The following is a 72,089-nucleotide window of genomic DNA, read 5'->3' on the forward strand; positions in this document are numbered from 1 at the left end:
TTGCTTTAGATCACACATTTTGGTTAAGCAGAAAAGCCGGAATTAATCCCAAGTTTTCTGCTTTCACTTTGTACAAATCACCCACTAAATGGGGTACCTGTGTGCCTCCGTTTTACCTCAAATGTCAATGTTTGCTTTTCATTTTGTGCACGTTAGAGGTGGCAGGTGGAAGCTACATTGAGGCTCGGCTCGCTTTGGGCTCGACGTTCCAAGAGGCCCTCGATGTGATCCGGAACCTAGCATCTGGCTGGAGCTTTAAGTGGCTCTCTCACCTCTAAAATAATGTAATCAGGAGATACAGAGTCTCATTGAAATGCATTGAACCCGCAAGAACAAGGAGAAAATGAGGTCCCCCTATCAACGTTCATAGCCACCAGTATTGTATTTCTGGTGCTGTTTTTCTGGATAGCAAAGAAAATGGCTGACCAAGAAAAGTTATACATTGAGCAATAGAAGGGAGCACATTTCATTTCCTGGCTTTCCTAACCCCAACGGAGCGTGTAAGAAGCAGCACTGTTATGTTCCTGCGTCTGTCCGACCTGGCATTACTTCTGTGCTTTTTAGGGTATGGGACACAGAAACAGAGTGCTTGGCAAATATTTTACAAATCTACATTCGGATTTGCTTGGTTTTCTCTAGCTCTTCTCCAATTTCTATTTGTGTATTTTCGTGTGTACGGGGCTCTGTTTTGATTCCAGAGGTATCCTGCTACTCCAACCATCGAGAGCGGACTGTGTAACCAGACTCTGGAACAAAATGCAAATATTTGCTCTGCACTGAACGGTAATATTTAGGATTCAATAAAATGCTTGATTTGTGCACCGTTGAACAATCTCCCATTTTTCATGCCAAAGAATAGAGACCTGCTCATTTCACAGAATAGAAGCTTTTCTGAGATTTGTTCAATCTTAAAATTAAATTTTGTGTATCATTTATATACGTTTGGATACTTTCTTGGTACTTCGATAATGCTTACGTTGCTGAGTGTAGGAAATTCTGGGTAAAAGCTTTCCTAGAGGTTCAATCCCAGGTTAACTTGGCCCCAATCAGGATGCACTGAGTCCACTCTCAGGACGTCCTCAAGGGCCATCTATGACTACTGTGACAACGTCCATGTGCGCTTACATTCTTAGAGGAAACCGTATTTCCAATGTGTGGATGCTAAACTTGAAAGGCTGGCGTGGGTGAAAAAGGGTATCCCAAAATTGAAACAGCGCAAAATTTACTTCAATAGGATTTCCCACAATTTACTGGATCTGAGATGGTATTAAACCTCAATTTCATGAGACGTTAAGGCACCTCCCAAAACATAAAAATTAGAAAAATACAATTAATTTTTTAATTGGGGCCACTCAATAATTGAGTTCTAGATCAATGAAAATATAAAGGGTTTTATTACTGAATAAAAAAATAAGTGATACAAAGTCAGTGTCATGAAGGTTCTCAAATGAAGAGTTATAAAAAGTATTTAAAAATAAATAGGCAGCAAAATCTAGAAATAAACATAGCATCCTTAGTAGAATAGGAACATCTTCTAGCTCACCCCCAAAATTGAGGGTTTTTACACACAATTCTTGTATATGAAACAACAATTTCTGCAGATTCATTGTGATATGAGAGAATGTATCATTTCGTCAGTAAATCAGAGCACATTAAAACAAACGCCACATTACCTTAACACCTAAGCACTAACCCACTATATGAATAATTATCGTGTGTGGTGCATACCTTGTGGGGAGAAGATATGTGCAGGGAGAAATGCAGGTCAAGTGACTAAGGACTTGGACAAGATGGGGTTTTGCGCAGAAATGTGACCTAGTTAACATGCATTAGAAAAACTCACTTTTACACAACATAGGCAATTCACCTCAAAAGCAATCACATTATATCAGTCTACACATGTGAATTTAAGCATACAATAAATACTGCACACTGTTAACTAAGCATTCGCAAAAATATGAATCCATAAAAGTATAAAATAAAAAACATGAACGTGTTTCATTTTTTATTTTCATTTTTAGAACTCAAGAGAGTCTTACAATTATTGATGATCCATAAATGTGCCTGTAAGATTTTCATGATAATCTTTTTTTCCAGAAGGAGTGCTAGAGACCGAGCAGACTTCGGGATAGGCCATGGCCTGGAGTGTGAGCCTGGGGGGATGGACATGGGTCGCTTCCCTACACGCCCCCTAACTGTTATTACAGAATCGTTGAGTTGCACACTTATCTCAGCAGATTGAGCTGCTGTTGATTGCTACCCCACACATGCATTCGCTTTTCCCCACTCCGATGGGATGGCGCAATGCCCCTCGGAGACTGGGGCCATTTACATACATGCATAATTGTTCCCTGACCTCTTGTCGAGGATTTTATGGGGAATACCACCGACTTCCTGTCGCTGCCAAGTCATTATTGTGTTTTTTAATTGTTACTTTTGTTTTTCTGAGCATAACTCATTTCTATGGGAGTTGTCCTGTGCATCATATCATGCATGACACACAGGACAAGTCACATAGGGATGAGTATTCCCACCAATGACGCTTGGGAGCCGAGCACATAGGTGAACATTGAAGCCTCTCTGATATCTTGTATTACCTACCTGATGTTTAAGGTAACATGAGATTCTTTTTTCTTTGCTTCATAACCCAGTAGGACAGTATATAATGTGATGCTTTTCTCATATTGAATCAAGGACAAGTTAACCACTGACGGTTTGTGTATGAAGGTTCTTCAGCCGAATTTGACAAAAAGAGTGATATGACAAATATTGGTTATTGATGCATTGTGTGCCTTGGCAACTCACCACGTTCTTACACAAGCAGAGAAAGGCATTGTATTGAGACAGAATGCATGGGTTTTGTTGAAAGCTCCACATTTCCCAGTGACGCTTAGAACCAGATTGAAATCTGACTGGAGGGTGATCTCCAGGGGGAATAAAGCTCTGCCCACTCACAATTAGCCTGGTGTTTTCACAACACATTTCTCCAGCATCCATCTGAACAGGAAACCATCTGCAGATTTGTCAACATCAACCTCTACAGAAAGTGACATCGCTGTATTGTCCACTGTCCCGTTTCTCCAGTGACATCATTGGATTCCTGTCAAAACCATCTTTAAAAGCTCAACATCAGCAATTGAACCTAATTTCTCAGCATCCATCTCAGCAGGTGCAAGCTCCAAATTTCCCAGTGTTCATCTTTACAGGAAGTGGCATCATTACTTTTCCCAGAACCCATCTCAAAAGGAAGTCTTTTCCAGATCTCCCAGCATTCCTCTCTAATAGAAGTGATCTTACTGATTTGATTCTGGCTTTCCCTGACTCCTATCCTACTTTAGTCCGCTCTTCAAAGTGCCCCACTGCTTGAGTGTCCTCAGTAAAGGTTGAACATAGGCAACAGGATCATCACTTTTGACATGTTTAGGCCTGGAAGGACCTAATGACAGACTCCCTGCTCTAGGGAAACTTGCTCCGTCATGTGCCTTGCAGATATCACATGTTCCTCATAATTTCCAAGCTCATATCCAAACAAAACAACACGTTCAACCTCTCCATTACCATTCACTAGAACACACACACACTCAAATGATGGTCATATTTATCACTGCAACCTGGTTCACACCCTCGTTCACACACAACCTCTATGTGAGACATTGGGTTGTTGGTTGACTGGGGTGTGAGCCCTGGCCAAGCAACCGTTGCAATCCATGCCAGGGGTAGGCACAAACCAACACTAAATTAACCTGTGCTCACCCTCTGGCATGTGTGGCACAGAGCAGTCAGGCTTAAATTAGCAGCAATGTGTAAAGTATTTGTGCAACATTTCAACCAGTAAAAACATAAAAACACCACACAAAAAAGGATCCAACACCAAGTTAGAATAATAGAGTAACATTTAATAAATAAAACAAGCCCAAAAGAACTAGAGTTAAGAATGTCTGGGAACAATGCCAGTCCAAGAGTCTCGGAGGACAACAGTGACTACCACCAACAACATCCAGACCTTAAGCAACACCAGTCTGAGGAAAATCCCCCAAATCCGCTGGCCCTACTCCATCCGCAATAATGACCTATGGCAGAAGACTTTCCAACTCCCTGCACATGAAGAAATCATGAAAAGATGCTGGGACAGGATAGGTCACATCCTCTGCAAGCCCGCATCAAACACCACCAACGCAAGCCCTGACTTGGAACCCTCAAATGAAAAGCAAAAGAAGAAGACCAAGAAACACCTGGCGCAGAGGCCTCAAGGCTGGTTTGAAAGGAAAGACCAGGAAAGAGATGGCTGGAGAGTCCTAGTGTATGTACGTCGTTACAACGCATGCCTTTACCACGCATGCCTTTACGACGCAACTTTTACAACGCAAGTCGTTACAACGACTTGCCTTGGGGGGCGCTGGATAGTGAATAGTTTAATTTACTATTCCAACTCCAGTCCCCGTGGATAGTAGGGAAGGTGTTGGATAGTAAATTAAAACTATTCCCTATCCTACAGTGCCCCCCAGCGCAAGTCGTTGTAATGACTTGCGTTGTAATGGTTACGTCGTAAAGGTACTGCGTTGTTAAAGTTGCGTTGTAAACGCTGTTCCCCGTCCTAGTTGATGGCCTTTACCACAGGAGAGTTAGTAATTCTACATAAGTAAAGTAAAGTATGGAGACTAAAAATATTACATACATACTTTTCCTTCTGAAGATTTAGACACTTGCAATAGGTAATTTGTAAAAACTATTGCTGATGGACTTCACCACTGAAACCCGAAAGCTTGGAATTTTTTCAGGGCATCAGGGCATCAGGGCATCGTGTGTCAAGAGAGGCTGCATCATTTTGTGCATCTTGGGAGCTGCGGAGTTTCTGGAGTGTACCTTATCCTGTTCCACCTACAAAGACTGAATGGCTGCATCTAAGAGTGACAGTGGCATAGATGCAAGGAGGGTGTTTAGGTACCTGCCTTTGTTGTGTGAATAGGGCCACAAATGAGCGTCTGTCACTTGGTCAAGTAGAGTGTGCTGGGGGGCCCAACAACTAAAGGGGCACCTACATACAATACAACAGTGATGGTAGCTGTTATTCATGCTAAAAACATTTTGTCCTTGCTCTGGTTGGTAAGAAACAAAATTAACAAAATGATCTGTGAATGATTTGCTGCTCCTTAGCCTACAGATGAATCTTGTCAGTTTCTTAAATCTCTTTTGAGAGCCTTAATGATAATAAAATGGAGGCTGGCATGTTGTAGTTTAACTTCTTTAGTAAAGGACCTAATGCTTATTTTATACTGGGTCTGCCTTAACTGTGTTTCCCTCTTTCAAATACAACTATTGTTAATGTACACACTGAAAGTCTTTCTGAAGGGGAGCTAATCCTCAGAGTTTTTATATTTGTCTTCCTTAAATGTGATTTTTTTGCAACTAATGTTAATGTATATGGTGAAAGCCTTTCTGCTAACAGTTGCTGTTAACGCCTGTAGGCTCCTTTTCAGGGTGACAAATGCAAAACAACAGTTGATGGACAAAATGCAGAACAATGTCATACATTCACCCCAGTACAGCGATCTGGGCCTAAATCAATCGTTTTTTTGCTCACCATGCCATTTAAGTTTGAACCCAGCCATATGCTAATCAGTGTTGACCCTGTGCCCCACGGGAACAATCCAGCCCGAACTGCCAAGACAGGTCCTCCCTGGACTGGAAACAAGCATCCTAGGACTGGTTTCGGGCTTTCAGCTCTCATCAGCCAGGATAGCTTGATTCCAGTGGCATGGAGAGCACGAGACTCACATCTGAGCACACCCGTCCCACTCGGGGTGACAAATGCAAAAACAACAGTTGATGGACAGAATGTAGTACAATGTCATATATTCACCCCAGTACAGAGATTTTGGCCTAAATCCATCGTTTTTTTTGCTCACCATGCCATTCCAGTTTGAACCCATCCATATGTAAATCAGTCTTGACCCTGTGCCCCATGGGAACAGTCCAGCCCGAACTGCCAAGCCAGGTCCTCCCTGGACTGGAAACAAGCATCCTAGGATCAGTTTCGGGCTTTCCGCCCTCATCAGCCAAGATAGCTTGATTCCAGTGGCATGGAGAACACGGGACTCACATCTGGGCATACCCTGCCAACTTGGAGCGAACAAAGCAAAACCAAAGGGGATGATGGACGGAGTGTTGAACAATGCAAGCACTCACCCCCAGTCACAGATCTGGGTTTAATCCATCATCATTCTTTAGCTCACTCCACCACCACACTTCAGACATGGCCATATTCAAATCAGTCTGACCCTGTGCCTCATGGGAACAGTCCAGCCCTAACAGCCAAGCCATGTCCGCCCTTTACCTGCATGAAGAATGTGTCTTCAAACCTGAAGTAGTTGCGTTTGAGGGCAATCTTTGCCAAATCAAGGATGAAATCAGTAGGGACTCTTTATTTATTGTATATGTGCCACAATGTTGCACTACAATAAATAAATACCACAAGGTATAATCTACACAAGAAATAAACTCTTCTTGTCCGGACATTGGGTAAGCTTGAAGGATAACAAATCAATGGTCCTACTTATGGCGTTTAGAGTCGGCAGTTTTTGGAGAACTCGGGCTTATAATATAAACAAAACTACAAGCCCCATAATCCATCAGTGTAAACGACTTACAGCAGATTTCCGGCCTTAGTTCGCACATTAGTAGCTTACAGTGCAACGGTTTACACTTAGCAGTGACGATGGAAAGCGTATGAAGAAAGATTATCGGATGAACGAAGTAAGTCCATTCTTGACTAATAAAATATAACATCGGCAAATATAGGCACGGTACGCGGCATTCGTTGGAATGCTAACGATGACTGTTGTTTTCCCGTCTGTCCCCCTTCAGATCCTGTTAGTTCTCGGCATGCCGAAGTAAAGTTTAAGATAGGCGCACAAATCAAGCACGACAATCTGCGTGTTCCTCGCATACAAGTAAGTTTCATGTTTAATTTTGTGAAACTTGGGGGCATTTAAACCTCTACACATTAAACATAACTGCAATGAGGGTGCATTGTTTATTGTTGGCAGATTGAAAATATAAACAATTGAAGCAACCTTAAGTCATGCTGGTGCTATAAGTGAAAGTGAGCCCCAGGCGACATCCTAACCACCAATTACGAAGTAAGCGCCTCATATCAATACTTAAAACACGAAATTTTAATAGAGATAATGTCCTACGAATTAACAGGAGTTGTTCTTGACCGTTTGTAGATCTGACTCCGGAGAGGTATCCCCACATTCACCAAAGTGAAGCGACCTCATAAATTTCAGGTACCTAACATTTGGCTATAGAAGTAACAAAAAAGAAGAAGAGGGGCAGGGCCAATGTTTTAATTAGTTATTTTAATCTCATGTTTCAGGTTACACCGTGTCCCAGCCCTGATGATAATCCCGCAAGAAACTGCAGGGATTAGAAACGCGTCGGCCTTGTCAATATAATTGCTGCATAGGGCGTGCAATTAGCTCTAAGCTCCGAAATTAAGATGCATAATGATTAAAGCACCGGGTAGACGCTAAAAATAATTTGCCCATGTAGTTTTAAGTAACTATGCAGCAATGACCTATTGATAGGCGAATGGAGTTCTTGTGTTTTTTTTCATTATTGGCTGGTGTATTCTTCCAGAAATAATTGGATGAATTATTTATGTTTATATTGTTTATTGTATTTTGATTATATTTTTTTCACTGTATAATTAATGACACATTGCCTTATTTATGTATGTTGTATAAAAATTGTGTTTGGTGAATGGAAGAAGTATTGGTTCTCAGATGAAAATTGCAAACGTATCCTTTATATGCTTTAAAAAAAAGTAAATGATTGACATTGAACATATGAACCTTTTGGTCATTGTTTCGATTTCCGCATAAAATAAAAAAGCAGTGAAAAATACACAAACCAGGTACCTATGCGCGCGGCGGGTTTTCCCGCTGCGCGCTGAAGTTTTTAAAACCCTGCGGTTCATGACGAGCTCAGCTCGTCATGAGCGCACGACAGGTAAACCTCATGACGAGCTGAGCTCATCATCAGCGCAGAAGGGGTTAGAGGTAAGATGTTATTTTTGGTGCATCGTTAATAGACTCCATGAGAGCCTGCATGGAGGCACTTTTCACATGTAATCTTAGATTACTCCAATAGAAAAGGTTTTTGGTGTAAGAGCTGCTCTGATGAATTCTTGAGCTAAATGATTTGTGTTAGAAATGAAGTCTCTAGTTGGCATAGGTGTGTAACCTGTCTAAGTAGGGACCCCCTCTCTAGTCAGGGTAAGTCAGATACACACCCTAAATTAACCTGTGCTCACCCTCTGGTAGTTTAGCACAAAGAAGGCAGGCTTAACTTAAGAGGCAATGCGTAAATATATGTGCAACACTTATTACAGTAAAACAGTGAAGAACATCACACAAAAAGATTCCACACCAAGTTAGAGCTTCAAATAAGGAATAAAACAAGACCAAAACAACTAAATTCCAATAAGTGGAACCAGAATTATGCATTTTTAAAGATGAAGTCGAAATCCAGCGCAAGTCAAATAGTGCTTATAGCATAGGTCGGATACAGAAGCCTCACAGGCCCCACTGAGAACAGTACCCTTCAAGACAAGTTGAGGTTGTGGAGCAAATGCTCTACAACCTCTTAGTCATGCAGTCGGTTCCCTTGTTGCCATCGAACCCCTTTAGGATGAAGACAGTGCATAATCGTCGAGCCTTGCAGTCGGGTATCACATAGTTTTCAGATCATCACTGAGTCGGCGTTGAAGGAACTTGTGTCGGTTCAGATCGGCGCAAAGGAGGCAATGCGTGGATTTTGGCAGAAAACAGCTGCACAACGCCTCTTGAATGCCCAGGACTGGATTGGTACCTCTTGGCAGGCAGGACTCACAATTGGCAGAGTCCAGCAGCTGTCATGAGTGATGTTATATGTGAGGTCATAAACAGTGCATTGCAAGGGCGCAAGTTATAGTTACTCAGGTAACTATACCGACTGAATTTCTCTGGTTTTGTACGAGTGAAATGTCAGCCCAACTAGAACATCGTTATAACCTTTATTTTTTTTAGTGAATTTCTAAGGTTTGTAAAATTCTATTTCAAATCAAATCAAATCAGATGTTTGTTAAGCACAACTACTCACTCGAAGGGTCTCAAAGCGCTGGGGGTGTGGGGTTGGTTCACAGGTTCCAGTCCATTGAGGAGGTGGTCTGTCGAAGAGACAAGTATTGAGGTTTCTTGTGAAGATGGGGAGCAACGTTATCTGTCTGAGGTGGAGCGGAAGGTCGTTCCAGGCTCTTGCCGCGCGGAAGGAGAAGGAGCGGCCTCCCGATCTGGTCTTTCTGGTGCGAGAGACCATGGTGTAGGAGAGCTGGGCTGATCGTAGGGTCCTTTGGGGTGCATGGAATTTGAGTAGGCTGTTCAGGTACGCTGGTCCGGTGTCGTGCAGGGCATTGTGAGCATGGGTTAGCATCTTGAAGGTGACTCTAGCTTTGACGGGGAGCCAGTGGAGTGTGCGCAGGTGCTGGGAGATGTGGCAGTGGCTTGGCAGGTTGAGAACCAGTCTTGCGGCAGCAATTTGGATGTTCTGTAGCTTGTGGGTGAGATTTTTGTTTATTCCGGCATAGAGTGCATTGCCGTAGTCGAGCATGCTGGTGACCAGAGCGTCAGTGACTGTCTTTCTGTGTTCGATGGGGATCCATTTGAAGGTCTTACGTAGGATGCGGAGGGTGTGGAAGCAGGAGGACGAGACAGAGTTGATCTGGCGGTCCATTTTGAGCTCTGAGTCCAGGATGATTCCCAGGTTTTGTTGGTGTTTAGTTGTAGGCAGCTATTTTTCATCCATTTGGCGACTGCTTCCATGCCTTCTCAAAAATTGTTTCTGGCGGTGTTGGGTTAGTTGGAAAGGGAGAGGATGAGTTGGGTGTCGTCTGCGTATGACACAATGTTGGGTCCGTAGGTTCTGACGATGGGGGCAAGCGGAGCCATGTAGACATTGAAGAGCGTAGGGCTGAGGGAGGACCCCTGGGGGACTCACAGGTGGTAGGTGTAGGGTCTGAGAGGAAAGGGGGGAGTCTGACCCCTGCATTCTGCCAGAGAGGAAGAAGTGATCCAGTCGAGGACCTTGTCTTGGAACCCTGCGTCGTGGAGTCTCTGTATTAGGGTGCGGTGAGAAACTGTGTCGGACGCCGCTGAGAGGTCGAGGAGGATGAGTGCCGCGGTTTCTCCTTTGTCCAGTAAAGTACGGATGTCGTTTGTTGCGGCAAGGAGTGCGGTTTCCATGCTGTGGTTTTTTCTGAAGCCATATTGGGAGGAGTCAAGGATGTTGTGCTCTTCGATGAATGTGGCGAGTTGGCTGTTGATGGCTTTCTCGATGTCGTTCGCTGGGAATGGGAGCAGGGAGATGGGTCTGTAGTTTTTGAGGTTGGTGGGGTCCGCCAAGGGTGTCTTCAGGAGGGGGTTGATCTCAGCATTTTTCCAGTCGTCAGGGAATGAGGCAGTTTCCATGGAGCAGTTGATGGTGTGGCAGACCATGGGTGCAATGGTGTCAGCGGCTCTTTTGAAAATGTGGTGGGGGCAGGGGTTCGTGGGGCCCCCGAAGTGTATTGACTTCATCGTCTTCCCTGTAACCTTTGTTTTTTTAGTGAATTGCTAAGGTTTTTTAAATTCTATTTGCTATCTATACTATCCCTGTAACCTTTATTTTCTTTAGTGAATTTCTATGGTTTTCTTACTAGCAGTCACATTTGAAGAGTGGTGGAGAAAGAGGACTGGGCCTCCAACCAGCTCTCAGGAATTCCGCTGCGTAGGACCTACAGGAAGTACCAGGAGGGCTTCTTGGCCCCTAAGGGCCCTCAGGAGTAGAGTGGACTTCATCCCCCAACCAGTAGATTGCCAGGAGGTGCGTTTGTAGAGTGTTGGAGAAAGAGGGCATGGCCTCTAAAGACCTCTTTGCAATCCCAATGCGTGGGACTTGCTGGAGGTAACAGTAGGGGTAGTTGGCCCCCAAGGATGTCTTTGGGGGCCAACTACCCCTCCTATTACCTCCAGTAAGTCCCACACTGCAGGATTGCAGAGTTCTGAAAGCAAGCCATGACCCCTTTCTCCACCACTCTGCAAAAGTACCTTTTGGCACACTACTATTTGGGGGATGAAGTCCCCTTGCCTCTTGAGGGTCCCTGGGGACAACTAACCCTCCTGTTAGCTCCAGCAAGCCCCACACAGCTAGATTTTGAGAGGTGGTCAGAGGCCACGCCCCTTTTCTCTACCACTCTGCAAACACGCCTCCTGGTGCCCTGCTGCTTGGGGGATGAAGCCCACTTTCTTCCTGAGGCCCTCAGGATGCAAGTGGACCTCATCGCCCCACCAGCAGGGTGCGAGGCACGTTTGCAGAATGGTGGAAAAATGGGCATGGCCTCTGACCACCTCTCAGCAATTCCACTGTGTGGGGCTTACTGGAGGTAAGAGGTGGGTTTGTTTGCCCCTAAGGACCGGGTGGCACATTTGCAAAGTTGTGGAGAAAAGGGGTGGGGGCTCTGGCAAGTTGCCAGCTGTGTTTTTTGTTTAATTTTGGAAGGGGGCTGTATTGCTGCCCTTACCTTCCCCCTTTTGGGCCTCGTGGAACCCATCCCCTGGGGCCGGACCCATTTTTTAAAATAAAATAAAAAGAAGGGGGTGAGCGGCCCCACTCCTGATGTTGATTTAGGCCCGGGACCCCATCCCCAGGATTAGGGCTTTATTTATAAATTGTTTTTTTCAAAGGGGAGGGGGGGTCGTGCGCCCCAGGCCCATTTTGGCCATTTCTTTTCTTTTTAACAAAAAAAGGGGGGCAAGTGCCCCCCCACTGGGCCATTTTTGGCCCCAGGGACCCCATCCCCCAGGGCATTGCCAGCTGGTCAGGAACCGTGGGGGAGCCTGAAGGCCCCGCACTCCTGGCCGGCTCTTGCCTACTGCGAGAGCCAGCATTGCTATTTACCCCCAGGGAGCTGCTGACTTGCAGCTCCCTGAGGTTAAAAATCAAGTTTGCTTGCTTTGACCAAGCGAGAGCAAAGTGCTCTCACTTGGTCAATGTGAGTACACTTGCATGCAATGGGACGGCATGAGCATTGCTCCCACCATCTTATAACAAACTTAAATGTCGCGGAGGTGAGCACCCCGGGACATTGCCAGAGTCAGCCCTGGGGGGATGGTCCCCAGGGCCATCTACAACTCTAGAAGGGGGGCACATGGCCCCTCCCATCTTTAAAATAGTCCCAGGGAAGTTCCGGTCCCTGAGGCTGCATAGGGGCTGGAGCTCCCATCTCCTTATTGTAAATATAGCCTCGGGAAGGTGGCAGTCCCTGGGGATGCATGGGGTCTGGAGCCCCCATGCATTATTTTAAATATATCACCCGAGAGGTGACGGTTCCCGGGGCCACATGGGGGGCTAGAGCCCCTTCATGCATTTTAATTAAGAGTAGCCCCAGGAAGGTGGCAGTCCCGGTGACTGTGGGGGTCCACATGACTTCCGCACTTCAAACTATAAGCCCTGGGGAGGTGGCGGTCCACTCTGCAACTTTATCTCTATTTGGCCCTAGGACCTGGCGCATCCGGGGGCTTAAAATAAAGGAAGAGCAGGAACCCACACTGTGTTTTATTTTATTTAAATTTTTAAAAAAATGGATTGTTTGGCCCTGGGAGTCAGTCAGTCAGTCAGTCAAATACACTTTATTCGATTGTTAAAATCACAAAAGGTATAATAATTTTATATACATACATTTAAAATACAGGATATCACATAATAGAACAGTTTTAGCAGCAAAGATTATAAAAATTGCTAGGTACATTTGATTGTAAAGATTTCATTTCAAAGAGTAAAAACAGACCAGCTCAATGTTAAAAATAATCATGTTCGTGTTATGCGAGATTTCGATCTAGTTGCGGCTACCAAAAAGTTAGCAACGCTAAATATAACGTATGTGCTACCTAGAAGCTGAAGATAAATTACAGCAGGCCATACCTGGGTAAAGCCTTCCTTTCTTAAAATAGGTAACAAAAATGTAGCCCTTTCCACAGTAAAAAACCTGCAAAACATAGTAAAGTGCATTGTATTTTGTACAGATCTATCATCACATTTACAAAATGGGGCTGCCTCAGGTTTTGCCCATTTAGGATAGCTGCCCAGCTGGTAGTGGATTAGGTTAAAACGGAACTTGGTCAATAGGAACCTATGGAACGGTTTGGTAACAATGGCAAGATATGGCTCCATTGAGGGAGAATGCAGAAGCAAGTAATGAGATCTGACAGTTGGCTTCTTCAATTCCCTTTCCTCCCGTGCCAGTCTGGCCCCCTCCATGTATTGCTTTTTGATCATACCAATATCCTCGCTCCTAATGCAGGAAGGTGAGTAAAAAAGTTCCGGGCGACCCAGCTCTACTAAGGATCTTTTTATATATTCCAGCCAGGGCACCCTATTGGAATGATCTAAGGACATGACATCAGCCATGATAGAGTGGTTCAAAGATAGTTCGCTGTCCAGCCAAGTCCTAAGCCAAAACATTATTGGGGCCAGCCTCAACCTATCGGTAACAAAGTCCAAACCCACCTCCACGTGAGTCGAGAAGGTTGGGGTGGACTGAGGCACCGACAGCAGTGATCGTAAAAACCTATTTTACACCTTCTGAATGGTGTCGTCTTTTCTGTAACCCCATAATGGTGAGCCATATGCTGGGATTGCTACACATTTGGAGTTATAGATCTTTAACATTGCCTGCATCGGCCTAACCCCCAGACTTTTAGAGAACCCCATGAGTGAGGCAGTTGACCTTGCCACGGCAAGTCCCCTGGCTCTGACCTGTGGCCTCCAAGAGCCCCTCTCGTCAAATAGTACTCCTAAGTAGGGAAAAACAGCCACTCTTGAAACCACCTCCTCCTTGCATTTAAAAATCATCTTTTGTACCTTTCTGCAATGGAGGCCTACTACCATAGTATGGGATTTGTTGGCATTTATTTTTAGATCGAGTTGGTCCATGAAAACCCCGAAAGCATCCAACAACCGTTGCAGTCCAACACCTGTACGGGCTATGGGTACTGCGTCGTCCGCGTAAAGGAGGGCAGGTATTTTAGCCTCTCCAATACGCGGAAAATCGCCCTGTACTGCCTCAAGATGACTACTTAGGCCGTTAATGTACATTGTGAAGAGGAGGGGGCCAGGATGCAACCCTGTCGCACCCCTCGCATGGACCTGAAGGAGGTCGTACATCTACCCTCCTTGGTGACTCTGACCTTGGCAAACAATTCCTGATGTAGTGATGCCATAAAGTTTACCAAGGCCCCATCTATACCCATCTTCAAGAGGATATCCCACAGTTTAGTTCTATTTACCAGGTCGAAGGCCGAGGAGAGGTCCATAAAGGCCAGAAATAACGACCCCTCCTTGGCTACCGTGTATTTTGCAAGCAAAAGATGTAAGTTTGAACACTGCTCGACCGTACCTCTCTTCTCCCTAAACCCGTACTGGGCATTAGCTATGCCCCCACAACTTTCCACACTATCCCTTAGTTTCGTCAGAAGGACTCTTACCAAAATTTTAATAGCAGAATCTAAAAGGGATATGGGTCTATAACACCCTGGATCCTCCCTCTGGCCTTTTTTAAAAATTGGTACTATAACTGAGGTGGCCCAGGAAATAGGAATTACATTACTATTGGCGGCTGTAAAGACTTTAGATAGCACTCCAGACCATAACTTTGGAGAGTGCCGATAGAAGTCTGCGGGCACTCCGTCTGGGCCTGGTGCATTGTTTTTCGAGGTTTCTAAAATGGCTCTCTCAACCTCATCAGTAGTGAAAACTAGCGGGGCATACTCTAGGGTTGTCGCTTGGGGGACATGTGACCCAGGCAATGAGTCTCTGTACACAATTTTAAAATGGGCGAGCCACCTGTCGTCAGGAATAACACAATCCATAGGCATGTTTTCCTGACCAGAGAACAGGGGCTGATTTATCACTTGCCAAAATTGGCTGCTATCCCGCATAACGTCAACTGAGAGTAATTTCTCCCATGCGACTTGCTTAATACCCTCCTTACGCTCTCTGATGGCCTGCTTATACTCCCTCCTTAGGATAGATACAGCCTCCCTATTTCTAGGCTTATGTTTTAGGGCTGCTAAGAGGGCGCTATGTATTTTGGAGCATTTAGAGTCGAACCAGCGGTGTTGTTTGTTGCCACTCTTCCCCAATCTTACTGTCAGCTGGTTCGAAATTTGTAGACAAATTTCTTCATAGGCCCCCAAAATTTCACGTTTTTCTGCACTAAGATTTTGACAAATTGCCACAGCACTTTCAATTTTGGGGAACAATATCTCATAGAAGTCATCTGGCACCACATTGGCCCACTTGAGCCGTCTACCCTGGTCCACCACTTTTAGGGTTCCCACCCTAGGATTAACAGAGGGCGGCATAGGGCCCATGGAGTCACCCAATAAACTTCTAATAGAACAGGATTGTGATCACTGAAAGGGGAAATCAGGGTTCTATATGAAGCAACGCTGTGTAAAATCGCAGGTGACACAAATATATATTAGATAATGGATCCTGGGTCAGACCCTTTAAAAGTGTTGAGCCTCGGTCTGCCTGAGCCACTAGCAGGTTCCAACAAGTTTGAATTAGCCAATAACTCCTCTAATGCCTCTCCCCCTTTAGAGTGTTCAAAGTGCATAATGTCTGGGCCACTCTGTCCCAAATAATCAATTGTGCCGCATAACAAATTACATGGATGAATATTAAAATCGCCCATAAGGATGAATTCGATATTAATGTGTGCATCTAGACTAACCTCTGACAAGAATTGGTCCAGGATAACGAGATTATCATTACTATTATCCTGGGTTCCTGCATTATAAAAGTTGATAAAAATACTTTTCTGGGTTGGGAGATCACCCTTTCCACTAACAAAAGATTTGGCGAAGCTTGGTTAATTACTTTTAAAGCCCCCTTGAGTTTTAGTGAAAAAAGCAGAATAAGGCCCCCTTTGGCTCTGCCCGCAGCACTGGGGGCAGCTGGCACCACAAAGCTCAAGAAACCATCTAAGCAAAAACTAGGTGAAATGTCCCAGGATTCCTGAAGGGCTACAATATCATGCAAAGAAATAAAAGCGAGCCATGCCTCATCGACCCTTTTTGTTCTAACACCCGCCACATTCCAACTCAATAGCCTGCATACTTCCACTGAGTCAGAAGTGGGACTAGGTTCTTCTCCTAAATGTGCTAATGGTGGTGCAGGTAGTCAATCTGTGTCCTCTAGCCCCGAAAGTGAGGAAAAACGGTTGCTAAGAACCAGCCCACACCCATCTGTTGTTCCAGATATGTTTTGACAAGGGGGTGCGTGCTGCTGTGACTCAGAGGGCTTAGGACCAGTGTGGGTCATTGGGCCCGCACCTATTGATACTTGATGGCAAGGGTTTTGCATTCCTAGCCTCGCCTCTCTTGCCTGATGTGGCCCTCTCCTACCCCCTATGTGGGCACAATGCGGGCCGTGTGGGCTTACTATGGGAGGGTAAAAGAAGCCTAAAGGCAACGGTCTTAAGTGATGGTTGCTCAAGACTCCAGATCCGTCCCAGAATAACCTTTCAGCTACACCGGCCCTGTCAAAATTGACTATCACACAATCCCCCTGCACCTTTTTCTATACCTTCCCAATCCACCCCACCCTATTGGATGATATGATCCTGTTGGAGATACTGCTCCCACTACATGAGTCCGTACACCATGCTCGGGCTTTAACTATAAGGTCTCTTGCGTACTCACGCTCTCCTATTTTCAATGGGGGAGTACCCACGAAAATTGCCACTAGCGGGGCTGCTTCTGGTGGTAAATCTAGATGAATATTATTGCCCTTAGGCCTATTCTCTACGGGCAACGTTTGTGGCATCCTAGGGTTTTCCGATAGGATGGGAAGTAATGGGACTACCATAGGATCAGCAGGTGACACGCTAACCCTGGGCTCCTTTTTTGAGCTACCCAAGAAGGCCTTCATTGTGGCTGTCTAAAAGCAACTTGTGACCGTTAGCCATTTTATCAATGATAGCACATTTCTTAAGGAGTCCCTCCAAACAAGTGTTTAGGGTATCCACAATGTCCTTAGCAATGGCTACGAGAAGCGGTTCGATCCGGGCAACAAAGAGCGCCTCCAACTGGTCACCTAGAATATTGGTAGATGTACTTGTGGACCCTCGCAAGTGCTTAGCTTTCCCCCTTTTTTTCTTCATCGGTGGGTCGCTGGGCTGTGGACAGGTGGTAAGTGGTGACTGCGGGGCACCAGAAGAGTTACCCGCTCTCATGGTTGGTGCGGCTGCTGGCTTTGTGATGATTACCAAAGGATCCAGCGGAATAGTGGGGGTAATAAGTACATCGCCACAGTCTACTGGGTCAGCAGATTCCACTGGAGTTAGAGTAATAAGTGTATTGGGTGGAGGGGCGGCTTGTACCAGGCCCAGTTCGTGTTCGGCATTAGCAATTTCTTTGTTGATAGCCCCCACAGCCGAAGAAAGAAATGTTAAGATAGACTGTGAATGTCTTGGTACCTTGGCTTTCGTGCTATCCTCCTCACCATTGATTGTATTCTTTCGCTTACCCATGTCAAGTTGTTACGGCCCTGGCCCAGCCCTGCCTCCTTCTGCCAATGACTGCCTTAGACTGCCCGCCCTTTGCCCGGGCTTTGCCGGGCGCCGTCCACGCGCGTCCGCGACGCGAAGGAAGCTGCTCGTCTTTATGCGCCTCCGTGCGCGGTCAATTGCAGGAAGTGGGTGTGTCCGCCGAGGAGTCTGGGAGCTGTAGTCCTCCCCCACTGTGGCCCCGCGATGGTGCTTGCGGTGGCGGCAGGGAAGACCAGCAGCGTCAGGGCCCCAGACAGATGTAGTCAGCAAGCGGCAAAAGCAACCCTCCAGCACGTAAGTGGCAGCAGCGTTTGGGACCTCCTGAACAGGGCCAGGGGGTCAGGGTGTTTCCATCCTTCCCCCTTTTCTTGTTTTTTAATGATTTTCCTTGTGAATTGTTCAAACGAGTCACAGGATGGCTGCCAACACTTCCTGGTTGAAAGTGTTGGCAGCCAATTAGATCTCGGGTTCAAGACCAGGAGGGTTCGCGGATCCACCATGGCCACATTTGTATATCTGAAAAATCTTCAAATTTGTCAGGCACTACTTAATCGATTTACAACACTTAACAAAAAGAGTGTGCTCTGAACCAAGAGCTAGCTCTCTGCCAAATTTGGTGTAATTCTGTTCAGCAGTTCGGGCTGTAGCTGCGTAACAGTTTCCTATGTAAAGTAACATGGATAAAAAGCGTTTTGGGTCCACCCCTGTTTCGCGGCCCCTGCTTGATGGATCGCTCAAAAATGTTCAGCACAGAAGCTGACGTGATCGCCCCATTATTTTTTAAATTTCCATTTCAATAACTTTATTTCGGGCACAAAGGACCATAAAAGTGCAGATAAAATACATACAAACTCACGGGGATAAAAAAATAAATAGCATATATACACAAGGAATTCAATTACTAAAAACAGATTAAACTTTGGGTAGTTATCGAAACATTGCATTTAGTACAAAATCCTATTGACAATATATCTATATACATTTTCTACGTCTGTGCCACATGCCAATTAAAAACCGCAAAACAGCAAAGATGATGGGGGGATGGGTGTCATACTTTAGGACTATAAAAGCTTGAGTGCACTGTATGAAACCTAAGTTTCTACAAATTGGTATCAACCTGCATTTCCGTGTGGCCTGGTAAGCTGGACAGAAAAATAAGACATGTAATTTGTCTTCAAGATTGTAATTACATGCTGGGCACACGGTATTCTCACTAGGGTCCCGTTTGCTAGTAAATGCCCTAAGCGGGAGACTACCAATCCTAAATTGCATGTAGAGTTTCCTCGCCAATGGGGGGTAAATCAGATCTAGGAAGTCCTCCTTTTTTGGCTCTATTTTTACTTGAAGGAACTCTGCTGTTAGTCTACCCACTGTGGGGCACCTATGAAGAGACAGTAAGATATGATGCCTAAAATTCTGCACCAACTCTGCCCTGGATATCACTGGGCAAGTCGCTTCAGGGGTATCCCAGAGTTCGGGTAGGCCAATATTGGTGCTAACTACCTTGATGTGTGAGAGCCACTGAGTTTTCTTTAATCTCAGTGTTGGCCAAACCTCCAGGAATTCATTTTTATAGGAGGCTGATTCGGGCACTGACCAGTACGTCAGTGGCCTAAAAGCTACTTCCTCCTCTATAGGGACTAGCCCCAAATCCATACGTAGGGGCACGAGCGGTGTGCTGACTGGAAGACCCAATAAATTCCGAATTAAGGTGTGTTCTACCTTCATGAGGTTGGCTGGACTTTGCTGTACCCTGTAGTTTGTAAATTTCTATGACCGGGGCTGCTGGCTTAAATTCAGACATTCTATGCACTTTTGAGATCCCCCCCCGCCACTTGAGTCAACCTTAGGGCAGCCTTAGCTGACTGGGCACCCCAGTCAAAAAATTCTGTCAAGGTGATACCTAGGTACTCAAAGATCTTTACTTGCTCCAGTGGGGTTCCATTCAAAAGTGGATTAGGACCGGTCTGCCTGGGGGGATTAAAAATCATAAATTTGGTCTTTGCTAGATTTATCTCTAGTCTTCTCAATGCACAAAAGGAAGCAAAGCCATCTAAAGGACGCTGGATGCCCGTTGATGCTTTGGACAACAACAAGGTGTCGTCCGCAAACATCAACGCGGGCACCAGACCTGAGACTAACCTCGGGCGTCATTGTCCTTGACTCCAAGTAGGTGGTCTATGAGTCCATTTATGTAGAGACAGAATAAGGCGGGGGCCAGGAAACACCCCTGGCACACCCCCTTTTTCACTGGAAAGCGGGCTGACAATTCTCTGTGCTTCCCACACCTAACTTGAGCATAGTTGTCAGTGTGGAGTCTGATCAACACATCCAGTAAATAGGTTGGTAGGCCCCGATCAAGCAATATACTCCACAGCTTATCCCTCGGTACCAGGTCAAATGCTGACCGCAGGTCAACAAAGATGAGGTAGAGGCTGCCACCCTCCACACTCACCATTTTCCAGAACAATACCTGGAGTCTAAATATCTGGTTGAAGGTCGAGATACTCATCCTGAAGCCAGCCTGCAGGGTACTCAAGATCTCGTTTTCCTCTATCCAACCCTGGACTCTATCTAGGATAATCCTTCCCATTAGTTTTTGGGTGAATTCTATCAAACTGAAAGGCCTATAGTTAGAGGGCAGGAGGGGACAACCCTTTTTGTGGATAGGAACTATCTCTGCACCGCGCCAAGTGTCTGGGGGATCCATTCCCTTTAGTATGGCAGTAAAAAGAACACCCAGGTATGGTGCCCATATTTTCGGTTCAGACCGAATTAATCCCCCGGAAGCTTATCCAAGCCTTCTTAGGTAAAAGTTTGGTTAATGCAGCTTCAACCTCACCAGGGGTGATATCCCAGTCCCCCTCCAATCGATACTCATGGAGGAGGCCTGGGGCTAGGCTCGGGGAACCCTCTTCTCCAGGATATGCATACAGGGCTTCAAAATGTGCCTCCCAAACAGCGGCTGCTATGTTGGGTTCAATCGCTGATCTACCCGCTCTTGCTCGAGCTAACAATCGCCCAGAAGGATTTGGAGTCCTTGCACTGAAGTGCTATTCTAGGATCCTCCCATCTATTAGCTTCCCATTCTTTCTTTTCCCTTTTGATAGCCTGGTTGTACTTGTGCCGGCAATGCTTGATGCTTGGCTTATCCATCGCTTTAACAGCGATTAGCAAGTCTTTTTTTGCTTTCCGACAGTTGGCATTATACCAAGGATGAGTTATTGCCAGACTTGTTTTTTTGCATCCTTCAGGATAGAACACATCAAACAAGTTAGCAGCCAACTGTTTATGAATTTCCAGTGGCCTACCCGCTACTCCTGGCTGCGTCACCATATCCCCAAATTTCACAAAGACTCATCAAATGGCACCTAAGTTATTTGCAAATCCAAAAACGCTTTACCCATTGAAACTAGGTCCTAACTATAACTACCTACTGTTGACCGCCACAGTGACTATAAGGGAAACGCATTGGTGAGGCGTCACCTTGCCCTAATAAACTTTGAAGAAGCACTCCTGCTGGGAGTCCTGGACTTCTTTCCATAAAGACGAAGAGTTTGTTTTTTTATATAAGGGCATCCGGAACCCGTCCAGGACCGCCGTGGAAGAAGCGCCAAGCTTCCGGGGTTTGGATTTGTATATCAATCAATCAATCATGGCATTTGTAGAGCGACCTACTTACCCGTGAGGGTCTCAAGGCGCTGGGGGGTGGGGTATGCTGCTACTGTTCCAAGAGCCAGGTCTTGAGGCGTCTTCTGAAGGACAGCATTTCTTGGATCTGCTGTAGGTGGATGGGGAGGGTGTTCCAGGTCTTGGCTGCGAGGTGGGAGAATGATCTGCCACCGGAGGTTGCTCTTCAGATGTGGGGGACTGTGGCCAGGGCGAGGTCGGCAGAGCGGAGCTGGTGGGTGGGGGTGTAGAAGCTAAGTCAGCTGTTGAGGTACGCTGGACCGATGTTATAGAGTTCCTTGTGTGTGTGGGTGAGGAGTTTGAAGGTTATCCTCTTGTTGACGGGGAGCCAGTGCAGTTCTCTGAGGTAGGGTGTGATGTGGCTGCGGCGAGGGATGTCGAGGATCAGGTGTGCAGAAGCGTTCTGGATGCATTGAAGCCGTTTCAGGAGTTTGACTGAGACTCCTGTGTAGAGGGTGTTTCCGTAGTCCAACCTACTGCTGACGAGGGCCTGGGTGACCGTTCTTCTTGTTTTGGTGGGGATCCACCTGTAGATGTTGCGGAGCATGCGCAGGTTGTTGAAGCAGGAGGAAGAGATGGCGTTGACCTGCTTGGTCATGGAGAGGGTGGAGTTGAGGATGACCCTTAGGTTGCGTGCGTGGTCGGTGGGTGCTGGAGCTGTACCCAGTGCTGTCGGCCACCAGGAGTCATTCCAGGCCAAAGGGGTGGGTCCGAGGATGAGCTTCAGTCAGCTGTTCCTCAGCCATTCGGGGATGGCCGTCATTCCTTCGTGGAGGTTGGTTTGGGCGGTGTGGGGGTCCTTGGTGAGGGAGAGAATTAGCGGGGTGTCGTCTGCGTAGGAGATGATGTTGAGGTCGTGTAGTTGGGCGACATGGGCGAGAGGTGCAATGTAGATGTTGAACAGTGTTGGGCTGAGGGATGAGCCCTGGGGTACGTCGCAGATGATCTTGGTGGCTTCGGAGCGGAAGGGGGGGAGGCGGCGCTCTGTGTTCTGCCGGGGAGGAAGGTGGTAGTCCAGTCCAGGGCCTTCTCTCGGACGTGGAGGCGTGTTTATAGTGTGCGGTGGCAGACCGTGTCGAAGGCAGCTGATAGGTCCAGGAGGATGAGAGCTGCGGTTTCTCCGTTGCCTATCAGGGTCCTGATGTCATTGGTGGCGGCGATGAGGGCAGTCTCGGTGCTGTGGTCGCTGCGGTATCTGGACTGGGATGGATCCAGGATGCTGTTCTTCTTGAGGTAGCAGGTAAGTTGTTTGTTGACGCCCTCTCGATGACCTTCGCCGGGAACGGGAGCAGGGAGATGGGCTGGAAGTTCTTGACGTCCTTGGGGTCTGCCTTGGGTGAGTAAGGCATTGATCTCGGCGTGCTTCCAGCTCTCCGGGAAGGTTGCTGTCTCGAAGGAGATGTTGATAGCTTTACAGAGATGGGGGACGACGGCGGTGCTGGCTTTGTTGAAGAGGAGGTGTGGGCAAGGGTCTGACGGAGATCCGGAGTGGACGGTGTTCATGATCTTGATGGTGTCATCGTCGTTGATGTTGGTCCAGGAGAGAAGGTGGTTGGTGCGGATGGTGGTTGTGGGGGCGGGGGTCTCAGTGGTTGTCGTGGCGGTGTGTTGTTAAAGCTGTCTTGGATGTCTGCGATCTTGCGATGGAAGGAGGTGGCCAGCGAGTCGCACAGGTCTTGGGACGGTGGGATGTCATTGGTGTTGGAGATGGGTTTGGAGAGTTCCTTCACTATGTTGAAGAGCTCTTTGCTGTTGCCTGCGTTGTTGTCTAGGCGATCCTTGAAGGAGGCTCTTTTGGCTGATCTGATGAGGTGATGGTGTCTGAGGGTTGCGTTCTTGTGGGCTGCGTAGCTGTTCGGTGTTCGTGCACGGAGCCAGTTCTTCTACTGCTTTCGACAGGTTTGCTTGGAGGCCTGGAGGTCTTCAGTGAACAAGCTGGCTTTCTTGCTGGTGTGACTGTTGGAGGGTTTCTTAAGCGGGCAAGGGTGTTGGCGCAGTGGTCGATCCACAGTCTGAGGTTGCGGGTGGCGGTGTCAACGTTGGTGGGCTCGGGGGGTGGGCTGTGGGGTGGGTGATGGTGGTGGATAGCTGGTCTTCCGTGACTTTGCTCTAGCGGCAGCGAGGCATCTGTTAGGAGCGATGATGCGTGGTGGGTTTCTGGAAGGTGAAGTGGATGCAGCGATGGTCGGTCCAGTGGATTCGGAGGTGTGGCTGAAGGAGACATGGGAGCTTGCGGAGAAGATGGGGTCCAGCGTGTGGCTGGCTGAGTGGGTGGGTGTTGTCACAAGCTGTCTGAGTCCGAGGTTGGTGAGGTTGTCAATCAGGGTGGTGGAGTTAGTGTCGTTGTTGTTCTCGAGGTGGAAGTTCAGGTCTCCTTGAAGGATGGCGAGGGCGTGCGTGCTGACGAGGACGGCGATGGAGTGACTGAATTGTGGTCGGGGTCCGGGGGTCCATAGATCAGAGTTCCTCTGAGGGTGGTGTTGGGGTCGGTGATGATCTGGAAGTGCAGGTGTTCGGCGGTGTTGAGGGTGTCGTCGGAGTTGGTAGAGACCTTGAGGATGGTCTTGTATACGATGGCCATTCCTTCTCCATGTATATATATATAGACATACATATATATATATATTCACTGAAAAAACCATAGGTTATAGACCATATATAGTTAGGAATTAGCATTTACAAAACCTTATTTTACTCACACAAAACCATTGAAATTCCATATATAGTTAGTTGCACTAACTATATATCGCGCACCCGCAATCCACTGCTGATGATGTCACATATTACATCATTCATGACAACATCCAGTGACTGTATGTTTCTGTAAAGTTAAAATATGTCTTACATATTGAAGAATGAGTGGAAGTATAAGTGTCTGGACGAAGGATTTAGTAGGTGCATGACTGAATGTATGAGTGAGTGATTAAATGTGTCTCACTGAGTGCATGGGTTAGTGACTAAACTGTCTTAATTTGTGCATCATTATGTCTGTTGTTCTGTAAACTGCTGCATGTGTTGATCAGTAGCTATATGAGTAACTATATGGGTTATTGATTGATTGTCCAAGTATTTGTATGGGAGACTGAGTGTGTGTGTGGCTGGCTGGGAGGTGTGTGACTCTGTGCAGATCAATGTGTACTTGTATCAATGATTGTATAAGAGAGTAAGTATGTGTTAGTATATGTTTGAAAATGTAAGGTGCTCTATGTTTAACTGTATAGATTAGAAAATGGAAGTGTGATTGATTCTTTACAGGACTGACTAGGTGTGTGAGTAACTCCATGGATGAGTGGCAGAGTGTGAGTGTCTGTATAGGTGTATGAGTGCATATGATAGTGTTGTAAAGATGAGTGATTGTATGTATGAATGATTGTATGGGTGAATGAGTGAATGTGTGTGTAGACATAGGAATCAGTGAGTGTGTATGTAGTAACTAGTATTGGTGTGTCAATGGTTTCAAAAATTATACTCTGTATTTAACACTGGGTGTAACAGAGGTTATATTAAAATGTGAGGAGATGCATTGTATTGTCACATGAATGATATCATCAGTGATGTGGTCATTGATGTCAAATGAGATGTCATCAGTATTGTCATCAGTGATGTCATTTGAGATGTCATCAGTGATGTCACTGACCATGTCATGAATGATGTAATATGTGACATCATCAGCAGTGGATTGCGGGTGCGCGATATATAGTTAGTGCAACTAACTATATATGGAATTTCAATGGTTTTGTGTGAGTAAAATAAGGTTTTGTAAATGCTAATTCCTAACTATATATGGTCTATAACCTATGGTTTTTTCAGTGAATTTTCAAGGTTTTGTAAATGCTAATTCCTAACTATATATGGTCTATAACCTATGGTTTTTTCAGTGAATTTCATTGGTTTTTTAAAAGCTAATATCTATACCTGTAAAATGTATTCTTCTTTAAATCCAAAAATATATTTTATATGTTTATTAATAACTTTTTTTTTTAATATTTTTTTTTTCTTCGTTCCCGCTTCGCGAATCGGGAAGCTTCCCGTTAGCTGACCTTGATGCCGCGAAATAGACCGCGAGCATATAAACGTTTCTTTACCGCAACTGCCGCGTTAGAAAACAACATCATCACGCCTCCCGTCCGCATGACGTTTCGCGTTGTCGTGTGATACGTCATATGACGTGCTACGTTAGCGAACTGGTACGCTTACCGAGTCGCAAAGCACAGGTTTCTGGAAGCAAACCGGGAGGCCCTGCAAAGCGCGTAACGTAAACACAGCAGGTCATGTGACTTGGTAATAACACTTTTCATTGGTTCATTTCACTTTTGGTTTCCTAATGATGTAAGAAGCTTCCCGTTAGCTCAATTTGATGCCGCGACCCGGTCCGCGAACCGGTAAACGTTCCGTTAGCGCAACTGCCACGTTAGAAATCATTATCGTGACGCGTCGCGGAAGCGTGACGTATCACGTTGTCGTGTAATGCGTCTTATGACGCGCCGCGTTAGCGCACCCGGAAGTGCTCCTGGGCGCGGACCGATGCGCGAAACGCAGCTCCCCGGAAGCGATCCACGGCGCGTCGCGTAAGCGCGACGTATCGCGTTACCGCGTAATGCGTCTTATGACGTACCGCGTTAGCGCACCCGGAAGTGCTCCGGGGCGCGGACCAAGGCGCGAAGCGCAGCGACCCGGAAGCTATCCGGGGCGTGTTCCGCAGCGCGTAACATAAGCGTGAGAGGTCATGTGACTTGTTAATAACACTTTTCATTGGTTCATTTCACTTTTGGTTTCATAATGTTGTTAGGCTTGGTCATGTGACCTAAAAATAACACTTTTCATTGGTTTAGAACTATTTTTTTTTCTCAAATGATGAAAACCCCTCCTTCTTTTTACCTCATTCTTACTTTCTATTTCCAGAGAGCAAGACCTATTTTTCACAATGGCTTCTGTAATAGCTGCAGCTGGTGCTTCTCAGCAACCACCACCACCACCACCACCAAAAGGACCACCACCAACACTGGACTTTGGTAGAGAGGAAGATAATGAGGACGAAGAGGAGGAGGAGGAGGAAGAGCAAGTAAGGCAGTTCCTGCCAGAAACACCAAGGCAGAGCCATATTAAAGACCACTACATATGGCAATTCTTTAAAATTCCACCTGGACAAAAGAAGGTCAATGCACCCCAGGTGTCTTGTTTGATTTGCAAAAATATACTTTCTCGTGGCAACCCCAACAAGAAATACAGCTTTGGCAATCATACAATGATTCGCCACATGGAGCGATGGCATCCCAATAATCTTTCCCAAGCACAAGTAAGGGATCTTGCTGCCAACCCCCCAGATGTCATCCCCAGCACCAACAGGGGTCAAAGCTCATTCGCCGGACCAGAAGGCCGAGAAATAATCCCCAATATTCAAGCTCCTTTTGCACACTACAAAATAGTTTGTATATATTGTGGAGGAACTATTGCTTATGGAGAGAAGAGTATTACTTTGATTAACCGAGCTGGAGAAAATCATAAATGCTACAAGATGAGAAAACAATGAATCCTTTTTATTTTTTTTTGCTCCTGTTGAGACATGTTCTAACCCTGCTTTTTTGTTATTTCCCCCTTACAAAACACAAAAAAAACACAAAATAGTTTTCAAAAATCCACAAAAAAATCAAAAAATTGTTCAGAAAATTCATAAAAAAAATAAAAAAAAAGAAAAAGAATAAAAAAACAGTTCTTTTCAGAACTACCTTCCATTTATAACAAAATTGCCAAAATGTTTATACCCTGTCTTTCTTTTCTCCTCATAGTACGCTCCTCCGACCGCTTCCCGGTACGCGTACCGGGCGCTACCCACGCAAAAAAAACGAAAAATATTTTTGTTTTTTTGCCCCGCGGGGCCCTTTTAAAGCCTCCACATTGACGCCGCCTCACGTACCAACGTATTTTCTCCGCATTTTACACCCTATGCCGCATAACAGGTCATGTGACTTGTTTATAAAACTTTTCATTGGTTCATTTTACTTTTGGTTTCCTAATGATGGAAGGCATGATCATGTGACCTAAAAACAACACTTTTCATAGGATGAAAACTTTTTTTTTTCCCCAAACGATGAAAGCCCCACCTTGTTTCTGGATGTTTCAGACTGAAGCTGGCGTCAGCATGAAAGCACCACCATCTCGTAGCTCAGTCGTGGTCATTCCGCGAGCAATCATGGCAGCCGCTCCCCACCAGAAGCCTGCAGGAGTCGGAGCCCCCAAAACTTTTGATGAATTCTCAAGGCGGAGGGGACGCTTTCGAGAATGGGGTCCAAGACCTAGCAGACAAGCGTCCGATTTCCAAGGCCTCCCAGGGCCATTTCAGTGGACCAGGCCCAAAAAGGAAACAGCCTGCCGCCATTTTGAGAGTCCTGTGACAGCCGCCTATCGCTGCACCGCAAGAGTGGGCGCAACTCAGCTGAATTGCGGCTTTTGACACAGTGGACCAAAAACGGACGGAATGGCAACTGAAACGGTAAAGGGGCGCCCCACTACAACAGATGACACTCCACCTGGACAGGCCCGTTCACCGCCTCCCCCGGGGCGCCCCGCGCCGTTATTCGGAGCAGCATTGTAGGATACCAAAACCAGTGCGGCAACTTACTGGACATCACCTTGGTGCCATCGTTCTGCTGCCTTGGAACTATTCGCGCAACAGTTTGCTACTGATGACCCACCCCCCGCGACGCCCCATGCCGTTATTTGCTGGGTGGCAACTTACTAGACATCACTTTAGTGTCATCTAGATTTCAGCGCGTTCTGCTGCCTTGGAACTATTCGCACAACAGTTTGCTACTGATGACCCACCCCCCGCGACGCCCCACGCCGGAAATCTGGACGTTGTGCTGCGTTGGGACTATTCGCACAGCCGACCGCTACTTCGTTGTTTTTCCCTAAAAATGTTTATATGTTATTACTATTTTTGTTTTCTTGTATATATTTATAAATTATTAAAGTTTTATAATCTTACTACTTTGTCGGAGTGCTATATATTTTTAATGTGACACATAATTGTAAAAACTTTGATGTACAAAGAGTCATCCCTGGAATCTTCCGCTTCACGCTCGGTCCCCTCCCCAATCACAATACAGGATGGTTTTCAGATAATAGCAACGCTTCTGCTGTGACGGATCTCATCGAGTGTGGGCCTTGATCTACTATAACTCCTTTGAAGAGGGGTGATTCTTTACAGCTGTGGCCATAAACTACATCTGCAGGGCTAGCTGATACCCTAGGACCAGCCTGGACAATCGGACACAGAGGAAAAGGAGTATCAGAGGGTGCGGTAGTGAATAGGGCGAAAGGGAGGTGTCGGGCGGGCACAGGGTGTGATTCTCAGGGAAGAGCAGCGCAGATGGGGGAGGTTTATTACCCATGCATAAGACAGAGAGCGGGGGTGACCACTGCCTGGGGGAGATGCTTGCGAGGGTGGGGAGCCATGCTAAGGATCGACAGCGTGCACAGAGTGGGTCTGGTCAAGGCATCTAAAATGGCTGCCGTGCACGACAAAAGTGTGGCATTTGAAAAAAGACAAGATGGCGCAGACAATGTTTTTCAACACTTCCTGATTTCCTTCGAATCGAACGTTAACAGACGTTGGGGCATATTACCAAAGTTAAGCGATATTTATCCCTAACGATGCTTAGCAACGATTTTTTTACCGTCAGAAATTATCGCAGATAAACCTTGCTATTATCAAGGTTTATCGGAAATACGATAAAAAACGACCGCAATGCATTAATATCGCTGAAAACTCAGCGATATTCATGCATTACCGAGCTAATGCTCTTAGCCATGTTATCCACCTCCCATTGGATAACATGGCTAAGAACTGCTCAGGGCAGGTGGTAGCTTTTGGAGATATTCGCGCTTATCTCGAATATTTCCAAAAGTTGATAATAGGAGATAGCGATGTTAGCGACTGTTTCCAGTCGCTAACATCTTGGCATGCCCACTTTGCATGTCATTAGTGATAAATATCACTCACATGCAAAGTGGGGCCCAAGATGGTCGCTATCTTCTACTAGCCGTCGCTAACTGGTGTTAGCAACAGCTAGGTAATACACATATAATTTTATCTTGTTTCTGAACGTTAATTTCTCAAAATGCACTGAAGCACATATATTGAGACCTAGCAAAGGCACATCGGGCTACCAGTCCCTACAATTTTGCCAAGTTTCGTGCAAATCCATTCAGCTGTTCGATCCTACCGAGAGACAAGATGGCGGCCGCTACTGACTGTTTGGAATGTTTACAGACACCGGAGAGCCAATCAGCTTCGCTTCGCAAAGCTCCGTAACGCGAAAAGTACGCGGTGCGCTGTTACAGATATATATCTTTTTTTGAACGTTAATTTCTCAAAATCCACTGGAGCACATATATTGAGATCTAGCAAAGGCACATCGGGCTACCAGTCCCTACAATTTTGCCAAGTTTCGTGCAAATCCATTCAGCTGTTCGATTATTATTATTTTTATTTTTTTTTGCCCCGCGGGGCCCTTTTAAAACCTCCACATCAAACCTAGGGGGTGAGCGACAATGTACTATGCCCCCTTATGGTCATTTGCCCCTTCGCTTTGGCCTCCTCTTGTCTCTCGATCCTACCGAGAGACAAGATGGCGGCCGCTACGGACTGTTTGGAATGTTGACAGACGCCGGAGAACCAATCAGCTTCGCTTCACAAAGCTCCGTTGCGCGAAAAGTACGCGTACTGGAGCGCTGCCCGGTCCGCTGTTACAGATATATATCTTTTTTTAAACGTTAATTTCTCAAAATCCACTGCAGCACATATATTGAGACCTACAAAAGGCACATCGGGCTACCAGTCCCTACAATTTTGCCAAGTTTCGTGCAAATCCATTCAGCCGTTCGGGCTAAAAGTGAGGCCAACCGCCCTATGGAAAACTCAATGTTAAAAACACGTTTTGGGACCCCCCTTTTTTCTCGGCCCCCCCTTGACGATCCCCCCCCAAATTTTCAAGGGATGCCCAGAAACAAAATGTGCCATTTTCCTGAAAATTTCAGCCAATTCCGTCCACAAACGCCAAAGTTATTAGACATAGAATTTTCAAAAAACCCATAGAGAAAAAATCCTAACTATATATACCTACTGGCGACCGCCAGTAGGTAATATCTATATATATATATATATATATATATATATATATATATATATATATATATATATATATATATATATATATATATATATATATATATATATATATATATATATTCACTGAAAAAACCATAGGTTATAGACCATATATAGTTAGGAATTAGCATTTAAAAAACCTTATTTTACTCACACAAAACCATTGAAATTCCATATATAGTTAGTTGCACTAACTATATATCGCGCACCCGCAATCCACTGCTGATCATGTCACATATTACATCATTCATGACATGGTCAGTGACATCACTGATGACAACATCCAGTGATTATGTGTTTCTGTAAAGTTTAAATATGTTTTACATATTGAAGAATGAGTGGATGTATAAGTGTCTGAATGAAGGTTTTAGTAGGTGCGTGATTGACTGTATGAGTGAGTGATTAAATGCGTCTTACTGAATGCACGGGTTAGTGACTAAACTGTCTAAAAGTGTGCATCAGTATGTCTGTTGTTGTGCAAGCTGCTGCACGTGTTGATCAGTAGCTATATAAGTAGCTATATGGGTTATTGATTGGTTGCACAAGTATTTGTATGGGAGACTGAGTGTGTGTATGGCTGGCTGGGAGGTGTGTGACTCTGTGCAGATCAATGTGTACTTGTATCAGTGATTCTATAAGAGAGTAACTATGTGTTAGTATATGTTTCAAAAATGTAAGGTGTTCTGTGTTTAACTGTATAGATGAGAAAATGGAAGTGTGATTGATTCTTTTCAGGACTGACTAGGTGTGTGAGTAACTCCATGGATGAGTGGCAGAGTGTGAGTGTCTGTATAGGTGTATGAGTGCATATGATAGTGTTGTAAAGATGAGTGATTGTATGTATGAATGATTGTATGAGTGAATGTGTGTGTAGACATAGGAATCAGTGAGTGCGTATGTAGTAACTAGTATTGGTGTGTCAATGGTTTCAAAAATGATACTCTCTATTTAACACTGGGTGTAACGGAGGTTATATTAGAGTGTGAGGAGATGCATTGTATTATCACATGAATGATATCATCAGTGATGTGATCATTGATGTCAAGTGAGATGTCATCAGTGATGTCATTTGAGATGTCATCAGTGATGTCATCAGTGATGTCCCTGACCATGTCATGAATGATGTAATATGTGACATGATCAGCAGTGGATTGCGGGTGCGCGATATATAGTTAGTGCAACTAACTATATATGGAATTTCAATGGTTTTGTGTGAGTAAAATAAGGTTTTTTAAATGCTAATTCCTAACTATATATGGTCTATAACCTATGGTTTTTTCAGTGAATTTTCAAGGTTTTGTAAATGCTAATTCCTAACTATATATGGTCTATAACCTATGGTTTTTTCAGTGAATTTCATTGGTTTTTTAACAGCTAATATCTGTAGCTGTAAAATGTATTCTTCTTTAAATCCAAAAATATATTTTATATGTTTATTAATAACTTTTTTTTTTAATATTTTTTTTTCTTCGTTCCCGCTTCGCGAATCGGGAAGCTTCCCGTTAGCTGACCTTGATGCCGCGAAATAGACCGCGAGCCGGTAAACGTTTCTTTACCGCAACTGCCGCGTTAGAAAACAACATCGTGACGCCTCCCGTCCGCATGACGTTTCGCGTTGTCGCGTGATACGTCATATGACGTGCTACGTTAGCGAACTCGTACGCTTACCGAGTCGCAAAGCACAGGTTTCTGGAAGCAAACCGGGAGGCCCTGCAAAGCGCGTAACATACACACAGCAGGTCATGTGACTTGGTAATAACACTTTTCATTGGTTCATTTCACTTTCGGTTTCCTAATGATGTAAGACTAGGTCATATGATCTAAAATGAACACTTTTCATTGGTTGAGAACTATTTTTTTTCCCAAATGGTGAAAATCCCTCCTTCTTTCCTCACTCTGACTTTCATCATTGTGAGAGAAAGACCCTTTGTTACCAGTGAGCAATGGCTTCTTTACTAGCTTCAGCTGGTGCTTCCCCACCACCTCCACCACATCCAAGGAAGAGTGGACCACCTGCTAAAGTTATAATTCAGCAAGAAGAGGAAGAAGAGGAACAGGACGATCTAGATAATCTCCCTATTATGGCCAGAAGATCTGTTGTACCGGAAGTAACGGGACCAGAGGGCAGGGAGATGGTGCCAAATATACAAACGAGATTTCGTGAAGTAAAACAAGTCTGCGTACATTGCAGTGGATTCATTTGCTACGGAGAAAGTAGCATCACTCTGATCAACAGAGCTATTGACAATCATGCTCATGTTTGTCCGAAACTCCCCAAACAATAAATTCTTTTTTTTGTTTTCTTGCTCCTGTTGAGCCCTTTACAATGAATCGTTTTCGTTGCCCCCTCCGAAAAAAAAACAAAAAAAATATAAAACTGTTCAGAAAAATTCAAAAAAAGTAAAAAAATGTTCAGAAAAATAATAAAAAAAATATAAAACAACAAAAACAATTTAAAAAAAAGTTCTTTTCAGAACTACCTCCCCGTTATTAAAAAATTGGTACAATATTTGCAACTGTGCCAACCTCTATTTCTCTTAGTTCGCTTCCCAGTTCGCTCCCCGGTACGCGAACCGGAAGCGAACCAAAATTTTTTTTTTTTAAAAAAGAACAGTAAGTATAAGGGAAGGAAACAGACACTTATGTTAAAAGAAAGACAGCTATAAGGGAGTAAACTATAGATACTATTACCCGTAATCCACTGCTGATGATGTCACATATTACATCATTCATGACATGCTCAGTGACATCATCAGCAGAGGATTGCGGGTAACAGTATCCCTAGTTTATTCCCTATAGCTGTGTTTCTTTTAACATAACTGTCTGTTTCCTTCCCTTATACTTACTGTTCTTTTTAAAAAAAAATTTTTAGATCAGTCAGAAACAGTGAAAGTAATGAAATATAAAAGACTACGTAGAATATGAGCACTGTATGCAACAACTTTGACACTTACAGAAGCCTCACCTTCTCCATGCCTCCTACACAGTTCTACATGTACATCATAAATGCAAACAGAACAGAATTAATTATACATGTTAAATGGTTTATTTTTGCTGTTCTCAGAATGTATCAAATTTCACTAAAACAGTGACTTGAAGGTATTCATCATATAACAGCGGGGAAAAAAAAACACAATCAAAATGATTGTGTTTAAAAAACCCATACAACATTAGAAATCAGAATTCAGAACTCCTTAAAGTTAACTTACTTTCCATGACGGCCAAGGATGTCCTATGAACAGCTTACACTCTGTTGTGCTGTTATTACTTTCAACCCGCCACTTTCTGAAAGAAAACCTCCATCGTTTTCAAAAACATGTTACATACAATAAATGACTTCTTGCTCTCTACCACAAGATTCCACAAGGCCAAATCTTGTCAGAGCCATGTATAACTCTTGGATTTCTTGTTAGCCAATCCCGTCTTTTCGCATTTCCGCAACTTTCAGAATTAAAATGTTGAAGATCATTTACACAATCCTGGACTAGTAATATCTTCCCCTTCTTGCTCAATCATGTTCTACATTTCCTATCACACTGATACTGCTTACTACGAAGCAGACTTACACTACCTTTATGACTAGTACAATTATTTAATTCTCTACATCACTTTTAATCACAAAGCAATGTAAAACAGTAGACAGCATTGCAGACTTACATTCCCCCTACTCCATGTTTTGATTCGCTGCTTCAATTAGCTTATAAAAAGAAATAGTTTTTCTGAACTCATTCAAAGTGCACGTATTTCTCAATAACGTCCAGTGTTATGGTAAAAAGTTATGTCTCTGTACTACACTTATCTTCAAGGCCAAATAGTGTAGGAGCCATGAGAACTTCTTGAAATTCCTCAGAGCACATCCCGAGATTCTCTCCCTAAAATTTTGGTTTTAAAAACACCAGGTAAGAGTTTTTAAGGTCATATGGCAATTTTTTTTTGAAAATTAAAACAGAATCATTGCAGAATGACCAGCCATTTCTACACTTTAAATAAGCTGTATAATGTCCTGATGTTATTGAAGAACCATCATGATATATAATTGCTACAGTTACAAAAGTCCTTCCTGATATTGACAACTGTGAAGCCACAAAATTTTTAATTAAAGTTGTCAATTTTGTTCCATCAGGCCTACATCGTTGGAACATTAAAATGACATACTGGCCATATGTTCGTATAAATAATGTGGACATCATTTCAGATTTACATTGCCTACACTCCATATTGTGATCAGCTGCTTTTACTAGCTTATTAAAAGAGACTGATTTACTGTCTGGCAAAGTTAAATATATAAATCTTTCTGAGTCTACACTAGTACTACTTGATACCCTACAGTTCTCGCAGTCATGCTGCCATTGATAAGAAAGCCCAAACAGATGATCTACATCTACACCTTCAGCATACAATACATCAAGCATATACATTAAAAACTCCTGACAATCTTGCTGACTATTTTGAGAGAATTGTGTTTGGCCTGAACATCTGTCTAACAGATTTCGAATTTCAGACACACTTTCTATGTTTGTTCTATCAGTGCTACATTTCTCTAACACAGAATTTAACAAACTGCAAAATCTTTGATCAGAATTGACCACAATCTCTTCTTTTACATTTTGTAGAGAAAACAAAACATTACCACTACATTAGCATAGCAGTTGACACCAGAACTGTTTTCAAATTGAAAACCAACAACATCTTCAACAGAATCCTTTTTGTTTCTGCTTATAATTTCAGGTTCATCGACTTTTCGTCTTTTTGCTACAACCTCCCCAGTATTGGTCACATTTCTTCGTTTCCGGCCTACCACACGTTTCTCAAACAAAGGATACTGAGGCAAATGTGGCGCATACTCTCTTCTCAACCTATTGTATTCCTTAACACAATCTAGATCCGCACAAATGTTTGTGACATCTTACTCAATCAAGTACAATCCCGATAAAGTCCTAACTCGTGACAATGCCACATATGCCATACCCTCCTTGAACACAGAACTGCCAATATTCACCAATGCACAGTCTACACTTAAACCTTGCGATTTATGGATTGTCACCGCATATGCCAAGCAAACAGGAAACTGCTTACGACGAACATATAAGTCTTTTACAAGCAAAAATCTAGCAGAACAACGAGCAATTAGCTGTACTTCCTCAATGCCATCAAATGTAATTTTTAAAAATTCAATTCCATCTCTATTTCTGTATTTCACAAAATCAACAACATTACCCATTGATCCATTTACCAGACCTCTTTCAACATGTAAATTCCTTCTTAAAATTATACGGCAGTTCAAGCACACTTTCAGAGTCTTTTCAAAACCCGCAGTTTTAGATATACTCTTCTCTAATGAATCCAATTTTGTTTTCAGATTCTCAGACAAAATAATTGTTGATCCCATATGCTCTACTCTGTCAATAGCTTCCAATTTCACAATCTCTTGCTTTTCTAAATGCAACATTTTGTTGTTGAATTTGGCACATTCTGCAAGAGTTGGCATCAAACATATTCCAGATTTTTTCTCAGTAACTTTCTGAAAAATATTCTCAGGCACAACATCTTCGTCTGGATATAAATTTGTCAGTAATCGTGCATGTAAAGCTTCTTTCCCATGCTCGGTCACTTTTCCAATTCTAACATCTTGTAGAATAGTCTTGTAAACTTCATCCTTTGCCTGACGCATATTTTCATGCAGTTCAGCATAGTTGAAGTTTAACCATATATTGACGTTGCCAATACTCCCTAAGCACTTCCTGGTATCTTCATGCGTGAGCATTTTGAACACAGGTTGCCCTTTCACTGGTGTCAGCTGCAGAAGATCTCCGAAAACAATGATGTGTTTGCCACCAAATAACACATCATACTCTGTTTTGAGAACTTCTTGCATTCTCAAATGCACAAAGGCAAGCATGACATTGGAAACCATGCTTACTTCGTCAATGATAAGAAGTTTCATTTTCCTCAAGACTCTTGAAACTTCAAAACAAGCATCTCCAGATAGCTTGTGATATTCTAATTTGTTGTCATGCTCCACTGGCAGCATCAGTAAACGATGTAAAGTAATCCCTTTAATGTTATGTGCTGCCAGTCCAGTTGGAGCGGTGACAACACAAGACAGCGATGACTCTGTCCTTTCCTGCAAATAACATGAAATTGCTTTAATAAGGAAACTTTTTCCAGTTCCCGCTTCTCCACTCACGTACAGTCGGACAGGCTTCAACGACGTACATGAGCACTCTTTCTTGTCATGACTTAATCCATGATCAATTTGCATGGTAAGTTCGTCATATATTTTCCTCTGCTCAACGTTGAGTTGTCTTTCCAACTCTTCTAAGTTAACCACATCCTCCTGAGCATGTGCCATGGCTCTTTCCACTTCATTCATAGCAGTGGCAGCTTCATTTTCGATAAGAGGTCCTCCTAGTGGATCCTGACTCAATGAAGCAGAACTCTGACTGTCCTGAGAACTGTCTCTGGCAATCTCGGCTGCAATCGTTGCTTCCTGCTCAATTTCCACATTCAACATTTCTACATATTTGGGAAAAGCAGGACATTCTATGGTCTCCTTGGCAGCATTGAATGAGTCTTCGTAACAAAGGAAATCTGCAAGCAGTTCCTCTTCTGCACGCCAAGGCTTAAAAAGTTGCAAAAGTGCTAAATAGAAAAACTCCTTTTTTTCAGGAGATTCGCCACTCAATTTTCGATGGTTTATCAAGTGGCATTTTCTTTGCTTGACCAGACATCCCTCACTTCCTATTACAGCATACACTCCTTTCTCAGTATCTTCTTTGATGTTCCTCTTGAATATGTAATTTTGCAGAACCTCATACAGACAAACATTCTCGAGGTGACTGCTTCGATTTGGATAATATGTATCCAACATGTTGCTCTTCAAAATGTTGGTACTGTTTGGCTCCTTTTCCGCCAAATACTCAATTTCCCGCACAGGTTTCAGAACTCGATTACGCGTTGCAGCAAGACCAACACTCGCCCAAACGATACTCCTGGACTTGGCATAGAGACTTGCTGAAGACAACCGGTCAGAACATTCGTAAGCTCCGATTTCTCGATGCGACAACATCTTCAGACTGAAACTGTACAACTTCTTGCTGAGGCTCTTTTCATGGGAAATGTCCTCCCACATATCCTTCAATTCTGTCTTCTCTTTTTTGGTGATGTAAGATGTCACATACCGAGCCACAGCCATACAGTTATCAGCCACAAACTGTATATCCATGTTAGCATTCCACATGGACAAAATCACCGGGTTATAGTCGTTGATGTACTTAGACTCTTCGTTCCTCTTCAAATTGTATGTGTTTTTAGGTGATTTCTTCATCACATTATGTCGCAGCGAAGACATCAAACTGTTCACTCTTCCTTTAGAAATCACCGATCGTGGAAAGCCGAAACGACATTTGGTGTAGAACTTGTCTTTGTTCCGGAATTTACGACGACAGTACTTTCCACATCGATGGCTTTGGAAACGTAGAACTTTTTCTCTTAGGCTTTTTTTCTCCTTTGCGTTTGGAACAGCACACGTAGAATACTGTTCTATGAAACTCATCACTGAGTCGTCTGCATCCGTTCCAAATTTAGGTGCATCCTTGATCCACAGCAACATATGTATATGAGGAGCACCTCTTGCTTGGTACTCCTTCCTCCAGAAGAAATCCAACACCTCTCCAAGAGGTGGATTCTTCTTATTCATGATGAAAGACATCATACCTTCAAATCTATGATTGAAGTACCTACATACATTGACTGGATCCAAAGAGCACAGTTCTCCGGGTGTCTTGAATTCAATGTTTTCTACGTTAGCATTTGCCTCTCGTAGAAATTCAAGTAAGTCTTCCCAGCCATACTCAGCACAGCTCAAAGTGAGGAACCATGTGGGAGTTCCTAAGTTCCTCAGCATACATTTTAAATCACCATGACGACGGTACCAGTACTCATTAGTACCACGCTGACACGCCATGAGATTAATCAGGTGAGAATCCAAAATACTGTCTTGGACATTGACTTTATCCATAAAGTCACTTGCCGAGATGTTTTGCATGTGTATACCACTTTTCAAGATGTGGTTCACTGCATATGACAGTCCAGACAGATCGCTTTCAAACAGGAGATGAAACAAATAAGGAATGCATTGTCGAAACCTAGGATCTCCTGCATACAATCGCAAAGTCCGGTATTCAGAAGCAGGAATTTGATGAGGTCGCTCATCATATCTTCCTCCCTGCCCTGTTGGAAAAAGCTGTGGGAAACACCGAGCTTCCAAACTTTCCTCCCAAACACTAATGGGACTCCCTTTCGCTTGTTTCATTTGAAACAACTCAATAGCATTCCCCATGACTTCCTTGGAATGCAAAGGATGACCACTATAATGTTCATATATTTCTTCACTAGTACAGGGTTCTACTTTCTCAATTTGACCAGCACACAAATCGCTATCCTCTTCCTCACTTACTTCCTCTTCTGCAACATATACATTTTTATAGTATTTATTATATTTTTTCAAATACAATGTTGCCCTTTTGACTTTCCTAACATCTACTAAATCTTGCCATATTTTCTTATTCTTTGTCGGAACCCAATTAACTAAGATAACAAGAGGTTCCTCTTCCACTTTTTCTACTCCAATTGTGTTAATGTTTTTCTTCAAATCTAGAGGCAAATAAACAACTCTTCCCTTTAATCCTCTCTGTAAATCTGATGGAGGCAATTTCCCTGTCTTTGGCTCCATTCTTACAATAGCCTGAAAGGGATGGATACTTTGAATCAAAATAGATTCATAAGTATTTAAATCCTTCAATTCAGAAGGAATCTCAACCAATTTCAGATTATTATGAACTGCTCTAGCAGGCATCTGGTTTTGATTTAATTTGTTACAACAATAAGTACACACACGTTGATCCAATCCCAAATCAAAACAATTTTCTACCATCAAGTATGTTGTAAAATCCTTCCATTCACTATTATTTTCCCTTTCACTTTTTCCATATAAATCCACTAACTTAGTCTGATTCTTATAATAAGTGCGTCGACAACACACACAAGTGAAATTTGGCCTCTCACTTGATTTCACCTCAAACGTCGCAATTTCCCTCTGGAAATTATCTGTACTGGAAACCTGTACACTATCTTCCACATTACTCTCTTCTTCTTGGTCAATTTCAACATTCTCCTCTTTACTTCCAAAGTAACAAAACTCAATTTCTTCACATATATTCTTCACATCTATTTCAGAACCATGCAAAAGAGCAGCGCATAATTGTTTAAGCATAATTGCTGGACTCTTAGCATAATACAACATTCTAACTAATTTCCTCACTTTATTATGATGCACTGCTAGCATCCTGAAATGATGAAAAACACTCTGGCATACTCTCCTGGAAAGACAAGCCAGTGAATGACCATGCAAACCTATCACTTCTCTCACTCTGCAAGGATCTAATTCTTGCAACAACTTCATTTTCTGCTTCAAACTTTTCTTACTAAATGACCGTATAAAATCACAAAGCAAATTGATGGAATCCTGTCGTACACTGCAAATACTACTACACTTCCAGGTGTACACAGGACCCTTAGGACGTCTCCCTAAAACCTCATTACCTAACACCTCTTCTATCTCTGTTCTCACAAGTTTTTCTTTTTCAACTGGACAACCATCTTTCACTTCATAAGCTCGACCACTGGTGTCAACTGCATGCACCAAATCATTATCCTGGAAATAACTCTCCTCATTAAAAAATGCCTCAGAGCTTGAACTATGCATCCATTCTCCAGAAAAAACTTCACAAAAATTACTACGATTAACTATTCTCTTCCATCTACTATTTCTTTTGAAATCATAAATTACCTTGTTTAGCTTCCTAATTCTATTGATTGTCAAAATAAATAACTTACGTTTAATTTCAAATGCCTGATCAATAACTTTCTCAACTATTTTTTTTCTCTTATAAAAAACCACTTTCTGCTGACCTTTCTTAATATTTTTTAAGAAATTCCCAATTATCCTGTTGCGGAACATTCGTTTACGAATATCCCTAAACTGTTGTTTCCTTCTACTTTCATGCATAGAGTTATCTCTTACTCTAGCAGTAACATTTCTCATTGGCATTTCCTTACCATTTGAATTCTTTCTCCTTTTCTGGACTGAAACATTTTCTGTAGTAATATTTTTTTTACTACACATATTTCTTATGACTGTTTTTCGACTCTTACCCGGTGCTTTCTTGGTGACTTGACAAATCTTTTTGTTAGAGGACTGCTGCATTATTCCATGGTCCTGCTGTCTTTGACGTTTTGCAGCCTTTCTTACTCTTTCTTTGCTAGGCATCCTAAAATCTTGAAATAATCTGCAGTTGAATCTGTGGTAAAATATAATAAAAAATGTTATTAACCACTATTACCCAACAGTAAATTAATAACAGTCATCAAAAACTTAACACACTACTTAAGTATATAATATACTGAAGCCTATCTCCAATTTTTCACTGAACAGGACTCATCTCTTCTTAACCTTGGATAAACCTCACCTACTCTGTGTCCCCTGCACATAATTAAATGTAAAGGGGCAGATTTATATTAACTAGCACTTCCCCAGGGATGCACCAGTTAACGTGCACCGCTGCTCTGCCACCCACGGTGTGCCGCATTTACAATCAGATAGGACAAAGCTACATCAAAACCCTGCGCCTGCTTGAAGCAGGCATAGATCTTGACGCAGGTAGGCTGAAAGCTAAAGCAACAACTAAGTGTCGTGTGCAGAAGTTACAAAAAAGGAAAAATGGCGTTTAAACCAGTAATGAGACCATGCTAACGTAATACAGAGTAAAAATATCCAGGATCTACATCAGTTTGGGGTTCACGAACCTGGCAGGTACAAGGCACTGAGGCTTTCCACCGTGCATGTCTCATCCCAAAACATATGTGGTTTGTGAATGAAACAATTTCCCAGACCAAATGCTTTGGATTGGCTACTTCTAAAAAATTAAACACCCCTACTATCCCGGAGTTAGAGGAATATGATGGTTGGAGTAATTTTACTCGTTGTCTATTAAAGATTTACAGGCCCTACTCCGTAACTCTTCCTTTAACATTTCCAGTATAAATCCAAAAGGTTGACTGCTTTGGCAACGTGCCTTATCCACGGTTTAATAACGCTGCCTTTTGCTTTATATAAGTTTTCAAATTGTATGAAATATATACCAATAGGTCGTTATTAACCTTTAGGTAGTGGTTTTCTTCATGAAGTCTGGTCGCTTCCATACACATACAGATTTTCAAAGATGATCAAGAACTTTATCTGAATGGAGAGGAATGCACTGAGACGCCAGATCACTCACTAATGTGTAGGCACATACAGTTACACGGTTCATGCAACAAACACCGACCAAATATGGCTTGCGTGTTGCAAGGCACACCAGTTCCTGCTATCATCCCCACGTTCAAGTTCTTGGAAAATGGTAGTTATTTGATGCTCAATAATGAAGATTGTTCTGGGTTAATTAAAAGTATTCATTTTATCGTAACAGTAAATGAACGGGTTATTTGCTGCAGAAATGTTCTATTTCCTCCCACACATGAACATAGGGAGTTTTCAATCTGGCCACAAATACCAACCTTGGGAACAGATTTCAACGGCATGGCAAGAATAAGAGCTCTTTTGTCTCAGAGAGAGGTGGCCTTGAGTTCGGCCCGTGAAACTTTCGTGCTTCACACAGCGAACACCCGTACAGAGGTGCAGACCCTTTTAAATACAGATTCGCCTTTCCATTTCAGCAAGATGGTTCGGACTATCTCTAACGCGTCCTCCACAAAGGGCCTGGCGCACTTTTTTAAAATTGTTACCAGTGGTCTCGTGACTTCATTTGAGAAAATCTTTGGAGTCATCCCTGCTTTCTTTCATTCTATATTTTTCGACTGTGCTTCGTGGATTCCCATTTTTACTTGCATTACCAGCGGACGCTCTTGTGCTTTTTTACATTTTTAAATATGGATGTCCCTCCTGTGCAAGCTCCCGCCCTGCAGCTGCTGACACTGTTCCGCAATCGCATGCTAGAATATTATGGCACAATGCCGTTGGCGATATTAAGCACGGCATATGGATTATCTTTTCTATGCTGATGTGATTCCTTCAAATCTAAGACACTAAAGTATCGGCACGCCCTAAACCAACACAAAGAGACCTTCTTAGCAAATAATATAATATGTGTATTAGGGAGGGTGAGATATAAGCAGCCGCGGGCCGTGGAGGGAGTTACGGTGAGGCAGGGAGGCGGGGAGGGGGAGAAGCAGGGTGGAGCCCTCTCTACCTTGCCCCTCCCCCTCCCCGCCTCCCTGCCCCACCGTAACTCCCTCCACGGCCCGCGGCTGCTTATAAGTGTTGCTAACTCTTATTCATTTACAGCATGTTAACATACTGTCACCATTCGCTTTTTATGTACTAGTAACTATGCTGGTAATTTTGCTACTGATAATATGTGTACTTGTATAATCTAAGATACTACGCCTGAGAAGACGGCATTAGTAAATAAACATTTCAAATACACATGTGTTCTTCTTAACTCCATGTTCTCGTTTCTAAGAAATATATAACGACCGACTGTTCATGAGTTCCACGTATCCTGAGGTACTATAAGTTCATATTCTGGATTGTCTAAACATTGAGAGTTTGTTATATCCAATGTGACACTGTACCTAGCTTGCTAAGGGGTTTTGATTACTAAGGTGAGTTTTGGGACACCCTAATTCGCCGAGGTTCCAATCCTCTGTCCACAGTTCTGTGTCAGAACAGAAACCCTGCGACAGGGGCACCCCTCAACCTTACTGGAGCTTCATCACACTTGCGATACAACTCCAGCAATGCGCCAACTTTACGGCACAAATACGTCACGCATCTGTGCTGTTTTTGCCCCATGATGCGCCGCATTGTAAATGCAGCACACCATAGGTGACGGAACAGCGGCACAGAATGACTAACACATCCCTGGTGATGCGCCAGTCATCATAAATCTATCCCTATGCTTCTTATCTTGTTAGAGATAAACCGCCATATGTATCATCAAAGTTTTTTGCATTTCCTAAATAGCGAACTTTAAGGAATAAATAGCGATTCTTTACCATTCCTAGTTTGCGATGAGCTATTTTCTAATTACAAATTACCCATTCATTTCCATGCAGCAGGAGGCCCATAGGAATGAAGGTGCAATTTGCGATTAGCAATTACCTCATCGCAAATTACGAATTTTTCCGACGGTGCAGGGGTGTCTCAAGAACACCCTGCTGCACCCCTGAAAAAGAAATTTGGGGTCATATGGCGCACATAAATTTTGAAAACATTCCTTTACCTCAAAAACGATTTTCAACTCATAATTTGAAAACACTGCACATGGGGAAATGACTTAAAATGTCCTTAAGACACATAAAAGCATTTTTTGATTGCCTTTGCAGCATGTTTCAATCACCTTTAACATGCCTATGTAACGGAAACATTCAAAATCTAAATTTGCCATGCACAGGTGGGAGCATATTTACAAGCAATTTGCTCCACAGACAAACTTCTTACATTGAAATGGGAAAAATAACATCAGAGACTCTCAATTACCTTATAAAGAAGCAGACACCATTATGTCCTTCTCATCAATATTAAAACCATTGCTTTTTCTCAAAAACGATTTACAAGTCATAATTTGAAAACACTCCACAGCTCCTATGCACATAAAAGCCCTGTCAGTACTAATACTTCACATTTTCTCCAATTACAATTTCTCAAAGAAACAAAATCTATTTGTGAAACACTTGAGACAAAGCAACATTTGAAAAACACAACTTTCTTCATAATTTTCTCCTTAAAGCACACTATTTTCTATCTAAATTAAAGAAATATTTTCTCACCTTAGCAAATACTTTGAGTTTCAAAACAGTCTCAGAAACACACCAATTTGTCTTCAGCAGAGCAAAAGGTATGCACTCCAGAGTCTGCAGCTATCAAAAGCACAGAAATGCTGTAATTCCTCACACATATCTCTCATGTCACCCAATCAAAACTCTTCCCTCACTTTTTTTCAAAGCAAAACCCTTCCCCCCTCTGCCCCCTCTCTGCTTTTTCTGCATAGCAACCACCTCTTGCAAGACCTCTCACACAACAATGTTGCAATTGAACTCTGAACTCTCAGTGCACCTGCATATCCAGAGCATTCTTTCATTTAATGATTTTTTCTTCGCCACCCAAAATACATCTTTCAACGAACTCATCCATGCACACTAACTTTCTGTTTTCAGCAATCAAAATCCACCAATCACTCTTACTGCTTCATTAACACAGAAACTCCTCAGTTTTTTTCATTTTACACTCTCATTTTTTCAACTGCCATTTCATTGCCACACTTCATCTGACTGCAGCAGAACCTTCTCTCACCATGTTTTCTGTCTGGATTGTTGGACATAGTTACATATATTGGGCTCAAAGGTACGCTGAAAACAGGAATTTACCTAACCTCAATTTACAAGATGTGGAAATTAAGTGGTTTGGCCACAGAGGATTAGAATGTCACCAATTGATACCATTGGTGAAAACCTTTATGCATTTGCCAAAACCTGACCTGTTAATTGTGCACTGTGGAGGTAATGATTTGGGCACTTTGACTGGGGTAGGTCTGGAAATGCTTTTAAAGGACACCTTTGAGCAATTGATGGCACTTTTTCCTCAGACTGCCTTGGTATATTCAAATATATGCCAAAGACAGAAATGGAGGTGGTCGAACCAATTTTGTCCACAAATTGAGAAGTCGAGGAAGCATGTAAACAAATCTGTTTCAGCTTACATGAGAGACCATGGAATGGGCTCCCTGTACAACAATAACTTGCGTTACTACATGCAAGATATCTACAGAGGAGATGGAGTTCACTTCTCAGATGAGGGCAACAGAGTTTTCACTCTGAATTTAAGAATGTGCATTGGTACCTACTTATAAGTACCTAAATGTACCATAAACCCAAAAGCTCTTCTCAGAGCTACCCTACATCTGATCACTCACAATTATTATTTTACTCTAACTTTTTTCACTAATTTTCAAGAAAGTACGCTCCCCAGAACGCTTCCCGGTTCGCGAACCGGGCGCACTCCACGCAAAAAAACTAAAAAAACTGTATATTTTTTTTTGCCCTGCGAGACCCCTTCAAAGCCTCCACATCAAACCTAGGGGGTCAGGGACGATCTACTATGCCCCCTTATGGTCATTTGCCCCTTCGCTTTGGCCTCCTCTTGTCTCTCGATCCTACCGAGAGACAAGATGGCGGCCGCTACGGACTGTTTGGAATGTTTACAGACGCCGAAAAACCAATCAGCTTCGCAAACCTCCGTAACGCGAAAAGTACGCGAAGCGGAGCGCTGTTACAGATATATATCTTTTTTTGAACGTTAATTTCTCAAAATCCACTGGAGCACATATATTGAGACCTAGCAAAGGCACATCGGGCTACCAGTCCCTACAATTTTGCCAAGTTTCGTGCAAATCCATTCAGCCGTTCGATTATTATTATTTTATTTTTTTTGCCCCGCGGGGCCCTTTTAAAACCTCCACATCAAACCTAGGGGGTCAGCGAGGATCTACTATTCCCCCTTATGGTCATTTGCCCCTTCGCTTTGGCCTCCTCTTGTCTCTCGATCCTACCGAGAGACAAGATGGCGGCCGCTACGGACTGTTTGGAATGTTGACAGACGCCGGAGAACCAATCAGCTTCGCTTCACAAAGCTCCGTTGCGCGTAAAGTACGCGTCCTGGGACGCTGCCAGGTCCGCTGTTACAGATATATATCTTTTTTTAAACGTTAATTTCTCAAAATCCACTGGAGCACATATATTGAGACCTACAAAAGGCACATCGGGCTACCAGTCCCTACAATTTTGCCAAGTTTCGTGCAAATCCATTCAGCCGTTCGGGCTAAAAGTGAGGCCAACCGCCCTATGGAAATTAACATGGGAAAAACGCGTTTTGGGACCCCCCTTTTTTCTCGGCCCCCCCTTGACGAACCCCCCCAAACTTTTCAGGGGCTGCTCAGAAACAAAATGTGCCATTTTCCTGAAAATTTCAGCCAATTCCGTCCACAAACGCCAAAGTTATTTGACATAGAATTTTCAAAAATCCCATAGGAACAAAATCCTAACTATATATACCTACTGGCGACCGCCAGTAGGTAATATATATCTATATATATATATATATATATATATATATATATATATATATATATATATTTATATATACACACACACACACACACAATATGTATGTATGCATATGTATGTATATGTATATTATATTGAAAACACACATTACCTAGTGGCAGTTGCCACAATGTAGTCATAGTTAGGTCAGCTTTTCCATAGCAAGAGAGTTGTTTGGTTTTCTAATAACTTTGGTCCTGTTTGACAAATCTTCACAGAACTTTGCTCCAAAAAGTTAATCCACCTCATCTCCTTCTTGGAAACTTTTGGGTTGATTCATCATGCAGGGATTGGAAAAAAAAGGGTCTCAAAGAGCAAAATGCACATCCAGTTCCATAGACTTCTTTAAGACGGGCTACAGCAAAAACTGCTGAACGGAATTAGTCCAGTTTTGTCAGGAAGGGAAATATTGGTCTGCAGATTTTACTTTTTGGGATTTGGTGTAAATCCACTTTGGAGTTTTTGAGACATTATTGGTGAAAATAATATAGATATTTGGACAGTTGGGCTATCAAGCTTCCAGCGAGAGCGCAAATAATTTTTTTTTTAAATTGAGCCCCATGATTGGGCAAGAGACCCATTTTTCGCATGAGCATTCACGTGAGAGGCTTCCACAAGTCTTGCGAGTGCTCTGATTGGCTGGTTGTTAGAGTTTTAGAAATTAATTAGCTGCCAATACTATTTTGCATGAAAAATTGCAGGTGTTGTGAAAATGAAGTAAAAAAGCTGTATTAGAGGGCAGCAGAAAGTCATCCTCTAACCTTAGATTTTTAGAGGCGGGCTGTAACGTATAAGTACTGTGTTGAAAGTAAATCTATATTGTTTCAAAAATAAATTTACTATCTCATGGGACTCTTGTGAGAGCGGTATGGTGATTAGTAAGAAGGAGCAGGTAAGCTGTCAATATGCTCTACAAGGAACAATGAATATTGTGCGCGTTATTATTGAGAGGAGGTATGAGTGATGGTGCAGACAGAATATCGAGTCATAGATATCGAGATGCACAAATATCGAGGCCTAAATATTGTGGGTCAGAAATATCGACATCAAGAATATCGTGGCCTAGAATATCGAATTTAAGGTAAGTAATATCGATTTTAAAAATATAGAAGTGTTTAATATCGTTTTTAATAGTGTTATGTATTTTAGTATATATTTTATATGTATGTGATATGTGTTTTTTGTATAACAATTGTTTGTATTTGTAATATATATGTTAAATTTTTAGTAGTTATTTTTTATTTAGTTCCATAGCCTGTTGTGGGTTTATAATAGTTGTTGAATAGCTGTGGGTTTATAGGGAAATAGGGTGGGAAGTAATTTAATTATATTAAAGTTATTAATTTATTTTTGTTTGAATTTTGTGTTTTAGTTCCATAGCGGGTTGTGACTTTATAGGGGAATAGGGTGGGAAGTAATTTAATTATATAACATGTATTGGTTCATTTTTATTTAATAATATCTATTAATTTAATGTATTCATATTTGTTTAATTGAGATGTTATAGTGTTGAATGTGTAAAGTAAGACATTATTAATTAATAATAATTGGTTGTTAACTGATTTTAATTAATTCATTGGTAAATAATTATGATAATTGTGGAATTAATTGTAGGTGTGTTTTGGGGTGTTTATAGGTGTAAAGGGTGGGAAGTAATTTATTTTTAATTTATGAATTCATAATTGCTTGTTAATTATTTTTAATTATTTAATTGGAAATTAATTATGGATATTGTGTAATTAAGTTTAGGGTGTGTTCTGTTAATAGGAGTAAAGGGTGGCAAGTCATTTGTGTTTCATTAATTAATATATAGTTGTTAATGTTAATTATTTGATATTTATTTTGGGTAATAGTTTATTTTTTGTGTTGTTTTTACTTTTAAAGGGGTAAAGAGTGGGTATTCAATTAAATTCAATTAAATTTCATTATTTAAATATTAGTTGTTTATAGCAGTAGTTTTTAATTAAAACAAGTTTTAATTGTATTTTATTATTTTAGAGTTTAATTTAGGTGTGTGTTGTGGATACTATAGTGTTGAAGTTTGAGTAGTTAATTAATGTTTATTCTTGTTTTATTAATAATATTTGAAATTGATTATAAATGATGTTAATTATGTAAATAAATGTAATTAAAAATGTTGAATTGTTTTGTTATTGGTGTGGTGTTATAGGGTAGGAAATACAATAAATACATTTATGTGTGTATTCATTTTTTACTTTTTTAAATATGTTCCAGTTTAAAAGAATTATTATTTTTTAATTTACAAATATATATATATAACATTTCTAGATTTTTGTTATATGTAAATAATATTTAATATGTGTTCTTTTTATATGTTTAATATTTTTTCAGCATTTTTTTAAAGTTATTATTTTTTTGTTTAAGTGTTTGAGTATGAAGAGTAAAAAAAAAAAAAATCTCCACTTTCCAACACTTTCCTTACTGTTGCATTCACTGGAGCGGGAACAGTCATTTTTACCCCTCCGCTATCCAGCACTTTCCCTACTGTTGCACTCACTGGAGAGGGAATAGTAATTTTTACTTTTCCGCAATCCAATACTACCTCTACTGTTGCACTAAGTGGAGTGGGAACAGTAATTTTTACCCCTACATTATCCAACACTTTCCCTACTGTTGCTCTTACTGGAGTGGGAATAGTAATTTTTTCCCCTCCGCTATCCAACACATTCCCTACTGTTGCACTCTTTGGAGTGGGAATAGTAGTTTTTACCCCACCGCTATCCAACACTTTCCCTACTGTTGCACTCTTTGGAGTGGGAATAGTAATGGTTACATCTTCGCTAGCCAACACTTTCCCAACTGTTGCTCTTACTTGAGTGGGAATAGTAATTTTTACCCCTCCGCTATACAACACTTTCCCTACTGTTGCATTCCCTGGAGTGGGAATAGTAATTTTTACCCCTCCGCTATCCCGCACTTTTCCTACTGTTGCACTCACTGGAGTGGGAATAGAAATTTTTACCTTTTCTCTATCCAATACTTATTCGATTGTTGCACTCAGTGGAGTGGGAATAGTAATTTTTACCCCTCCGCTATCCAACAGTTTCCGTACTGTTGCTCTTACTGGAGTGGGAATAGTCATTTTTACCCCTCCGCTATCCAACACTTTTCCTACTGTTGCACTTACTGGAGTGGGAATAGTAATGTTTTCCCCCCTGCTATCCAACGCTTTCCCTACTGTTGCTCTCACTGGAGTGGGAAAAGTAATTTTTAGCCTTCTGCTATCCAACACTTTTCCTACTGTTGCACTCTTTGGAGTGGAAATAGTAATTGTTAACCCTTCCTTATCCAACACTTTCCCTACTGTTGAGTCTCTGGAGTGGGAATAGTAAATTTTACCCCTCTGCTATCCAACACTTTCCCTACTGTTGCATTCACTGGAGTGGGAATAGTAATTTATACCCCTCCGCTATCCAGTACTTTCCCTACTGTTGCACTCACTGGAGGGGGAATAGTAATTTTTTACCTCCTCGCTATCGAATAGTTATTCTCCTGTTGCAGATAGTGGAGTGGGCATAGCAATTTTACCCCCGCTATCCAACAGTTTCCCTACTGTTGCTCTTACTGGAGTGGGAATAGTAATTTTTACCCCTCCGCTATCCAACACTTTCCCTACTGTTGCACTTACTGGAGTGGGAAGAGTAATTTTTTCCCCTCCGCTAACCAGCACTTTCTCTACTGTTGCTCTCACTAGAGTGGAAATAGTTATTTTTAACCCTCTGCTATCCAACAGTTTCCCTACTGTTGCACTCTTTGGAGTGGGAATAGTAATTTTTTCGTCTTTGCTATTCAACACTTTCCCTACTGTTGCATTCACTGGAGTTGGAATAGTAAATGTAATTATTTTGCTATCCAACACTTTCTATACTGTTCCACTTATTGTATTAGGCAAATTAAGTTTACTTATTTTAATAGTTTAATGATTTAATTGATTCTAGTTTCTTATATTTTAAATTATTTATATATATATATGTTTTATTTTTATAAAATGTTAAAATAAATTAAAGATAATAGTTTAATAATTATTTTAAAGTGAATATATGTATATGTATAAATTATTATGTTTGTGCGTTTATTTTTCTTTTAATTAAGTTTAATTGTTATATTTTGTAAAAATGTATATTAAATTAAATGTATTTTGGTAAAATTAATAATAATATTTAATATATTATTTTATTTATATATATATATATATATATATCCACAACAGTTTCAACCGCCGGAAGCAGCAGACTTGATTCTGCCGCGGCACCGCCAAGAAACAAGAGACCCAAAGATTCCATGAGTAATTATTGTTTAATCTCTGCAACGGACAGCATAACGTTTCGGCCTTCCAAAGGCCTTGGTCACATGACGCCACTGAGGGCGGTGGCACAAATTTAAAGTGCTAGTGCATTAAAAATTGTCCAATCACAGTAGAGATATGCTGGCGGTGCAATAGATGTAGTGAGAATACTACAAATTTGAAGTTTTGCATTACTCAGTACCCTTCAAGCATAAAATCACAATATTGGGATTAATCCCTTTAAACATGACATTGCACAGGGTGATCCTAAAATGGCACGCTGTGATGGCTTACACAAGTGTTGGAAGATTTTGTATGGCATAAATAACGTGGCTCTTCATGTATATTTGGATAAGTCCCTGGCCACCCTATGCCCTGAAATGACTATTTGTCTATCAACAATAATATACATATATACACTATATTCAATACTACAAAATCTACATTATTTACAAACATCCTATAAAGAAGTTTATACAAGTATGTACATATAGCCTGTAGTACTGAATTCTTATATGCACACAACAAAAGCCAAACCCATAAATAAGCGCCAAATGTTACCCACTCAATTAATCCGTTAATGCGTGTGTGCAACAATCACATGAAAATTCGCATGTTTATCCTATGTGATAGAAACCCTACTGGACAACTCAACCATACAAATGAAAAAAGTGCTCGATATTTTAGTGTGTGTGATTAAAAATCCCATATGTCAAGTAGATGTAATAATAAACAGACTGATCCCAGTCTGACATCCAGACACATGTAGTAGCAGGTTCTGCATAAACCGAAACAACACAAAACAAAAACAAAAACAAAAACAGCAGTTTCAAATATCAGCAAAAAAGTACATATTGTGTCTACAACAACCAGTTGGTATCACAGTAGGTTATTATCATTGTATGTGCAAATATGTACTGTTATAAGCTGATAGTATTAACACAGTTTGGCACAGTTTTTAAGCTAAGTGGCTGCCTCAGAGACAGGTGAAAAAGTCTTCTGAGGCACTAAGCCCCTGCGGAGCCTTACTATCTAGCATCAGGATATACCTGGTTTCCAACTTCCTTAATGCCGCATTCCTGTCACCTCCCCTTCTCATGGGAGCTATTGAGTCAATGGCGTAGTACCTCAACAGAGTACTGTTGCTGTTATGGTACTCCTTGAAGTGTCTCGCCACCGGGTAGGCAGGGTCATTGGTGTTGATAGCTCTTAGGTGTTGGAGAACCCGTTTGTGAACTTGCAGCTTCGAGCTGCCCACGTATCTCAAGCCACACGGGCACTCCAACACATATACCGCAAACTCACTTTTGCAGGTAAGCTTTTTATTGATCTTACACGGGACTACAGAGAACGGGGTAAGGTATTCTGTTCTATTTACCCCGTGAGTGCATGCCTTACAGGCAGAGCATTTCCTAAATCCTCTACTGCCCCCCAGCCAGTCTTTATTAGTTAATAATTCTGGACTGGATTTAACCAGGGCATCTTGTAAGGAGTAGGCTCTTCTGTAAGTGATAGCTGGTTTTCTCTGCATGACTTCGCCAATAACTGGGTCACACTTCACTAGGTCCCAGTATTTATTGACAATCTTTCTTAGTGCCCCGTGCTGATTATTGAAAGACCAAATTAATCTGACTGGTTGCTGCATGGGCAAGACAGTTGGAGCTTGTGATTTTTTGTGAAGTAAGGCAACCTCTCGGGGGAAAGCATTGGCCTTGCGGACCGCAGCATCAACAATTCTTTCATTGTATCCTCGTGCCAGAAACCTACGTTTGCTGGCCTGTTGTGCTGCTGTACATTGTGCCTCAGTACTACAAACTCTTCTAATCCTGAGCATCTCCCCATACGGGATGCTCCTGATTAAATGTGGAGGGTGATGACTGTGGGCATGTAGTACTGTGTTCCCTGCCGTGGGCTTTCTATACAACGCTGTTTCCAAGTGACCATTACTGACTTCGATAGATACATCTAAGAAGGTTGCCTGATGTTCACTGATATTGGAGGTGAAAGTCAGGTTGTAGTTGTTAATGTTCAACTGAGTAATAAAATGTTCTGCCTCTGTGCGTGTGCCTTTCCAGATCATAAAAACATCGTCGATATATCTATACCAGCGCACGATGTGATCTCTACAAGTAGCTGAGTAATCACCATAGAGGACCTGTCTCTCCCAGTATCCCATATGAATACAGGCATAACTGGGAGAGAAACAGGCCCCCATGGCGACTCCCCTGATCTGTTGAAAATGTTGTTGGTTAAACATAAAAAAGTTATTATTCAGGCAAAAACTAATCATAGACAGTAACATCTTATTGTGTTCCACCAGTTCAATCACACGTTGACCCAGGTAATAAGAAACAGCCCTCAAACCATCTACATGTAGAATACTCGTGTATACCGCCGTAACGTCAAGTGTAATTAACAAGTATTCTGGATCCCATTGTAGTTCGTTGATTTTCCTTAAAAAATCACTGGAATCCTGGATGTATGAGGGTAACTTATACACAAAGTCCTGTAGAAATGCATCTACATAGATAGTAGTTTTCTCCAATAAACCCCCACACGCAGAGATGATGGGCCTGCCTGGGGGGTTTTCTGGGTTTTTGTGGACTTTCGGGATCAAGTATAGGACGGGCATGACAGGATGGTCATTTTTGAGATATTTCAGTTCATCCATGCTGATGAGGCCTGTTGACCTCCACCCCATCAACATAGAATAAAAGGTTATTTGGGACTTCTTTGCTACCGCCACATCACAATGTCTGTAGCATGAGGCGTCATTCAGTTGTAATAATGCTTCCTCCATGTAAAGATCTCTTGCCCATAGCACAATGTTGCCCCCCTTATCGGATTGACGTACGATGATATTGCCACAACCCTGTATTTTCGTCACCAAGTCAGTGTATTTATGGTTACGTCTGTGTTTGTGCTTGTTGTCCTTCAATGTTTGTTCAAAGAGGCCCTTGATGTCCTTGACCACCGCCTCTTGAAAAATGTCAATGTTGTTATGCACCATTTGTGGTGTGTAAGTCGATCTTGGTCTAAAGTTCGTTAGACCAGCAACGGGATGAATGGGGTTGGTGCTGGGACTCTGTGACAAAGATTGCTCTAAACGTAATCCCTCCAAGTCTTGTAATAATGGCATATCATTAGCTGTAAGTGCCATCCTGCTAGGATTACTTATATCAGATCTCACTTCTGCCTTGCGGGATTTGTTGCTGGTAAAATGTTTTTTCAACTTGAGCTTCCGCGTGAATTTGTGCAGGTCAATTCGTGTATCAGCATAGTTAAAATTCCTGGGAGGGCAGAAAGATAGTCCCAACGAAAGAGTCTTTAATTCCGTAGGCGTTAATGTCATAGAAGTGAGATTAACCACAGAGAAATTTTCTTCAGCCTGAACCCCTATTGCTGTTTCTTTTTGTTCCATTGTTTTTTGTAGGCCTTGCGTTTTGGTATATATATATATTTAAATCGATATTTTTTACATCTATATTTTTTACATCGATATTTTTGATTCAATATTTTTGTACTTACCTGTTTAAGTATAGGGAGTTGATATTGTTGAATTCTATATTTTTACATCCATAGTTCTTTACTTCTATATTTTTAACTTCAATATTTTGTCAGTGAACCTCATGAAAATTAGATAAGGTGTAGGTGTTCTTTGAATATAGTCTGGTATACGCACTGTAGAAAGTAGTGTTAATGGCGATGGGGTTTATCAGAGTCTGCTATTTACACTTATCGGCTTGGGAAGAGTTCTGAGTAGGGAGTTAAGAATCTCCCTACAGCCTACTACATGCAGCTGTCATATAATAGAGGGGTGTCAGTGGAGAGGCAAGTCTGTCCCCAAACCCTACCACACACATCCATTATCTGAGAACCGTTTTTGCAGCATAGCTGCAAAATCGGCCCTGTACCAAAATCAGCCAAAAACCGCCCCCGGCGAAGAGCTCAGCGGCACCTCCAACCCCCCCACCCCAAGTGGGGAGGGGGGCGGCCGAGCACTTTGCCAGGGCCGGCTGTGGTTCCCAGTCCGGCCTTGCACCTTACATTCTAATATGCACACCCAAAATCCTAACGAGAGATCTGTGCAGAGAGGTCAATCCCTCCCCACAACCTACTATGCACTTTTGTCATGCAGAGACAGGTCTCAGCGGAGGGGCCAGTCCTTGCCCACACCCTACTACATACTTCTGTCATCCAAAAGAGAGAACTGTCAGCATGTGGGGTTTGGCTGCAGGGCCTTTAGCCATTCGTGTTGGGGGGGTTGCTTTTACATATGGTAACTAAATGTTACTTAGCTTTTTTTTTACTTAGAAATTCACTGAAAAAAACCAAAGGTTAACATAACGTTATAGTTAGGTGAATTAGTCAATGACATCATTGCCATTTTGAACTAAAAAAATCACACTGACATTTGCTCCACGGTGATCCTGTGATGGGATCTCAACTACAGCAAAGACCCCTTATTGAGTTTCATAGAACAAGATCTATGAGAGAAGAACAGGTAGTGAGCAGCCCAGATATGCAGCTACGGGGGACTTGGCTGACAGGCAGTGGTGCGTTCAAGAAACACCATAGGCGTAGAGCTTGTAACCATAGGGTCAACAACATGCAGATCTGTTTACCCTTCTCTGATGAAGTTTGGAAGATCAAGAAATTGATGCATTGTAAGAGTGAATTTGCTCTCTATGTATTGCGATGCACTTATTCTAAGATGTACATTGGCAGCACCATCCATATATTTAATCTATGTAGCTTGCAGCACATCAGAGCCATCAAACACAAACAGTCCTACCCTGTAGCACAACATTTTGAAGAAGTTCATGAGAACAGGGTAGAAGATCTTACATATTTTTTTATTGACTAGGTCCTGATACAGTTCAGAGGTGAAAATAGAGAGAGCTGCTTTAGATAACTAGAATCCATTCATATCCTCAGTTTTAACATGAAAGCACCAGCAGGTATAAATATTGAAGAATATCTATATATTCATCTTTAGACAGAGCTATACTGATCAAACAATAATAAACAAAACTCTGGCCAGTCCATAAAGCCTAACTAGACATATAGTTTATATTAGTGGGTTTAATAGTTTTATATATCACATGAGCACTTTATAATCACTTTAAAGATGTTTTTGTTTGTGCAAATGAATTTGAAATGTTAATGTTTCCAATAGTCCAGCCGTATAGACAGTCGGATGGGAGCCGATGATACTGGCAGCTTACGTGTTTTGTGCAAAGAAGGAAATGGCATGCCCATAGGGGTGTAAGATATTAGGGCACGAATAAGCCCTGGTTATAGATGTTATCTCAACTTGTAGTGTATGGAATCGTGATTGGGGTGGGCCATTAACAGGTGCCCACACCCTTTCCATTTAAATCCATTAATATCTAGTGTTTAATTCTAATTTAGAAATTTGTAATTAATTATGGATTTGCACATTTCCGCAGCTTTGTACATTTATTATTGCACTTTATTTGGGAGTAGCTTAGGGCATTTGCCAACAATTCTCCCGGCTGCTATTTGGAATTGAGGATCATGCGATATTGCACAACCTTGGTTTATGAATATCATAACTTTGAATAGTATTTCATTTGTGGTACCATTGGTCAATAATTAATTTTATGTTTAGATTTATTAATCATTTAACTTGGAATGCTTAAAATGAAAAAACATATGCTGATGAGTAATTTAAATTATGCCTATTTAAGAATTTTGTTTAAGTTGCATTGCCACTTTAAGGAAAGTGTGGAAAACAATGGGTGAATAAAAGCAAGAAAATGGTGTCCAACAGTTGTTGTGAAAAATACCTCTTTGACTGTCAAAACGCGTTACCAGAGCCACAAATCAACTTGTTCGTCCTCTGAACCCTAGCGTGTTGGAGCCTGTTATGAATTGGGAATAGGCGTAGTGAAAAAAAAAAGAATTTTCTTTGTTGGAAGAAAGTGAGTGTTTAGTGTGGGATGTGTTTGGTATTGTGTGTAATTCTGAGAGGGGAGCAGTCACTGTATGCAAGGATCTTCCAATTGCGCTTATTCCTTGAATGAAAAACTGAGAGCGAGACACACATTTTACATGGTGATAGATTTCATTTTAATGTGGGTGGATGATGAATGAATGACTCAATACAATGAAGTGGATAGGGTCTCGAGTCAACTACAGTTAAATAGCCAGGTCATTACTGCTTTGCAGGTGATCTTGGATTATTTTTTCCAAGACAGAGTTTAAAGGTTTTGCTGCCTACAAAAAATAAGTTTCCTTTTATGTATATCATCTTCAAGGGTGTGGATGGGATGGTCACTCGCAATATACAGCCTAGAACACAGCATTCTATTTTACAAGTGTCATTGAAGTTTCAATGTATGAATGATGGTCCAGTGCCATGTATTTCCCCATTGGCACAGCAGAGTGGCCATAGGCGGCATTATACCTCTTGAAGGATGTGTTGTTATAAGCAAGCTATTTTTGTTGTCTTCACAATAAGGACGTTCTCAAATATACAGGCTATTTGCATTCTTCAGACTCAAAAGTGCTGAGGTAAATGATGTCTGATACTCATGTGGGAGAACTAAGTATAGAGAATGAATCTTAATCACATAGTTGCATGATGAAGAAGGCACTCCTGTAACCTGATTACTTGATTAATGTGTAGGAGTCCTTGTTCATTCCCAGGTTTCTTACTTCAGTTTGTTGTTGAGTGAGAGGCAAGGTTTGGGGTTATATGTTTTCAGACCAGTAGTTCACACACATTTCCTCAGTTGTAAATTTTGTTTTTGGTTGAGTTGTTTCAAATAGTTGATAACCCTTCATCCAGAGCTAAGAGACAGCTGCTTAAACCAGCCACCTCTAAATCTATTACGTTTTCCTGTTTGAGGATGATTTAGATGTCTGTGTGCAAATTGTAACAGGTCTGTTTGAAGAAAGTGACCAGTTTTGGAGGCTGATTGAGAATAGTAATTATGAGAAATTGGGTTGTTGTTTGACGGGATGTTCCGGTGTGAAGCTCATATAATTAATTATTTTTGGGTTTCACTATTAACAAAATGCAAAACGTTCCTCCTCCTCCTTTCTTTCTTATGAGTTCAGGTGAACCCAACATTCCTTGGAAACAATGGAAGAACGTATTTGCACACTATTAGCGTGTTTGTGGTGTGTCACATAGTGCGGAAAGGAAAATGTCTCTTTTCCTTCATTGTTTAGGCCCTGAGACACAAGAGATTTTACAACATCTACCATTCTTCAGAAGCAGATAACTTAAATGACTGAAATTTGTCTAAAAAAATCAGATTTACATGGTCTACCTAAAGTCTCCACTGTCTTAGAAAGACATCACTTTGGTAATCGTAAGCAAAGGCCTGGAGAAAGTGTAGAAGAATATATCACTACACTGAGGAAACTAGCTTCCACATGTAATTTTGGAGCTATTTATGAGGAGAGACTTAGAGATCAGGTTATTCTAAGTTGTTCATTAGATAAAGCAAAGGAGTCTTGTTGGGATAAAGATAACCCTTCTTTGTCTGAAGTTATTAGCATTGCCAAATCGTTCGAACACACCAAGGTGTGTGTTGCAGAACTTAAGAAAGAAAATGGAGAGGGACATAAGGAAGATAAAGTTGATATAGTCTATGATTCAAAGAACAAACCTTATTATTTTATGAACACTCACCAAAACAAAAATGACTCAAACAAATCATTGTCCAACAAGAGTAATTCCACCAAAAATGTTCCTTACACAGAAAAGGTTCAAGTTACATGCTATAGATGTGGGGAACATGGTCATGTTGCAAATTTTAAAGGGTGCATTGGATGGAAGGCATCGTGCATGAAATGTAAAAAATTGGGTCATTTAACTAAGTGTTGTCGTTCTAGTATAAACAGGTACATGAAATTGGTTACTCTGAAGATTGTGATGTGGAAGAGATTATACTCAGAACTTCTGATGGTGAAAAGAGTGGTGCTTTTGAGACTGCTTACATTAATGATACACCTGTACGGATGTTTTTTGACTCCGGGGCAAAAAGTACACTCATATCTGAGGAAATTTTTGATAAACGTTTAAAGGGATTTGTAGTTTTAAAAGAACCAGACATCAAAGCCAAAGGTTATGGAGGAGAACCTATTAAACTCTCCGGTTATTTCAACCATGTCATTGCGTTCAAAGATCACAGTACCTCTGGGAAAGTTTACCTTTCTGAAAGGGGGGAATTCATTGGTTAGTTGGATTCATCAAAGAGATCATAGAATTATCCTGGACACTAATGAGACACCTTCAGTCTTATTAAAACCCTTTACCAGTAATGAGTTACAACTTCCGATGGGTCAGGTCTATTTGTGTAGTTCTGGTATTTCATTTTAAAAAGAAATTCCATTAGTTTTTAATGAAAGTTTGGGTTGCCTAAAAGGTTACTCACACAAGATCGTTTTGAAGAAAAATGCTGTGCCTGTCATCAGTAAAGTCAGAGGTGTTCCTATCAAAGTAAAAGATAAGATGAAGCTTGAGTTTAGAAAAACTACTCAATACAGGTATTATCACAGAAGTTGAAGCATCAGAATGGTATTTCCAGTTGTCATGGCACTTAAAAGCAGTGGATAGTCAAGACTTTGTACAGACTTGAGGGAACTTAACAGGTGTGCAGGTGTGTTGTTGTTGACCATTAGCCCTTACTCAACATCTCGGAGATGCTGTCCCTCTTAGAAGGAGCCAAATTATTTTCGTAGTTAGATCTAGCTTCAGCGTACCCTCAGGTGAAATTACACCCAGATTGACAGGATTTATTTTGCCCTTTGGGACTTTCAAGTTCCTTAGAATGCCTTTTGGGCTAATATCTGCCGCTGTCATTCTTCAGAGGATGATGGAACACATTTTTAGTAAGGTCAAAGGCATAAAGATAGACCAAGATGACATGCGTGTTTATGGTTGTAACACGAAAGAACATGATGACAGATGAGACAAGTTTTAAAGAAACTGGAGTCTAATGGTCTCACAATTAAAGCAAAAAAGTGTAAATTCACTCTCACTGAAAAAGATGATCTTGGTCACAAAATCTCTGGTTCAGGTATAGAGCCCAAGAAAGAGCTTGTAGACAAAATACGTCTCTTAGTCAGTCCCAGCGATAAGAAACAAGTGGTAAAGTTCTCAGGTATGACCGAATACTACGCAAAATTCATCCCTAACTTTACACTCAAGACACAAAATATGAGACTACTTCTAAAAAAAGGAGCAACCTTCACGTGGAACAATGAGTGTGAAAAAGAATTTGTTTTGATTAAACAATTGTTGTCTAAAGCTTCTTGTTTAAGCAGCTTTGAGCCTAGTCACAACATTGTTATCATGACTGATGCATGCTCTGCTGGTTTGGGTGCGGTTATGTTACAAAATCATGGAGAAATAGAGAAAACCATTTTGCTCTTATCCAGAGGTCTAAAAGGAGCTGAACACAACTATTCTTTGGTTGAGAAAGAGGCCCTGGGTATATTCGGGGCAATGAGGAAATTGTGCAAATTTCTTTGGGGTACCAATTTCACTATAAAGACAGACCACAAACCTTTGAAGGAAATTTTCACAAACAAAGGTCTTGACAACATCTCCTCCAGAATTAGAAAATGAGTTGTAGCACTCCAAGAGTTCAACTTTACTGTTGTTTATGTCCCTGGTGCATAGAATAATTTAGCGGATTGTTGTTCACGCTTGGTAAACACCGAAAACACCAAGGATGATGAGTTTGTGGAGGAAAGTGATGATTTAGAGGACTTTGCTGTCTGTCTTGTCAATGAGAGTTTCATCAAGAAGGAAGTGTGGGAAAATGAGCTGTCAAATGATGTGTCTCTTCAATCTGTATGTAAGGGCATTACCGGAAATTGGGTCAAGAATGCTAAGGTTGATGAAACTCTTACTGGTTTATTTCGTGTTAAGGATGAACTGGCATGTCAGAATAGAATATTGATGAGAGGCACTAGACTCATTCCACCAACTTCTTTGAACTTGTAGATTTTGCTCACGAGAGATACCCTGGAATCTCAAAAACAAAAGAGATTCTCAGGTAAACCTACTGTTGGCCTGGGATGGACATTTTTGTGGAGAGAGTTGTTAGAGATTGTATTGATTGCAACAGAAGCGACAAGATTTTAAAACCATGTGTACAACCCATGTCTGTGAGAACTCTTCCTAAAGATATCTGGGAGGAAGTAGTTATCGACATCTTGCGGCCTATCAAACACACAAGTGTAGATAAGTTTGTTATAGTTCTTCTTGATGTTTATTCCAGGTGGCCTGAGATAAAAATTACTAATTCAATAGAAACCAAAGACGTTATACAGTTTCTTGAAAAATATTCAAAAGGGAGGGTTTTCCTTCGACTCTACTTTCGGACAATGGAGTCCAGTCACATCCAAGGATATGGTTAGCTTTTTGGATAATAAAGGAATTGAGCACAAAATAGTCAGTGCTTTACCATCCAGAAACTAATGGTATCTTCGAGTGGTTCAACAGAGTTCTCAAAAAGACTATTCAGAGAGCTCTTTCTAATCATATCTCGTGGGAAATAGAAATTCAAAGAAAGTAAAGAATTACAGATTAACTCCTCATTCTTCTACAGGTAGGACGCCCTTTGAGCTTTTTCGTAAGTATAAACCTTCCATTTGTTGTGTCCTTCTTGGGTACCCACCGGTTCGTCTCATTCTAGGTGCATGAATGAAGACAAAGAACGTATTGAGAAAGAGGTTAAGAATATGTATATGAATAAAGGAATTTTTGACAGAAGAAATGCGGTTAAAAAAACTATGGTGAGGAATGGAGATTTGGTTAAGATTCGCTGCCCTTATAAAACATCTGTCTCTGGGGGTTCCAAGTTTTTACGCCCCATGAGAGTCATCAAAGTGTTCAAAAATGTCATAAGAACAGAAGACCATAGGGTTTGAAACCTTAATAGAGTTGCAAATCTTTCTAATGTTCCTTCTGATGTTTCCCCTAATAATGGTTCACAATGTAACAAAGAAATTGGTGAAGAAGATATGGTACGTAAAAGAAGTGTGAGAACACGTATCAAGCTAAAATATCTGGATGATTGTGTTCAAAATGAAGTTTTAACTTGTAATGGTATATAATTGGTGAAGATAATATGGTATGAAAAAGAAGTGTAAGAACACGTACCAAGCCATAATATCTGGATGATTTTATACATTATGAAGTTTTAACTTGTAATGGCATTTCTACTGTTTATGTTTAGTTATTGAGAGGAAGATGTATGATATTCTGTACCATTTGTATTTGTGGTTTGCTTTAATTTACATTGTAAGCCGTTGTAAGTTTATCTCTGCTTCTCATACTTCAGAGTTCTGGAACTCTGATTACCAAGCTTCAGCATGGAATGTGCATCTTTAATTTAGTGAAACTGTTATTCTGTTGGCTGTCCTGAAGCTGATACTAGCAGGCTGAGGTGTTACGTACAACTTAAATAAAGAATTATTTGTTTCATCTTTAACTCTTTTGGAGGATCTTTACACCATTCTCAAACAGCAGCCACAATCCTTGTCAGGGTGAATTAACCTCTGGTAGCTTGGCACAAAGATAGTCGGGCTTCACATACAGGTAATGTAAAAAGAATGTCTTCAGAATTCAAACAATAATAATAATGAAGTAAAAAAGCAACATCAGAAAAATCCCACACCCATTTAAAAATGTAGAGTACAATGTAATAAATTACTTGACACCAAAACTACAGAATCTCAATCATTAGAACCAGAGATATGCAATTTCTAAGATTTAATGTAGGTGTAGCACCTAAAAGCAAAAAACACCATGCGAGACAAGGTGAAAGTCACAAGTTCAGGCCGACCACAATGGAGCGCAGGCTGGATACAGGCACCAGGTTAGTCCCACTGTTACCTTATAAAGTCCAGAATGAAGAGTTCCATTTGTGGTGGAGGAGGCTGCAAGGAATGGAGATACTGTCCTGTACAGTCGTTGCTGTAGTGCAAAGAGCAACCTGGGCATCAAAGACAATCATCACTGTAGCAAGAAAATCCTGTCAGGCTTTGCGAATGGTCATTGCTGGAGCCTCGCAATGGTGGTAACCATTTGGATGTTGATGCTGTAACGTGAAGTGCAGATCTCGCGATGTCGATGGTCACTATACGGCAAACAGTTGTGTTCCCTGGAGCTTCGCATTTGCAGTTGCTGCAGGTGTCAGGAAATTGGCACAAACTGGTCTGTTTGTGGTCGCGGAAAGCCCAAAACATCCGGATTTCTACTTTCCTTCAAGTAGGACCTCAACTGATGCTACATAAAGGGTCCAGGATCTACAAGGCACCTCTTGGGGGAACAGGAACTCACTCAAACAGAGGCCAGCAGACCTCAAGCAGGTCCACTTGCAGGTCTGGACAAGTCCAGTGCAGCAGGTCAGCTGAGTAGTTGCAGAGAGGCCTTGAGCTTGTTGTGCCCATGTATATCAGAATAGGAGGCCCAGGACATAGCCCTTTGAGTCACTCAGGTAGCCTGGGACATCAAGTTCAACAAGTTATAATACTATTGTGAATTTATACAATGATATAAACAATGGCCTGTTTCTGATGTGGTGGGAATAAAAATATATCATTGAAGGTATGACTGCAAACGAGCACATGATTTTCAGACAACCCCATGATGAAATATTTTGGCCAGGTATTAAGTGCCTCATCTAGCATTTGCGATAAAATATATATATTTCCACCTAAACTTGGGAACTACCCAAAGTTCTCTGCTTCTTTTTTGCATAATTTTGCATCACTTTATGCCTGAAAGGGTATTAGTTTGATATATATATATATATATATATATATATATATATATATATATATATATATATATATATATATATATATATATATATATATATATATATATATATATATATATTCTCCCACCAATCTCCGGTAACAGTCGGATTGCTGTCTTCGGGCGGTCCGAGCTGGGACACCGGAAGTCCCCAATGTACTCTCCACAATCTCCTTTACTCCAAAAGTTTGCTCGGACACCTTCCTTTTGCAAGTAAAAAATGTACGTTTATTTGGCAAAAACAGCGCGTTTCAGCGGTTAAGCCTTGATCACTGATGAAACGCGTTGTTTTTGCCAAATAAACTTACATTTTTTACTTGCAAAAGAAAGGTGTCCGAGCTATCTTTCGGAGTAAAGGAGATTGTGGATAGTATATATATATATTCCAACTCCCGCCTGTCGGTCCTGGATGCCGACCTCGATGCAGGTACAGACCACAAAAACAGCGCTTAAGTTGAATGCAAAAGGTGGTTTATTTCCCCTTCGTCTCCAGCATGGTGCGCTTCGGCTACGTCACTGTAGCCTTGTTCACATGACAATAGGAACCAATAGCAGTGATTTAAATACTGTGTACAATCAGTGGCTGGGCGTGTACAGCGCATAGACATAGACAACATGTTAAATAAATATACATTCAAGTCCAATGTGATACTTAATTGTCACCGTATTTTCAATACATTTGATAAATAACATTTTTCATAAATACCAACTTCGAGCAATGTTTCTATTTCAATGGGACGCCATACATCAGAATAAAACCACATTTGAAACAAATTTGCTATAAATATTTGACTCCATCGGATTTTTATAAAATGAGCAACAAACTATAGTTGCTTATATTAAACAGGACACAGACTGAGTTCAATGTTGTCGCGCTGAAATGTGAATTTGGCCTAAACACAGCTTGAAAGTGCTAGTGCAAAGAATGTATATTTAAGTGCAAATAAGTGCATAGTGCAAAATTGAAGTGAACTTGGAAACAGATATGAAATCACCATATCACATCTACAAGTTGAAAGTGTATCCATAAATAACAGGGAAACAGTAGAAGAAACATGTTCAAAATCATTACAATGGTGATCCACATGTTCTAAACCTCCAATAAGAAACAATACAGTACAAAATATACGTATAGCCAATATAAAAAAAAGTAATGGCATGTAGGAGTAGAGTATTGTGGAATAGTGCCCTATTGTACCTGGTGATGCTACCATAGACAGGCAACTTCCCCATAGGTATATCAAATATATCTATGGTTACTTCACACCCTGGTTGCCTGTTAAGGATCAAACTACAAAAATTGGGAAACTCACATCAAGGGCAACAAGATAATCATCTGAAAGACCTACTCACATATCAATACTCATTGATACCATGAAATCATGTCACAGGGTGAAGAAATCAGCCTAAATGCAATGTCCCCAAGTGCAATAAACTTACTGTTTTAAAAGAATTAGTATAACAAGGCTATGATATGACATTATAGGAAACAGTGCAGGTCTTCCCCTGTGTTCATCCCTCTAGGGATCCTGGTATCAAGAAGTAAAATATATTTACTTTCCAACTGTCTGAGTTGTCTTTCTCTATTGCCGCCCCTGTTGTTTTTAGGTACTGCATCAATGATGAAATATTTTAAATCATTCAGATTTCTTTTGTGGACTAGTTCAAAGTGGCGCGCAACTGGATAACTCTCATCCGAGTTGACAATCGCTCTAAGGTGCTGGAGGATACGTTTAAAAGCCTGTAATTTAGTACTCCCAATGTACTTGAGCCCACAAGTACACTGGAGTACATAAACCGCAAAGTCAGTGCGGCAGGTGTAATGTTCTCTAATCTGTACAGGCTTGGGATCAAATGCAGAGTGATACTCTTTGGTGTTGATGCCGAACTTACATGGTCTGCATGAGATACATTTATAAAAACCAGATTTGTTCGATAACCAGTCTTTCTTCAATATTACTTCAGGAATGGATTTGACCAGAGCATCCCTCATAGAGGGTGCTCTCCTGAATGTGATAGAAGGTTCATCTGGTAAAATTTAGAGCTAAGCTGATGTCAGTTTTAAGTAAGGACCAATGTTTTTTAAGTATCCCCCTCACTTTCCTTTCTTCAGCACTGAAAGTTGTGATAAGGCTGATCCTGTCTTCAGACCTGTCTGGCTCTTGAGTGGTGCTCATATTGCCTGCCATAAGACAATCTTCTCTACTAGAGTTATTAGCCTTATCTCTCGCCATCTGTAAAGCTGAGGCATCATAACCTCGGGCACAAAATCTATTGAATGCCTCCCTTTGGCAGATCTCCAAATCCGATTCCGAGCTGCAGATTCTACGCATCCTCAGGAGCTCCCCGTAGGGAATGCTCCTGATAAGATGACCCGAATGAGAACTGCTAGCATGCAGGATCGCATTGCCTGCTGTGGATTTTCTATGGAGACGAGTCTGAATCTTGTTATCCCTGATGTATATTTCTACATCCAGAAATTGGATCTGATTGGTACTGATTTGGGAAATGAATCGTAGATTGAGATCGTTCTCATTGATCCTGTTAACAAATTCAACAGCTGACTCTTGTGTGCCCCTCCAAATCATGCAGACGTCGTCAATAAAACGCCAAAAGTGAATTATTTTGTCATGAAACAGGGTATTAAGTGTTCCCCTGAGGACATGCTCCTCCCACCACCCTTCATGTAAACATGCATAGGTGGGGGAGAAGCATGCCCCCATGGCCACCCCTCTCAGTTGCTGATATACCTCCCTGTTAAACAAAAAATAATAGTTGTTCAAACAAAGTTCTATCATTTTGAGCAACATAACATTGTGTTGACTATGAGCAATGCTACGCTTCCCCAAAAAGTACTTCACGGCGTTAAGCCCATCTGTGTGTAAAATGCTAGTATATAACGAGCTGATATCCAAAGCAATGAGCACAAAAACACTTTCCCATTTAATGCCACTACTTTTCGAAAGGAAGTGTCCAGTATCTTTAATGAACGAAGGTAGTGCTTCCACATGATCATGTAGAAAATGGTCCACATATTTTGAAATAGGTTCTAATAAGCTGCCCTGGGCTGAGATGATCGGTCGCCCAGGTACTGGGGTAATCTGCTTATGGATCTTGGGAATGAGATAAAAGGAGGGCGTGACTGGGTAATCATTTTTCAGAAATGCATGCTTGCTTAATAGACCTTCACGCTTCCATTGATTCATTCCCTATGTATAGTGTCTTTTAAGCATCTGATATCATTGAAACTTCCTTTTTTGTAGCAAATCTCATCACTTAAATGCCGCTGTGCCTCCTCCATATATAGGGTCCGGGGCCAGATGACCGTTTTGCCCCCCTATCCGCCTTGTTAATTATCAGATTGGAATCACTTCTCAGTTTCTTCATCAGGTTACTGAGCTGTTTTTCCATGTACCTGACTCGTTTTGCTTTCCCTTACAATTTGTATTGTAGTCCTTTGAGATCCTCAACGACAATGTCACAGAAAGCATCTATATTGTCTTTTGGCATTATAGGACAGAACTTGGAAGGGGGTTTGAATTGGGTGACACATGGTTGAATCATAGTTATACCCATGTGTAAGAATTTTTCTTGAGTAGTACCCGCTTCGAACTCTATATATATATTTTTTTTTTTAATTATTACGTAGAGAAAATAGAATACTCAAATCGTACTATCAACTATTATGTAATGGTTTCTGGCCTAGTAATCCCACTCGCAAATACCCATTTTTTTTAAGTTTCATAAATTCCTCACTAGTAGAAGTTGAAAATCATAATTAATCTTGAGTGTTCTGGCTTCCAGTATTAACAAGAACACTTCAGCTGATAACAAGCAAAGCTCACAAAAATAGCTTCTGTAATTTTGCTTACTTCTGATTTTTCATTATTCCATGTTGTCCTCCCTATAAAAAGACGCTATCACAAAAAGATGACCTCAGCTTCATTTTTTTTTCTTTTCCTGTATTCTTCCAAGGAATGGTGTGACTTGTCCTCGTCTGATATCTGCAGCAGGAATTTACAGTGATGGGTGCGAGGCTGCACAGATGTGTCCTCTGAAGTAATGATTATGCTGGTGTTGACAGAACAATGGCAGGAGGCCCAGAAGAAAATGCTTTAAATAAGGAAACTAAAAGACATCATATCAACAGCTCGCCATGTTATTTGTTTGACTTAATAACGTAGAATTGCTTATGGACACGTTTGGCTCTCGTAGAGCATGTATCCTTGGACATACAACCAATAGTCAGCATCTTTTCTATTAATTTGACCAATGCCTTGCGCTGTAGAAGCTGGCATAAGAAAAACGTATGAAGAAGTCAGTCGAAAAGTTGTCACTTCATTAAATTCTGATGACCTGTGTCAGAAGCAAACCACGCCAGGTACTAATTGGATATTTGTTATTTATAACAAATTGACTGATAATGCACTGAATTGCTCGTTACACATATTGTGAAATCAGGGCTTAACATGGAATGAAAAAAACGGGGGCGTCTCTCAAAGTGGCGTGAACGATGTAATTAAGGGCGTGGCTTAAAAACACATTCTCTAAAATTCTGTGTTTAGCATAGTGTGCCGCCCAACTGCTTCTGTCCTTGCATCCAGATAAATAATACAAATAACATTACACCAAAAACAAGGTAGGACTATTGGCTTTGCCAATGGTTATTAGTTGCATAAGATAAATAAGCAACAACTATGGCTTTTTTGTATAGAATATTGAAGTCTGTGAAAGAACTATAACTAGTCTCTTTGAGCTATCTCCAGTGGGTAATTTGTAAAAAAGTAAGTGCTGAGGCTCTCATCAGGAGGCAACTTGGACCAGCCCATTTCTTTTTTTGCACCGCCTAACACAGAACCAACTGCTAACCAGGAAAGTGGGAAGAGTATGTGGCATAATGGCCAGAGCTGTCAACTTTGGTGTAGGGGAACCAGGTTCGAGTCTTGGTGTCGGCTCAACATCCTGTGATTCTGGACACATTATTTAATCTCCCCCTGCATGTGGGAATAGTTTATGCTATATAAAAGAATGTGTCCTTCACTGGTGCTTATGAAAAGCGCCGGTGTTGATAAAGTGTGGGTGCTGAGCACCGGAAACCACAGGCTCAAATTAAGCAATGGTTGCCTCATAGACAGTTAAGGGTGGTACTGCTGTGGATGTATATCATTACATCGCATACCAATACCACGCATACTATTACAACGCGGGTATTACTATGCGATGTCAATGACAACGACATGCCATTACATCGCAAACTTTTACCACAACTATGGCTTTACCACTCATGCCATTAATACGCAAAGGTATGCGGGGTAAAGCTATACTTGTGGTAAAAGTTTGTAAGGTAAGTGACTCTACCATACCCCTGCACAACCCTCCCCCGACCCCCAGTCCTCTCCCTACAATATCACTACACCACCCTACATGACCCACCGACACTATCCGAAAACACTACAGAACACAAACACTACCCTAAACCCCAAATCACTACACAACACAAACACTACAACACTACCCTAAACCCTAAAACACTACACTACACAGACATTACCCTATTTATTTTATTTATTCAACGAGTTTTATATAAGGCTGTCTAGACCCTAAGGTATCAGAGCGCTTTACATGAGAATCAACAATGTAACAGAAAAAGATCAACAATTACACAATACATCAAAAAATAGGCAATACATTGGGAGAGGAGAGAACGGAGAGAGAAAAGTAGTGGAGGGGGCAGGGGAGGTGAGAAAGGGAGGATAAGGGAAGAGACAACAAGGAGAGATGAAAGGAAGTCTGTCTAAAGACCAACTGGGAAGGTGACGACCAAGGAGGGAATCCACGGCCCATCTCCCCTATAGCTAAACCAGGTAGCTCCATCGGGCATCAGACTAAATAGTTCAGTCTCAGTACATTCAGAGAGAAGAGAAAGGAGAGGCATAAATAGAGGGAGGATGCGGGTAGAAATGACAGGAGAGGCGAATGGAAGTTTGTCTTAAGACCGACTGGGTAGGTGACGTCCAAGGAGGGAATCCCCGGCCTATCTCCCCTATAGCTAAACCAGGTAGCTCCATCGGGCATCGAACAAATGAGCTAGATCTCAATTGATGTGGGAAAATTCACACATAAACAGGGTGGGGACTAAGGGCCAGGACAGGTGAGGGCAAAGGTCGGTAGCAGGAAAGTGGAGATAGGTCAGGAGAGACGCATGAAGGTTTGTTGCGGCGAACATTTTAGACGTTGACTTGCTTCATTAAACGCTTCTAATTGCAATTGTTTCTGTCTGAGTTCTTTGCGCAACGTTCCCAAGGGGGGCCTCGGTCCTCCACATGGCCAGGCAATGATATTTAGGGCTTCCGCGCGGCTATCCAGTTGTAGGTGCTTCTCTGCTCGCTATTTAAATGTGAGAGCTAGTTGTTAAGGGGGGACTACCAGATGTGCAATTTTCTTCGCTGTGGAAGCGACCATTAACTCTGCTAGTGCTGGTTTCAGTGAGACGTAGGCTGGTTGTGCACACCCTGATTGCGGCTCGTGCCTCATGTATGGTAATGTCCTTATGAGCGAGCCGTTTCCACTTCTGAGATCTCTGTCCCCCAATTCATCATACCTGTGGGGTAGTACAACATGCTCCAAGGTCGTTTTTCTGCCATGTACATTAACACATCCGTTTGTCGCTCCGTTAGGAGGCTGTTCAAGGGAGCCTGGTCTTCGAGCCTGCACTAAGAAGTTCTATTTATTTATAGAGACTCCGCCGACGCTTATCGATGCCTCAGGCAGATAGGGGGTCTGTGTCACAGGTAGATTCAGCAACCAGCCGCTGGCAATGTCATACGTTGGTGCTCCGTGGGTCCCTCAAAGCTGTTCCAGCTAAACCTTAAACCCTAAAACACTACACAAACTCTACAACACTACCCTAAACCCTAAAACACTACACAAACACTACAAAACTACCCTAAAACTCTACACTACTCAAACTCTACGACACTACACTAAACCCTAAAACTCTGACACTACCCTAAAACCCTACACTACACAACAAAAACACCTTAAAACTACCCTAAAACGTAAAACACAACCCCAAACAACACAAATATTACAGCACTACTATGACAGTACCCTAAACCCTACTACAATAACCCCCACCCCAAGCACAATCCCCCTTACCTCTCTTTCTTCGTGGTACCTCTCCAGCGTCGCCATCTCTGCTCCCGGTTCCTGCTTCCAGCATCGCCTGAGGGGCGGTGCACGTCGTTGTGAGGAAACAGCCTCAGTTTCCTCACAACAATGTTGATAGTCATTACATCGCATGCGTTGTAACGCATGCAATGTAATGGCTACGTGTGGTAAAACCCACGTAGTAATGGCTGTTTCCCACTGCTGCAGAGTTAAGATTTTGCCTGAGGGTGAAGGCAAAAATGGAGAGCCCAATAGGGACCCATCTCAGCACCTGCTTTTGAGAACTGTCGGTGCTGAGCACTGGCATGACTGGGCCCACTTAAAGCCCTGTGAGAAATAGCAGACCAAAAGTACTTGGTGTGTGGTGCGTGGTGTTAAAATGTGGACTACTAAGACTAAACGGATCTCCTGAATTATGCACCATCTTTAATTTCTGTGTTTTCCCTCTCCAGGATCTTGAATTCTCATGCTTTCATGAATTGTTGGTTAACATTCACCAGCAAAAACTTTATAAATTTTGATATAACAACCATGTGGAGACATTCCTCACAAATTGTGTTTTATTCCGTCTCCTTTTTTCTTCCACAAGTTGAAGATATTTTTCTCAGTGGAGAAACCCCTTTCCGTGCACGCCGCCAATTGTAGAGGTGTCCCCTTGCCATGCCCAGCATGGAAAAGAATTTGGACATTTGCTCATGTTAAAACAAGATGAGAAGGCAACATAATATGACAATTCCCTCACCACTGAGTTCCTAACAATTATGAATGGCAGAATATCCCTTTAGCTTTTTAGGCACTGTTCCTGAGATTGGTCACAGCTAATGTCTACCTCCCGTTCCAGCTTGCGTTTTGTGTATGCTCAATTTTGCTACCAAACACATGAATTTTCTCCATTGTTTACGCTTTTAGGGCCTTATTTACAAGGAATCAATGCAGCGCGTTGCCTCAAGTCATTTGGCTGCACTGCGTTAATTCGGAAGCAAAGGGATGCATCTTATCTACAATTATATGATGGATCTCTTTGCTATCCCCTGTGCTGGTGCACAATTAGTTGCCCTGCGCCTACGCAGGCACCCATGCATCATGG

The sequence above is a fragment of the Lissotriton helveticus genome, chromosome 10 (genome assembly GCF_964261635.1).
Source record: "Lissotriton helveticus chromosome 10, aLisHel1.1, whole genome shotgun sequence".
NCBI classification, from domain to species: Eukaryota; Metazoa; Chordata; class Amphibia; order Caudata; family Salamandridae; genus Lissotriton; species Lissotriton helveticus.